Genomic DNA, 72,089 nt, shown 5'->3' with positions numbered 1-72,089 from the left:
CACCATTGCTTCATTGCCTTGCTGCACTACAACTGCAATAAAACAACGCTTCTGCTCAGAGAAGTGCAATAATTATTTTGGAGAAAAGAATATCAATCCAGAGGAGCACCACACATCCACATGCTTTTGTGGATAAGAAATGCTCCCAGATTTGGCCATGACAATGATGCCACTGTTTGACAGTTTTGGAAAAACACATAACCTACATCATCCCTTCAGGAACCACAGATAGTGACCTGCTTACACAAATCGCACACTTTCAAAAACGTAAGTGTGGCAAATACTGCTGACGTAGATATTAAAACACAAAGGTAAATACTATACAAAATGTCACTTTGGCTTCCCCAGACCCGTTTGCAAAAAAGGACAAGTAAATAGCTTCATGTCTTCTGTTAGTCACAGCGTCAAAGGTAAATCCCTAAAAAGTCATATAACATTAAATGGGACTAACTATTCAAGTACATCAATGATTACAATGCAATCATTGCCCTCTTCTTGAATGCATACGTAGACATACAATACATTGCAGACAATGCCAGTGCAGTTGCAAGATATGTCACAGCCTAACTCATCAAAGCTGAGAAAACAGAGCTATACGACTTCTGGGATGACATATCATCTGACAAAACACTATCACAAAAATTGTACAGCTTCGGTACTGAAATTCTCTGCCATAGAGAATGCAGGTGCTATGAGACTGCAGACCGTTTAACAGGTACAGCCTTATATGCCAAATATGAACACATTGTCTGGCTATATCTCAAGCTTCATCCCGAAAAAGAGTATTACAATTCTAATAAAAGATGGAAACAATATCCACAAATGATCCCAGCAGCCAGGACATTTTAAAAAACAATGTAATTGACAAATACTACCCACGATGAAGTACTGCTTTGGAAAACATGTGCTTGTATGACATAGCCCAAAACTACTCCAACAACAACAAATGTCACACCAGATGAGACAACTTGCACATATTCAGTGTTAACTTGTGAAGGAAGCCTAGTAAAAGGTACCAAACATAGCCTAATTAATGATATAAAGGTATCATTTAAATCTGCGCAACATTGAGAACTGTATTGCATGGCCCTAGTGCAAATGTTTAAACTCTGGAGAAAAGAATTATTAGGTTACTATGACTCATATGAAACTGCAAATGAAAGCAGTATAACAAATGCCAATTTCAAACAATACAAAGAAATGTTGGACAATGAACACCAACTAGAGGAAGACATTGAAATTGTAGGGTTGGACCTTTAGCTCCGCCCCTTTATCCAAATTAGGCCCATCTCTAAAATGAGTGTGCTTTTTGTCCTTAAAACAAGTTTATTGTACAATGGCCGGGAGGGGGCTTGGATGACATCTTAGAGTCAAACTAACCCTGGTCCGTTCTGAACCACACAAAAAACACAAATTATATACAATTTGCAAGAGTTAAACACTCCATACATAGCATTCTAAAGTCATCCCCCCAAACATGATTGGTTGTCCTGTACAGAGAAATCTAAAACTTACACAGTTCATTGGACACAGACATTATAACACAGTCCCCTAAACACTTATAATTACAAGGTTTACATTTTCATTAGACCCCTTCCTAAAAGCCTCTCCATATTTGGTGCCAGCCTTACCACTTAGTTACACAACAACAGAATTCCTATCAATGACACACACAAGCCTACACCAAAATTACCTAAGCACATGAAGACGAGAGAAAGACACATTGATTCACTTTTGACCTATAAATGTTTGCTAATCGCATTGCCCAGACCTGTCCGGTGACTTCTACATGATTGATGTTTTTTCTATTCACATGAGTTCTGCCCACTCTCTGACAACACACTTGTTCTCCTAAAATGTATTACTATTGGTCTATTCAAGTGTCCCAGGAGAGGACACCTCCTTCAAACACCACATGAATTCACAAGATGCCTATCTCTTACAACGATGAGCTCTCCAGTTCACCAGAGATCATCTCTTCCTTTGCCCTCCAGCACTTGAGCCATCTGCAAACTGACCACAGCTACAACATGGATCAACTTGAAAATCCTGTTCCCGAAGCATTTGCAAACCTTTGCCATGATGGCGAAAATATCCTTCTGATTAATCCACAATGTGGAGACCCATGATACACAGAGCAATCCCACCTCATATATTTCATATCTTTGACTAAATTCGAATAAACACTTCCCATACATGTATACCATTATGTGTACATTTTATACCTTTTATGATCTCCTATCATGAACACCATTCATACAGCTAAACTCCATGTGCTCATATTGATTCTAGAGCATAAATCTACTTCCTCCAATCTGTAGTGAACGAATGAAGCATCTTCATTAAGTTATCCGGTTCATGTGTGACCATGGGACATAACATGCCCTCCCCTGACCCTTCTGGAGTAGTGGGTATTGAGTCACTTTTGTTTTTACTAGGGCTTCCCCTCGCTGTCCTTGCCCTCTCCCTATGGCCATGCAGGCTCCACGGCATGTCTGAAGACCCCATGGTGTCCTTTGCAGGATCCTTCCTAGAGTGGTAGGTGTAGCCTCTGCTTCCTGTCCTCCTTGCTCGTTGTCTGTCTCCCAGTAATCCTCCTCTTCCTCCTCTGTCCCTTTTATCACATCCCCTGATCCTTTTGTGGGGACAATCACACTCTCAGGGCTGCCATAGCAGGCTGCCTCTTTTCCCCTTCATTCAAACGCTAAATCTATTATGGTGCTTTCCCTTTCCATGTCCACAGTTACTCTCTTTTTGACAGATGTATTAAGCCATACGAAAATTTGACCATGTCTCCATTTTCCTTCCTCCGCTTCCTGTGTTTCCCTCTTCTCGTCTTCCTTCTTTTTATTCCTATCCTGTTGTACCCATGCTGCTTCACTCTCTAATAACCTTGCTGCTTCTTCCCTATTTTGCTGTTCTTGCCTTTCCACTACTCTCTGTAATCTATCTTCTATCCTGGAACCGGGGGTCAATTCTCCCTTTGCAGACTCTTCTTCATGCCTGCTCTTTACAATCCTCTCTCGCTCTTTTGGTGCCAAGGTTAACACTGATGACTTTTTTCCTTTCCTCGTCCCTTCGGGGCCTGCCAACAATCTTTACTAAAGAAGGCGTTAGTTTCTGTTTCCCTCCTATTCCTGTCTGTTGAAAATTGGTGGAGACACAGGTGTTTACCCAAACCATCTTGTCACCACCAGAGTAGTCACTGGAGAATGTGGATGTTCAAGCTCTGGATTTGTATACCCTTCTGCAGGCGACAAAGGATAGTAGTCATATGGGGGTGCTGGAGGAAAAAATCCTACGCCTTCCTTCCTTGTCCCTTCTCCCATTGACATGACCTCCTGGGCCTTCCTGCCCTTCTCATATAACCTCCATTACTCCAAGATATTCAGTTTATTGTCCAATTTCAACCCCTTATGTTTGGTTCCTAAGAAAATATGCAGATTTTACAATATATCCTTATCATAGAACCCCTCACCAGGCAATGGTTTAGACATCTTGACCTTTATTTCCCTCAACAATTCCTGATCATACTTTACAATTTTTATTTTATGCCCGGGGAGCACTAGGCATAAATGATTCAGTGGAGTTTCCCAAAATACCAATATTATTAAAGAAAACCCCAACCCGTCAATACAAAAATTGCTACCCAAATATTCCTTTTCTGGCCCTTATAAGATATTACCCACACTTACTCTACGCACTCACTGCTTTACCATAACCACCTCAATAACTATGTATTCCTCAACTGTGTGCAAAAGACAAAACCTTACTGAAACACACCGGCCCAAATTCATTTAATTCCTTTGAGATTTCACCTTCACTCGAGCATTGAAGGAGTGCAATGTTTTCCACTGCAACACCACTGTATCTCTTCCTCTTGTCACTAGTATGGCCCTTTCTAATACAGAGCTATTTGTTCCCCAAAGCTATCAGAGGAGACCCATACTACGTTAGACTAACCAAGAAACTCGACATGCTGGGTCTGCCCATGCAATTAGTACAAGTAAGGCCTTACCAAGACATGCCTTAGAAAGATAACTAAGAATTGTTTTACCATAAAATGCCGCCTCACTTTAAAGCCTATTCCCACCAGTAACACACTGCACTGAAAGACTACACCTCTAAAATAGCAAACATAGATAATAAAAAATGTTTTAACAACATAAAACGATGTATACACTTACTAAACTCATTCACTCTTCAACCTCATTGGTCCCTTACAATCCCCCAAATACATTTCTTGCCCTAACTAAAAACCCTGTTTCCTTTTTCTCCTATTACAACCCACTTGGATTACCTGACAAAGATGCACTTACTTGGACATCAAAACCTCAAAGTGCTCTGAACTGGTGTTCCCCAATCGGTTCTGATTCAAAGCTGGGCTGCAGAACTTCCGCCTTGGGGACCAGGCGGGACGTTTAGTGCCTAAAAACTGCTTCTTTTTTGTGCATGAGAAGGTACCTGCATTGAAGGAGCACAGTAGAGCTAGACAAACATGAGACCCCCAATATTTTCGGAGAGCCTAAGGCTCCTACTTGGCTCACCAAATTGTAGGCGTAGACCATTAGCTCCACCCCTTTACCCAAATTAGACCCACTTCTAAAATTAGTAAATGTGCCTTTTGTCCATAAAGCAAGTTTATTGAACAACGTCCGGGAGGGGAATCAGATGACATTTAAGAGTCAAACTAACCCTTGCCACTCTGCACCACACAAAGAACGCACATTATCTACATTTAGCAAATTTTAATACTGAACTGAGGGAGTCGTCCCAGCCCTTTAAGACAAGGTAGCAATACTATGAGATGAATGGGGAAGCAGAAGTTACTCAAACATCAATAATCAAAATGCCTCAGGTATTTGGCAAAAAGGTTAACTGTTTTAATATCAATTAGCTAAAACAGGGAGTATAACGAACATCTACGGACGTCTCACAGTATGGTCTCTCTGATTTTTATTAAAAAAAATCTTACGTATAGTAAAAACTTGTCATTGAAGTTGTTAGTCTACGTTTTTACTAATGTCATCTATGTGGCAAACTACAAAAACCTATTGAAGAGAGTGATTGGTTCTAAGGTAACATATAAGTATACATTCCATACTAGTCTAAGAAACCGATAGGCTCTTTAACATCAGGTGGGGCCACTAAACCCTCCCCTCAAACAGGTCACTATGAACGTCACTAAATACACAACCTCCCATTGGCTACACAAACTATAGGGCCCTTAGTTACACGGCCCCCTACAATTGGTTGGCACTCTTACATCATCAGTACTTTTCCACCTATGTTAGCAGCATGTAGGCTGGATTTCCAGGTGCTGGTGAGCTGGTCACAACCATAGCTTCCCACCAATTAGCATATCATCTATTATCACCTCAGTGGTCTGCTGTCAATTAAGGCTTTGAACTTGTCCTTGGAAATGTTCTTTGCTCTGGAGAATTCAGGGGAGTGAAGGCACGCTCTGCCTTCATGCGTATGTGTGGTTTGTCATGTTTGTCCAACTTCATCCTTCCACGTGACTGAAAACCACAATTTTGAGCTCTGGTGCATTTAAAATACTTTTCTTTAATAGACCTCTTTGTTTTTGTCCATGTCTTCTGAACAGGAGTTTCTATCTTTCACACGATTTGTAACTACTTTCTGTTCTACACCGTATAATACGACCTTGGCTTCTTGGGGCTCATCCAGCCTCGCCTTTCTGAAATCTGCTTCTGTAATTCAATTGCTTTTTCAACTGCGAAACACTGGAAAAGAGGCCTTCTTTCTCTGGTCCAGCTCTGCTATAACACATAGTGGAATCATCCATTCTTTACTTGCTCCTATATATATGTATACATTGGTGCATGCCGCAATCTATTCACTACTTAGCTAGCCTTATGAATACTTTGTCTTCTTGTGTTTCTTTGCATATGTACACGTGAAAAATGACTTGATATCTTCATTGTTTCTGTAACGTACGTTTCTTCATCTTGAGCCCATGATGTCACTTATCTTTGATACTTTCTCGATGCCTTATAGAATATCTGCATTCTCTTGTCTCTGCATCTCTTATATGTACGTCAGGCTTGCTTCGTGTGATGTCACCATTCTGCTTGTTAATTCTTTGGTCCTGCTTCTTCTGGGATTTCATTCAAATGGCCATCATATTTTCGTGTATGCAGGTATGCCTTTCTTAATGGGACCTTACTTCAAGAAGCCTCCTTGGTATCAGTATTTTCAATGGTACTGCATGTGTCTCACTTTCTGGTTCCCAGTATATAGACAATAGGTGTGAGCTGGTTGTGGTGGGGGTACTTGGCTCCTTCTCCACAATACACTTCGCCAGGTAGCGTTACAAAGTCAACCCCCCAAACATGATTGTTTGTCTTGTACAGAGCAATCTAAAACCTACAGAGTTCATTGGACACACAATCACCTAAAACGTATAATTACAAGGTTTACATTTTCAATACTCCCCTTCCAAAAAGCCTCTCTATATTTGGTGCCAGCCTTGCCTCTTCAGTTACACAACGACAGAATTCCTATCAATGACGCACACAGGTCTACACCAAAAATACCTAAGCACATGAAGATGAGAGAAAGACACATAGATTCACTTTTGACCTATTAATGTTTGCTGATCACATTGCCCAGACCTGTCCAGTATCTGATTTTTTTTTACTTCAACGTGGCTGACCTTTGTCTATTCACATGAGTTCCGCCCACTCTCTGACAACACAATCGTTCTCTCAAAATGTATTACAACTGGTCTCTGATTCAAACTCCCCACAAATTCACAAGATGCCTATCTCTTACAACAATGTGCTCTCTCTCCAGTTCACCAGAGATAATATCTTCTCTTGCCCTCCAGCACGTGAGCCATCTGCAAATTGACTACAGCCCCCATTGATCAACTTGAAAATCCTGTTCCCCAACTGCTGACGAAGCCATTGCAAACCTTTGCCATGATGGCAAAAACACCCTTAAGATTAATCCACAATGCGCAGACCCATGATACACAGAGCATTCCAGCTCATATATTTCATATGTTTTACTAAATTTGAAAAACACATCCCATATCATGTGTACCATTATGTGTGCATGTTATACCTATTATGATCACCTATCATGAGCACCATTCATACTGCTAAACTCCATGTGCACATATTTATCGCCTGCTTTACCTTAGTGGGGAGGGGCCCTCTGTGCAACAATGTTTCATCATTATATTTCTGCACGCGTGCAAATCTACAAATATATCACCTCCATACAAAATAACCTAAATGTAACAGTTATCCTGTTTACCACAAATATTGTAATATTTGTAGCAATTTGAAAAGGTGACTGAAATGACGATGATGATGTGCCCTTGCCCCCTTCAGTGGTATGGCACATACAGTTTGAACTTTTCCAATTCCCCAACAAAGCTCAGCTAGATAAAGACAATGCTGAGGGCAGTCAACCTTCCCTTACAGGAAGCTACAGACTACTAGAGAACAATGCATTATAAATGAAGCAGATATAGCCATGACTGAGATAGAAAATACTATGTGTCAATATAAACAATCTGAAAAAGTCTTGTCACTCCTCAAATCACAGCTAAATGATGAACAACTCAACATTTATCTAGAAGTCACTGAAGAAATTGAACATGGGTTTAAAAATGAAACTTAAACATATAGCTGTAAAACATATACATTTCTGTTCCTGTATGTAAGCGGGGAAGCTGGTTCTGTTAAAACATTCTTAATTAAATTAATCAACACATTTCTATAAACCTTAACAAACAACAACCTTAAGGCTATTGTAACAGACCCCACAGGTTTAGCTGCCTACAACATAGGAGGTCTAACTTTACACTGACTACTACTACTTCCAGTAGAACACCAAAACAAATTAGAATATTAGAAATTCTCAGCTGAAGAGCTGCTACTGAAGTACATGAAATTCTGAAACAAATGAAGGTGATCCTATAAGATGAAGTATGCATGGTTTCCAACCTCATGTTGGCTTTAATTCACCTCAGAATGCAAGAAGTCCTAAAAACCGTCCAAGAAGAACTTTTCGGAGGAAAACACATTATTGTTTTCAGAGATCTACTAAAGTTAACACCATCAAACGGTCAAACTATTTTCAAAACATTAGGACATAAACAATGCCACCACCTACTCTGCAGCATTGGAAAGGAAATCTCTGGCAACATTTAACTACAGAGAACTAGCTCAACACATGCGTCAGTTTGCAGACCTCACCTATGCTAACATTTTAAAAAGCATTAGAATTGCTCTGCTTAATAAAGATGCATACTCCATTTTAAATAGTAGACCAATCCATGAGATTTATGGGCAAAACACATATGCTCCTGATGTCATGGAACAATATACTCAACCAAAATATCAAATGCATGTCCTTAATGCCACCCTTTGCACTCTGTAGTCAATTCAAAGAGACAATGTTAAAAAATGAAATGTAACCCATACTGCATATTAGATCCACAGAGAAACGAAAAGTTCATGCCATGGCACTGCCAATGTGTCAACAAACAACAGCTTAGAAACATCTATCGCCAAGACAGCTGGATTGGAAAACATATTAACTGTGTGCCTAAACTGCAGGTAATTCTTAAACGTAACCCTGACGTAGAACAAGGTTTAGTCAATGGAGCAATTGGCACAGTTGTTGGCTTCCAAACATATCCATATGACAACAACATTCAGTATCTGAACATCCACGTTGACAAACTTGGAGAAGTTAAAATAATTGTATTTTTAATTGATATAGCTGAGTAAATCAACTTTTCAATATATTTTGAACACATTTCAGATACATTTCATATACATACAATTTGAAAAAGCAATTTCGAGCAACCAAAGAAGTGAAAAAGATAATATTAAAATTAGGAAGAAAAATGAATCATACATAAATTCCACTAGGATACTTAAAATTCAATGACATGGTTAAAACTGAATTAAATTGGCAGCATATGACATTTTTATGTTTAGAGGCAATTATCTTGACTCTGAGTGAAGTAGAATTTTTATATGCAGATACAATAATAAAGGTACACTTAGAAATTCCTAGCACAGTGTGTTATCAGTCTTTCATGCTGATAATTTAGTTTCCCAACTGTTACTGGTTAACATGCTTTGCATATTATTTTTGTTTTAGTTCCAATAGGTTTGTGAAATAATAAATCACTGTTACATTACTGAAATATGCACATGAGTTCATAACATAATTTACTTAGGGCACTTTAGTCTGGTAAGTTGGTTCATAATGTTACACCTTAGAATATTACTCTGTGCAATATGCACATCTATACAATCAACTATGATGTTATGGCATCCTGAGTACATTTCAAAATTTGTGAAGGATTAGATTCATCAACTACTACTATGGCATACAAAAGATTTTGCGATCACATAATGCCCTTTAGTTCAATTAGTTTTTTTAACAATGTTATACCTTAAAATGTAGCTCTGTGCAATATACATATTTACACACAGTTCTTATTACATGGCTCATGTTATCTCTTGGTCGAGTTGTAATGCTTGTAGAAATCCGATTATGGCAATTCTTACAGAGGTATATTTAGGGCAAAATATTAGTTCCCATAGTATATCAGAAGTAATGACTCTGAGGTGCCTAAAGTGTCTACCTAAATATGAAAGACACTTCTGATTCATCATGGGGCATTCTAGAATTAAATGCCACTGATTCTCAAGTTGTTTGGCATTTTTGCAGAACAACAAAAGTTCTAATTGTTAATGATCATTTTTCGTCTGGCTAAGATTTCTTTTGTAGGCCACAAGTTGAATCTTAGTTGTAAGAATGCTGATCTATGTGCCAGAGATGGATATTTCATCAAGTATCATTCCATAGATTGCAGGTTTGTATCCCTAAAGGGATTGCTCCCGAAGTCCTCAAAGGTTTGGCACAAAATAATTGGCTTCACAATAGCACGTTTCCCTCTTTTCAAAGATATATACATATGCAGAGAACGATTCTCTCTGCCTCTTGCATAATCTGTCACTATTCACAAATCGCTAGGTCTAATGCTAAATCACGCATTGATTGAAATTGGCAGCAGAGTCTTTAAAGAAGGTATGAGTTACAAAGCACTTTCACATATCCATACACTCAATGGTCTATTCCTAGTTAACGTTGATGCAACCAAAGTCAACAATGGCATTCCTTGCATCCTAGAATACAACAGGCTATGTGCACGTATACTCCCGTCTAGACATGTACCCTGTACCCCAAAAAACAAACCTTTAAAATGAAAACTTATAGAACTAGAACCTATAATATATCCCCCAACAGTACTGCTAAAGAAACAATGACCAACTTGTTCTAAATCAAACAATACAACCACAAAACAGTCTACTACAAACTCAACTGCACATCCAACCAAAAACAAAGAGACATAACATCTGCAGGCCCATCAAACAATGTGCAGACAGAACTCTTTGGTCCATTTAAATTCTGCAACACAGCTGGTGTAAATTGATATGCAAATGTAACAATCAATCTTCTCTTCCAATTGCCACCAATTGTTCACAACATTTACTTAAACGGGTCAGACCAGTTGTGTTGGCAAATTCTCGTCCTCATAGAAATGCCACCAATAATCCTGACAGCACTTAAAGTGTCTCAGGTACAAGGCACAAATTGGACTACTGTGCAGGAATGGTACAATTTACCATAAACACACACGAAGATCCTCTAAAATGTCTAATGTCCTTACTACAAGTACTGGAAACCCAAAACATCCCTATGAACAATATCTTCCAGATTTCATACACATAGAGACATACATGTTCTCTCTGCAACCATGTTTCACAAGAACACATCCCTAAGAATGATTCTATATATATATATATATATATCATACAAAATTGTGAATCCTTTCCATTTCACCAGGTTGTGCAGCATGCTAAACATGGCATATTATGCCCTTTTTGCAAATCATGCAGTCATTCCAGCATACAGATAAATACACATAGCCAATACATCAAACTAATGCTCCCAAGGTAAAATGCAGAGGGTACCAATAATAAATGTAAGCTCACTAGCTTTACACACGGCCAAGTATCTCTTCACCACAGTAGGCATAATATACCATACTAATGCCACAACCACATCAGGGCACTATACTGCATATGCCAAAAAAAGTGGTTGGTTTCAATTTAACATTACTCCAAAACATAGGTTACCAGCAAACCTAACAAATGCATATTCAATATTCCTTCTACCCAAATAAACCCACAAAACTGTAGCAAAATCAACAGGTAGCTAACTACATCCAAAATACTAGTTATAATATGCCACCAGGCTTATAAAAAAGCTCTTAAACTATCCTGCCTAACAAATGATGCTTTTTCCACAGAAAATGAACCAGAGATTCCAGTGTCATTACTGTATGCAACTAAGTAACCATACCAAGTATAAACAAATATATATTCCATAAGAACTATCCTCCATTGTACTACAATCATATATGATATGATATGATATGATATTGATATTGTATTAATATTGTGCCCATACACAAGTGTTTCAGGGCATGATTAGTCAAGGGAGGAGTACAAGGGGGAACAAAAACAATGATCTTACTAGGCCCAGTGACATTGAGAATGTGCAAGTGCATGGGAGTCAGAGAGGGGAAAGTGAAGAGGGAAGGGGAGGAGTGGAAAAGTGTTGAAAATGTGATCAACAACAACCAGTAGTGTGCCCAGCAGGTGGCACGTGCAAGAATAAGGCACAGACAACTGGTGTCAATAAGTGCAGGAAGAGACAGTAGGTTTGCAGATACAGACCCAAGTGCAGGGGTTGCCAGGAGGCAGTGTGAGTATGCGGCTGGGTGGCCAGGGATCCGGGCCCAAAATCAGAGAGTAGCCAGGTTCCTGGGGCTGAAACAGACAGAGATCATCAGGGGAGAGGACAAGATTAGGCAAAAGCAAAGAGGAAGGTCTTGAGGTGCTTCTGGAACCGAAAAAGGTCCTCCTCAAGTTTTAGAGATGCAGGGAGGCTGTTCCAGAGGTAGGCCCCAGACGAAGAAAGAGATCTACCCCCAACTCGTTGCTTGGAGAAACGACTGACCCTGAGGGAGTTGGAGGTGGAGGAGTGAAGCGCTCGAGCTGGAAGGTATTTCCAAAGGGAGTGTTGAAGGCATTGTGGACCCAGGCCCCAGAATGCCTTGTGGACAAAGCAAAGGGTTTTGAACTTAATTCTTGCAGCCACAGGGAGCCAGTGAAGAAATGTCAGGGCTCCAGAGATACAATACGTGGACTTGAGGCCAAGACAAGTCTTGCAGTCCTGTTCTGGATCAGTTGCAGAGGCCAGAGAGTAGTAGCAGGCAGATTTAGGAAGAGGCTGTTGCAGTAGTCCAGCCTAGAGGGAACCAACACTCTAGAGATAGTGAGCTTCTGGGGGAAGGAGAGGAACACCTCTGAGAAGGTGCAGTTGGTCGTTTGACTTCTTAGAGACTTCAGAGATGTGTGGAGAAGAAAAAAACGTGGAGTCGAAGATGACCCCGAGGTTCTTAGCCTCACAAGTGGGTGTAGGGAGAGGGCCAAGGGAGTCCGGGCAGAGAGTGACAGGAAAGGAAGGTGCAGGACTGCCGATGAGAAAGATCTCTGTCTTACTGGAATTAAGGCAGAGATCGTTGGTGGCACACCACTCATGAATTACAGACAGTCAGAGATGAGAGAGGGAGAAGAGGTGGCAGTGGGAAGCCTGAAAATGTGCTGAGTGTCATCCGCACATAACTGAATATTGGAGCTGAGAGCAGCAATGCGGTGGGCGAGGGGTGTCAGGTATTGGTTGAAAAGCCACATAGAGAGGTTAGATCCCTGGGGAGCACCACAAGTGGAGTGTGAGATATAGGAAAGGAAGGACCCAAGTTGGACCTGGGAGGATCGGTTGGAGAGGAAGGAGGTCAGCCAGGCCAGGGCCCGAGCAGTGATACCAGATTATCATGGAGGTGGTTCAGCAGGATGGCGTGGTTGACCATATCAAAGGCAGAAGAGAGATCAAGTAGGATGAGGAGAGAGGGGAGATTAGAATCAAGGTGGAGAGCAGGTCTTCACAGATGTTCAGGAGAGCAGTTTCTGTGCTTCTGGCTGCTTTGACGCCAGACTGATTGTCATGGAGACAACCTACAGAATCAGTGTGAAGAATAAGCTGGGAGATGGACAGCTTTTCCACGAGGTTGCCCAGGAAAGGAGTGATAGAGATCGCGTGATAGTTAGCTGGGCAGGATGGGTCAGCAGTGTGTTTCTTTAGAAGAGAGTGCACAAGAGAGTGCTTAAGAGCAGAGGGGAAGGATCCAGTGGTGAAGGAGTTATTGCAGAAGTCGACCAGGGCAGGAGCGAGGGTGTCAATATGGGGCTTGATGGTTTTGAACAAACCTGTTTTGATGAGACTTTCATAGATCGGACTTGTCTGGAAATCTCATCATGGGAGAAAAGGGGAACGGAAGAGAACGAGGGAGGAGAAGTGGCAGCAGGGGGGCCGGAGGCAGTGGAGAGAGGGTGGACAGGATGTCCTGGGTTTTAGAGATGAAATGAGAGGCCAGGGCCGTAGAGAGGGCCTCGGAGGAGACAGGAAGACAAGACTGTAGCAGGAATGGCCAGCTCATTGCAGACTTTAAAGAGTTTGGCCGAGTTGTTAGATGCCGCAGAGATGCAGGCTTGGATGTGGGCTCCCTTCTTAGTGCGGACAGAGAGCCGGTATTTCCTTTGTAGCAGATGGCAGGCCAGTTTGTCAGAGGATGCACACGATGTCTGCAATTTCCTCTCAGCCACCCTACACTTGCGTTTAAGGGTGACTAGGTCAGCGTCGTACCAAGAGTTGCACTTGGCTTTGGGCTTCAAGTGGATCCTCATGACAGGTGCAAGAACATCAAGAGTATCAGAGATAGCAGAGTGGAGCTTGGAAAGGGCAGTGTCAGGATGAGTGTTAATCAGAGGTGGAGAAGAGGGAGAGGATCTGACACGAAAGCCTCAACTGACAAAAGCTTCATGGACCGGAGGACCGAGAAGGTAGATGGCAGTGCTGGAGCAGGCTTGGCATGTGGAGTAGGGAGGGAGAGATGGGAAAAAAGGAAAACGTGATCACTTCAGGAGAGAGGAGTGGTGAGAAGGTTAGAGAGGGCAAGGTCAGAAGAGATGAGAACTACCAGAGTGTGCCCTGCAGAGTGAGTAGGGCCAGATGGAAGAATAGAAAGAGAGAGTTGCAGAGGTTGTGAAAGAGTACAGAAGAGGGACAGGAAGTATCCAGGTGGATATTGAGGTCTCCAAGGAGGAGGAGTTGAGTGGATGAGGCCAGGAGGGAGGAGGAGAGGTTGGCCCACTCGGAGAGGAAAGAGGTAGTCTGACCGGGTGGCTGGTAGATAGTAGCAATGGTGAAAGAGTGGCTAAGAGAGAGAGCCTACAGACAAGGGATTCACAGGAGGAGTATGCCTGCGTAGGAATACACCATATACAGTTCAATTATATTATTCCACTATATTACAAACACTTTATACTCCCACTGCATTACCTATGATTACTATACACATGTTACTACTGTGGTGAATGAGGCCAGTGGCCACAACCACCACAATAGAGTTAAAAGCATACAACAAGTATGGATAATACACCTTCAAATAACAAAACTCCCCCTGAACACCCTGCCACTTAAATAATGTCAGTGGACACTAAAATGTACTGTGAACTCAGCAGCATCTGCATATCCTTTTTTTACCTAGAAAAACAGCCCCATATTATCTTTCTTCCACCACCACCCTTTCCAGCCCCTCTTTTGACCACCAAATAACCCCAAATGTGGGTTCCAGACTCTTTCTGTGGCCACAACATGGCAGCCGTTTAAAAAAATATGATGCACCTCATGCTTTTCACCATCCAATCAGCATGAGTGTCTGTTGTCCATGGACATCACACCACCCCTGATTGGTCGAGAGGGCTGTCCGCAGAGCGAATAGAAAAGTGGATCTGCGGACCGAACCCAGATATCATGATTTTTTTTACCCACTTTTTGCCCGTTTAAAAACAAATGCTGGATGCATTTACACCAAATTTACAAAAACACACATTTGGGACCAATCCGTTGCTTCTGCCGTGAATTTGGTGAGAATCTGTCCAGGGGTTTGGTGTGTAGACATGAGCAAACGTTTTTTCCATTGCATCTATGAGGATTTCCACACATTTTGGGACCCCCTATAAGTGGACCCCCACTGGATTAAACCACACCAAACTTTACATAATCATTCTGAGGGGGTCATACACTTCTTTTGCAAATTTTCATGAGCATTCATAAAGGGGGGATGAAGTTATAAGCCAACCAAAAAGTGCACTTCCTATGAGTTGAGCAACTTAATAATAACTGTGCGGTGCTACTGCAAGCAGTGTAATATATATTTATAGAACCTTGGTTGCACATTCCCTTCATTGTCGACTGTTGCTGTTTGGGTCGCTACTGAATAACATTCACAACCCTTTTGAGAGTATAGCCTTCCCTCGGCCCACTTTACCACAAAAGGAGAAGGATGTAAATCTCTTAACTGGGCCTGTTTTAAACTTTATGATTATGATAGTGAGTGGTACGGACCAGACCACCAGACCTTGCGAGACCTGACCACGGCAACACCATGGCCTGTTTCCCACTTCCCAGAGGGAGCCCTTTCTTCTGCTGTGACCCCCTAGGTGCGCTGCCTTATTTGGGCTTAAAATCCCCAAAAAAAGCATCTCCTGGCTGGCGAAATTAGTGGGGGCCGAAGCGAGAGGTACTGAAGGAGTGAGGGGTACCTCGGCTCTCACGTGGCTTTTAAGATCCCGACCTAGAACTTGACGACCAGGAGGTGCTTTTTGAGCATGCTATACAAGCACAGATACAAAGGCAGTAAGTAAATTGCCATAATTTCAAAGGAGGAAACAGAGCCTTTTTCGCAGGACCGTAGTCTGTGATTACCTGTCTTTGATTATCAAAGTGCTGTTGCTGTGTATCCTTAGTAGGGCCATCTTAAGCACTTTTGGGGTCCTGGGCACAGACATCTTTGGGGCCCCTCTCCACCAAACCAAAGGTATTAAGTGATCAAGAATATCTGCCCCGCCCCACCTAATCACAATCCATAGGTTGATAAACTTCCTCACAGCATTAAAAAAGAGGATGTTTACTCCCTTTAAGTCCCCTTACCCTCTTCATTCTTGCACTAATCAGAATTATAAACAATTACCATTTGAAAGTCAACATTATCAGTATACGAAGAGGTTACTTCTGTTCTAGCATAGATTCAGGAGACTTTTTATCAATAGAATCCAGGAAGGTATGCAGCCTGTAGTATTAATGCAGGACTGTATGTAAAAGCTACATGTAACCCAGAATAGACAGAGAACTCACAATTCCTCCCTCACAGAATGCAGAAATGCTCAAGCATGGATAGAGCAGACCAATTGATAGGAAAGAGAAAGCTACACGTACCATAGCATGGATAGTGGATGGAGATTACAAGCTACCAGGAAGGTGTCTGTATGCAGACAGACAGAATATAAATGGGACACGGTTTTCAAATAGTGTTGCCATTAGAGATCAAAAGAATAAAGTTGTTGTGGTGTGCAATATATCAATGCTCACTATTATAGTGGAAGCAACACTATAGACAGTGAAATCATGAGTGAGGCTATTTTGAAGATCATACCCTCTGAAGGGTTGACAATTTTGAAAGGTTTAGGGACTGGCAAATCCGAGAGGCTATGCAATACAAGATTAAATTAGATGCCCAGCATTACACACACTGGTTAAGGGGTGAATCTCAGATGTGTGCCAACTCTGCAATTTCTGCATTTGAACACTTTCATTACCATATCTTACCATGAACTAAAATAATCTCATACAACTGTCTTGCAAAGTACACCAATCACATTACCAAGCATGACCATTTTTAAACACTTTGGGGGTAATTCATAGAATTTAGCGCACAAGTGGCACACACAGCTGGCACACAGTGTGCACGTGTGCGAATCTCTGCGCCAGCCGCATGCGCTAAAATCCATTTCTGCGCACAGCGTAAACATGGGTTTTAGCTACCAAATGCAGCCATGGCGCACAGTGGCGCAGCGACCCTGCAGCAGCGCCAGTTACGCCCCCAAGAACGCCCCTCATGCAGGGAAAAGCCATCAAAATCCCCAATCCAGGCAAAGGGCTGCGATAACCCTGTACCAGTATACATGGCCGCCACACAGCACACAGCAAGCGGGGTATGTGTATTACTGGGGTTTGCATGAAGTTTCACACACGATTGGCCCTGTGCGAGTGGGGTACATGTATTACTGGGGTTCGCAGGAAGTTTCACACGCGATTGGCCCTGTGCAAGTGGGGTACATGTATTACTGGGGTTCGCGGGAAGTTTCACACGCGATTGGCCCTGTGCGAGTGGGGTACGTGTATTTCTGGGGTTCGCGGGAAGTTTCACACGCGAAAGGGCCTGTGCGAGTGGGGTACGTGTTTTACTGAGGTTTGCGGGAAGTTTCACACGTGATTGGCCCTGTGCGAGTGGGGTACGTGTATTACTGGGGTTCGCGGGATCTTTCACACATGAAAGGGCCTGTGCGAGTGGGGTACGTGTATTACTGGGGTTCGCGGGAAGTTTCACACGTGATTGTCCCTGTGCGAGTGGGGTACGTGTATTACTGGGGTTTGTGGGAGGTTTCACACGCGAAAGGGCCTGTGCGAGTGGGGTATGTGTATTACTGGGGTTTGCGGGAAGTTTCACACGCGATTGGCCCTATGCGAGTGGGGCACGTGTATTACTGTGGTTCGCATGAAGTTTCACACGCGAAAGGGCCTGTGCGAGTGGGGTGCGTGTATTACTGGGGTTCGCGGGAAGTTTCACACGCGAAAGGGCCTGTGCAGTGGGGTACGTGTATTACTGGGGTTCACGGGCAGTTTCACACGCGATTGGCCCTGTGCAAGTGGGGTACGTGTATTACTGGGGTTTGTGGGAAGTTTCACACGTGATTGGCCCTGTGCGAGTGGGGTACGTGTATTACTGGGGTTCGCAGGAAGTTTCACACGCGATTGGCCCTGTGCGAGTGGGGTACGTGTATTACTGGGGTTCGTGGGAAGTTTCACACGTGATTGGCCCGGTGCGAGTGGGGTAGGTGTATTACTGGGGTTCGCAGGAAGTTTCACAAGCGATTTCGCTGTCAGAGCGGGTACGTGTATGTACTGGGGTGCACGGGGATCCCACACGTGAATTGGCAGTGCAGGTCCTCCCAGGTGTGACCTCCACCCCATCCACGGCCCCTGCAGGCAACCCACAACACAGGGGACTACCCTGCACCCCTGGGCATTCCCCCCAGACAGCACACATGTCACCTTCCACTAGTGATCACCAACTCATGTCCCCCTGCACCCCCACCCCCCAGCAGTGACAGGCACCTGCCAGCAGGCACACACTCATGTCCCACTTATGTCCCCCTGCACCCCCACCCCTCAGCAGTGACAGGCACCTGCGTGCAGACCCGCACTCATGTCCCCCGGCACCCCCGCCCCCCAGCAGTGACAGGCACCTGCCAGCAGGCCCCTACTCATGTCCCCGTGCACCCCCACCCCCCAGCAGTGACGGGCACCTGCCAGCAGGCCCCCACTCATGTCTCCCTGCACCCCCACCCCCCAGCAGTGACGGGCACCTGCCAGCAGGCCCCCACTCATGTCCCCCTGCACCCCCACCCCCCAGCAGTGAGGGGCACCTGCAAACAGGCCCCCACTCATGTCCCACTCATGTCCCCCTGCACCTCCACCCCCCAGCAGTGACAGGCACATGCCAGCAGGCCCCCACTCATGTCCCCCTGCACCCCCACCCCCCAGCAGTGACGGGCACCTGCCAGCAGGCCCCCACTGATGTCCCCCTGCACCCCCACCCCCCAGCAGTGACAGGCACCTGCCAGGAGGCCCCAATCATGTCCCACTCATGTCCCCCTGCACCCCCACTCCCCAGCAGTGAGGGGCACCTGCCAGCAGGCCCCACTCATGTCCCACTCATGTCCCCCTGAACCCCCACCCCACAGCAGTGACAGGTACCTGCCAGCAGGCCCCCACTCATGTCCCCCTGCACCCCCACCCACCAGCAGTGACGGGTACCTGCCAGCAGGCCCCCACTCATGTCCCCCTGCACCCCCACCCCCCAGCAGTGACAGGCACCTGCCAGCAGGCCCCCACTCATGTCCCACGCATGTCCCCCTGCACCCCCACCCCCAGCAGTGACAGGCACCTGCCAGCAGGCCCCCCCTCATGTCCCCCTGCACCCCCACCCCCCAGCAGTGAGGGGCACCTGCCAGCAGGCCCCCACTCATGTCCCACTCATGTCCCCCTGCATCCCCACCCCCCAGCAGTGACAGGAACCTGCCAGCAGGCCTCCACTCATGTCCCCCTGCACCCCCACCCCCCAGCAGTGACAGGCACCTGCCAGCAGGCCCCCACTCATGTCCCACTCATGTCCCCCTGCACCCCCACCCCAGCAGTGACAGGCACCTGCCAGCATGCCCCCACTCATGTCCTCCTGCACCCCCAACCCCCAGCAGTGACAGGCACCTGCCAGCAGGCCCCCATTCATGTCCTACTCATGTCCCCCTGTACCCCCACCCCCAGCAGTGACAGGCACCTGCCAGCAGGCCCCCACTCATGTCCCCCTGCACCCCCACCCCCCAGAAGTGACAGGCACCTGCCAGCAGGCCCCCACACATGTCCCACTCATGTCCCCCCTACACAAAATAAAGAAGCACAATCATGGGCCACTTCTACACCAAAAAACCACATCACGCCGCCCCATTCTTGAGACGCAACGATTTCCCAATCCACCCCACACTGGCATGCCTATCTCAAGACACAAACCAAAAGTCAACTATGTACATCAACACATGTCCGTCACACAGATACACTGGTTGGCATTGAATGTGTAAACCCACATTTTCACATGCATCAACCCAATGAGCGAATCCCACACATGGAAATAAAATATGAATATGTATTATGTACAAAAATAAATAAATGAAATGAAATCATACAAAAATAGCAAACATGAAATGAAAAGCATGTGCAAAAGATGAGTGAATGATAATTATAACCAATCCAAAAAAAATTGAAAGAAAAACAGTCCAAACTCTCCCTCCACCACTGCAAATCCAAAGGAAAGGTAAAAAAAAAAAAAATCCATTGCTTCATGTTCATAATGAAAAGAAAAAATTCTAATTATTCCATAGTCCAACTATTTACAATACATTGTTCCAAAAAAAATCCATTACTCCATGTCTTTGATGAAAAAAAATATTCTAATTAATCCATGATCAAACTATTCACAATCCATTGTCCAAAAGAAAAATCCGTGAATCCATGTGCAAAATCCCAAAAATAAATCAAATCAATCCATTGTCCAACTATGTAAAGGGTCCATGAGCCCAATCAAACAAATGAAACCTACCTAAGAAACTACATAAAAATAAAACTATATACAAATGTGTGTGGCATTGTCCATTGACCACAAATAAAAGGAAAAGGAAACCTAACTCTAAAAACTATTTACAATGGCAGCGGGCTAGTCCGACATCTCACTTCCCGATTTCCGGGGTCAGGTCATCATCGAACTCCTGCTTGATGTCCCAGAGGCGGTGCTCTTCCATGGCCCAGAGGGTTTGCAGGGTTGATGACATGTGGACCTCCAGGTCCCTGCGAATTGCCTCGAGGCACTCGGCCCGACTCAGAGCCGTACGCATGGAGTTCTCCGCCCTGACCATTGTGAGCTGTGCCTCTTCTGCCCGCTGCCGCTCTGCATCTATTGCATGGCCTAACCGTTGCCACACGGAAGACACTTCCAGTCCTGGGTCCTCCTGCCCTCTGGCCGATGCCTGCCCCTCCGATGTTGAAGGCCCCGAGCCATCATGGCTCCCACCTTGTTGCTGCTGCTGCTGTGCCTCTGCCTGTGCCCTGGTTCTTGCTGCCTGCACATCCTCCTCCAGCTGGGGTGCAGTTGTTGAGGTGGCCACCCCTGCTGGAGGTCCGACTCCCGACTGTGGAAGGGATGTGTCCTCCACCAGCCTGGCCGCAGGGTCAGAGGCAGCTCCACAGGGTACCCAGGTGATACATGGGTGGGAAGATGGCATGGAGGACGACTTGAGGAGGGGGTCGGAACAAGGTCCAGCAAACGGAGGAATCCGGCCCTGGTGACCCATCCCAGTAGGTCAACGCGGTCAACGAGGCATTCGAGATGATGTGCAGTGTCCTCACGAAAACACTGCAGGTCACCTCGCATGCCCCATTGACGCAACGCCATCCCACTCAGGACAGGCTCAACCCGGTCCCGGATAGCCACGTCCGCAGGGAGAGGAAGGCCGGTTGTTGTAAGCGGATCCTCTCCCTGAAAATGGGTCTGGACGTAGGCATCCCTGCTGGTGCAGGATGATGCAGTCACAGGATCGGGGACAGGATTACACACAGGCACCTCCGCGGTGGCCTGTGCGGCCTCATGTCCCTGCCCCTGCACTGTACCACTAGCGCCAGTGGAATCCCCCCCTCCAGACCCCGTGCACGGCCTCCTCCTCCACCAAATCCCCCACCAACCTGGATGACTCCGTGCCATCTTCCTCTGTCCTACCCTGTGGGGTCTCAGCTGCCCCGTCTGCTGCCGAGGAGTCCAACTCCGACCTCCGCCTCTTGGACCTACCCTCGGCAGCTGCAGCCTGGGATGCGGCACCGGACTCCTCACTCCCTGATGAGATGACAACCTGGGAGGGGAGCCCGGCCTTGCGTCTCTGGCTGGCGGTGCGATCCCTGCCGCTGTACTCCACAGCACCCTCTCCGCCCTCTTCATCAGTTGACGCTGCAGAAAGGGAGAGATAGGACACAGGCATCAGGGCACTGTACAATGGACAGATACACACATGACAGTTGCAGTGGCAGTGTCAAACTTCAGACATGGCATCACAATCCCCAACACACATGTCATTTCAACTCACACACATGAGCAATTCCACATCCATATTACAAAAGCCAGCACCATCCATACACATACAACAGCATGAGCATCCAAAGGTGAGCCAGACATCACATGAAACACAGGGAGTGCAGTAGACATGCACATACGCCACCACACTTACATGCATGTCTACATCTCCTCCAACTGTTGCAGTGATGAGATCGCCATACTTGTCAGATCTGCCATTCAACCTTCTACATATCAGTGTCACATGCATCCATGTTGCATCACAGTTGCACACTTGTCAAGTACACACACATGCACATGTACACAGTGCAGATACATGCATTAGGAACCACCATCCATGCCACAACCATGCCAATGCACATACACAGAAATTCAAACACGTGTGCTCTCACACCTGGATTTGTCCAGCATGCTTACCAACACATACACCATCAATGTTTCTCACACATGAGAGGACAAACATGTGGCAGCCTCACGCCCATGTTCATACACATCCCTACATGGCCCTACAAAAACACATGTGCAACCTGCACACTACTGGCACACCATGACACGCACAGCGTCCAATCATTCTGCATGTACACTTACCGCTCGACTCCAGACGGGTCTGCCTCTCAAGGATCTGGACGTAGAGCACTGGGCATATGCGTTCCAGGACCCTCATTTGGTGGTCTGACAGCTGGCCCCGGCGCCCCTCGGCATCTGCTGCCTTCTCGAGGTGCCGGGCCTTGTTGAGGGTCCTGGACCTGAAGTCCTCCCAGCTCTTCTTGACATGATGTAAGTCGCGGACTGCCACCCCCTCCGCGTTGATGGCAGTCACGATGTCCATCCAGATCCTGGTCCGTCCTTCACTGTCGGCGCGTGAACTTCCAAAGAGGGCAGCATACTGCCCCAGGACTTGCTCCACAAGGACACCAACTTCCCTGGCACTGAAGCTGGTGGCCCTCTGCCTCTCTGGCTGGGGGTTGCCAGTGCTGCCAGATGGCGTTGTGCTGGACATGGCAACCCCAGAGGCAGGAGTGGGTGGGCAACTGGGTCCTGGAGCTGGGCTGTGGAGCGATGGAATCCCAGTCGGGAGTCTTCAGTTCCAGCAGGGTTGGTCACAGCAACTACACCCCTGGCTGATGTGCAGGCAGCAAATGGCAGGGCACATGGGCAGCAGGCAGTCAGGCAGCAGCAGATTGCAGGTGGGAGCATGCTCGGGGCTCTGGTGGGCAGTAATTCGGCTTTCTGGGCAGGAGCGTGGTCTTCCGTGAGTTTTCGTGTGGCCAGCTTGATACGGAGTGATTTGGCACGTGAAAAAATTGCACGTCAGCGTGTAATTGGAGGAAAGGCCTTTAGCGCGTAAGCGCTTCTCTGACAAAACTGCACGTCTGCGTGTTAATGTGTGTAATCCGAGGAAAGGGCCTACGCGCGTAAGTGATGTGACGCGCGTGGGCATTTCCCTCAGCACGGGTTAAAGGTGAGCGGGGCCAGCAGTTCACTGTACGTGCCTTTCGTGGAGACCGACGTGTGTAGCTGCTTCGTGTTGTTTTGCACGCCATCATATCTTCTCAGCGATCAAGGACGTATCTCTTCTTTTGGCGGGGGTATTGTCTACGCGTGTTTTTCTGCATTGCGCTAGTCAGACGGTGAGTCATGCATGCTATTTTTCCCTCTGCGGGTGCCCTTGTGTATCGCACCCGTTTTCGAGGTCATAGTAGCCTGCGTGTCCAACGCGTACGCATTTTTCGTGTTACTGGGTGCCACCGCGTACTGCAGGAGGTTGATTCCAAGCACGTAGGCTGCAGGGTTGCCTGCACGGTTTTACTGCAGTTTTGGGGTGTCTGAGCATAGCGTGACCCATCACTACATCACCGGGGTCACATAGAGCCTTGCAGGTGCTGGGGGGCTGTTAACATCTTGCATCCCACCCCTTTCACCCCAATTGCCCAGGTCAATTGTGGTGTACACCTTCCATTGGCACTACTCCATCTGTGCCGACACTACTCCATCTGTGCCATGGTTGGGAGGCCACCAAAGGTGAGCTGGGCGTACTCCTCGTGGCAGGCGTGGTCAGGGACGTGGCTGGGGTGACCAGGGAGTAGGGGAACTCCAGGGTGTCCAGGGTGGCCGCAGAGGTGGAAGAGGCAGGGGTGCACCACTTGAGCACGATGTTGTGCCATGTGTTGGTACAGGCATGCCACCACCCCCTGTGGTTCTGGGAGATGCAGCTTCTGCATCTGGCACTGGTGCCCGTGTGACCCGTCAGTCCGTTTCATCGACTGCCACGGGCCCAAGGGTAGTGGTAGCTGCAGGTGCTGCTGTAAACGCCACAACCCAGGCTCAGGGTCTGCCAGCGCAGGCTGCGTTGGGAATTGAAGAGCCCTTGGAATATTTCCAACAGGCCCGGAGGGAAACCTTGGCGGCACGCAGGGCTGCCCTGACCAAGACACGTGTCCCTGGGGCAGTAATGTCATCTGCTGCCCCGAACAGCCCGGTGTTGGCAAGTGCAGGAGCAGATGCAGCCAACAACACCCCGGTTGTGAGTCTGCCAACCAGGACAGTCGCGGTCAATGACCCTGCCACAGTGGATGTTGCTGCGCAGGGTCCATTTGAGGGCACCCAGCTGTCACTGACACAAGTCAGCCCTTTGGTCTTCCCGCCACCTGCCACTCCCTTGGCTCAATCCACCGGTCCCACTGGCCATACTGATCAGGGCGGCATCAGCCATCCAGGGTCTGCGCCACACTCCAAGAGGAGGAAGGTTGCACCTGCAGCACAGCCTGGGATCCCACACACAGCTAAAACCTCCTGCACATCGAGGAAGAAGCCTTTCTGCAACCAGGAACTGGACTACCTCATGGACTACGTGCAGGACCACAGCCGTGACATGCTAGTGTGTGCCAATTGTCAGACTACGGCTGCCCACCGTGATATCCACTGAAAGCAAGTTGCGGAACATGTGAGTGCATCCGGCCATGAGGTGCGCATGGCGCAAGAGTGCAAAAAGCATTGGAATGACCTCAAACACAGCGCTAAGGCTAAGCGTGCCTCAAATTACAACTTGACTCTGGTGACTGGTGGTGGGCCTGCACCGGAGTAGGAAGACCTAACTCTGCATGAGTCACTCGTTGTGGAGTTCATACCATCAGAATCGGTCGAAGGAGTGGGAAAGATGCTGGACTTTGATGCACAGTCCAGTGAGTGTTGATGCGTGTTTGTCGAGGACGTGTGTGTTTTACTTGTGTGATGTGATGTGCATGACTGCCACTACATGTCACGTGTACATGGTTATGATGTGTGAGTAATGCAATGCTTCCCTAATGCATGTCTACTCTGCTGGATGGTGGACATGTGGAGCAGATGGGGACTGTCCACATCACCACTTTTGCACCCTACTCACATGCTGGTTACCAGTTTGCCCCTCCGGTCCATGTTCCAGCTCACTGGCACTTCTGCATGTAGCGTGGGGTGAGCTTCCTCTCAGCCCAGGAACTATGCATAGCATGACTGACGTGCATGTGTACTCTGCCTGCAAGGGGTTACCCAATGTAGGCATGCTCCCTTGCCCCTCAACCCCGTGCTCTGCACCCCAATTCCACCTTAGCACTGGTCTGCTACAATATTGCCGTTGGGTACTTCCCTGTTCATGCCTCCTGTGTACATGCTAACATCCAGCTGCCAATCTGCCAGACATATCCTTTGTGGTACATCCTTAGTACTTGATGCACAGTGTCTCACTTGGACTGTGCAGAGCTCAGATGCCCAGCAGGGACATGAGTGCCCATTCATGCTCCATGTGCATTCCACGCATGCCCATATGTGTCCATGACTGGATGATGACTGTAATGCAAGTCCAGGGCGACCTAAATTGCATTTCATTTCATCTGCATTCCCATGTCAACTGTGGCTCAGTATTGCGTTGCACACATGTTTAGGGTCTGACAATCTGTCAAGGTCACAGGCCTCAGCCTGTTTAATGGCCAATGACTCTGTCCAACTGGTGTAGTGTCTTCTTCACACGTGGGTGGACTCCAGAGGTTTCATCATGTGTCCTGCTTACTGTCCATTCATCATTTGCAGTGTTGTCACTTGACTCACATGAAGCTGTTGATGCTAGTCAACACTGTCTGTCAATACACAGGTCTATGCTCAGCCTTTTGATACCATGTTAGGCATCTCTGCTTTTGCACTTGGGTGGAGGGGTGCTTTGCTTGTAGATATGCTAACCATTGAATGCACATTCCACGTGATGCCTGAAGTTGACCTTGCACTGCCTTCACATTTTCTGACACACACCATGGAGTCCTTGTACATGTAGGTAGTGAGTAACATACATATTTGCTGCACTGCATAGACCCATTTCAGTTCAAACTGCCACCTTTCAACAGGTCTAATCACAGAAGCAATTTCAAGTTGACCCAGCATGCATGCCAGGTTCTATTTTGTGTGTCACATGTCTGCCCGATGTGTTTGTTGTCAGTGTTTGTGTGTGTTGTGCGCTTCTAACATGTGTAGTGACCTTTTTTCTCTGTATTTTTCAGATGATGGAGCCGGAGGATGGTGTTGTCATGCCAGGCACAGGGTTGTTATCACTACATCAACCCAGCACAAGTGGGGATAGTGGGGTGGTAGGCCACGAAAACCCCCAAGTGCTACAGTCCATCTTGTCTCTGGCTGCCTATGAGCCAAGCCCTGAAGAGCACTCTGACGACCATGTCGAGTTGGATGAGCATCAGGTCCATATGTCAGGGGTGAGTGATTCTGATGTGGACACTCCTCTGTACGCGACACCTGCACTGAGGGGTCAGACAGTCTTGGAACCTCCGCCCGTGGTGGATCAGGATGCAGGGTCACCCTCCATACCAGTCACTGATGTGCCTGGGACATCACGTTGACGGGGCATGTAGTCGTGCAGCCGCGGGCTGTGCCAACACAACAAGGACACCCGGTCCTTGGAACCCGCAGGGGTCAAGCCCAGCAACATGGTCGCCGTGCGCAACCACAGTATACTGAGTGGGAGCAAGACATGACTGCCAATTCTGAACGGCAGGGGGCAGCAATGGAGAACATTTCTGAGAGCATGGAGCGTGTGGTCCAATCTGTGCTCCCCCCTGCTAGGCAGGTGCTTCTCCAGCAGCAGGCGGCACGGTCCACGGCCGCTCACTCAGGCTGGGCATGGTGGTCTGAGACAGGGCACGCCAGGCTGAAATGTCGTCTCTGCATCAAGCAATTGCTGCTCACGCAGAGGCACACATGAAGGCCCTGAGGGAGGAGCATGCTTCCCTCAGATCCACTCTGGGTGTCCTTCTGATGTCCCCGTGGGAGCGGGCAGAGGAGAGGTGTGCACAGATTGAGCGTACCATCTCGGCTGAGCTACATGCTTGCCGGGAGGTGCAGCGTTTGTCAAGCCAGACCTTGCAGAAGGTACTCTGTGTTGCACGTGCTACCTTGCAAGAGGAAGCGCGTGTATCACAGGAGGTTCTGCATGCAGACCTACATGTCATCACTGCACAGAACCAGGCTCACCCGTCTGGCAGACCTGCTGCCGACGAGGGGCAAGCTGCGGCTAGGCGTGGTCATGCTCCTGTGCCACGTCCTCCGTTCCAGGAACGCTTCATGGACCGGAGGACCGAGAAGGTAGATGGCAGTGCTGGAGCAGGCTTGGCATGTGGAGTAGGGAGGGAGAGATGGGAAAAAAGGAAAACGTGATCACTTCAGGAGAGAGGAGTGGTGAGAAGGTTAGAGAGGGCAAGGTCAGAAGAGATGAGAACTACCAGAGTGTGCCCTGCAGAGTGAGTAGGGCCAGATGGAAGAATAGAAAGAGAGAGTTGCAGAGGTTGTGAAAGAGTACAGAAGAGGGACAGGAAGTATCCAGGTGGATATTGAGGTCTCCAAGGAGGAGGAGTTGAGTGGATGAGGCCAGGAGGGAGGAGGAGAGGTTGGCCCACTCGGAGAGGAAAGAGGTAGTCTGACCGGGTGGCTGGTAGATAGTAGCAATGGTGAAAGAGTGGCTAAGAGAGAGAGCCTACAGACAAGGGATTCACAGGAGGAGTATGCCTGCGTAGGAATACACCATATACAGTTCAATTATATTATTCCACTATATTACAAACACTTTATACTCCCACTGCATTACCTATGATTACTATACACATGTTACTACTGTGGTGAATGAGGCCAGTGGCCACAACCACCACAATAGAGTTAAAAGCATACAACAAGTATGGATAATACACCTTCAAATAACAAAACTCCCCCTGAACACCCTGCCACTTAAATAATGTCAGTGGACACTAAAATGTACTGTGAACTCAGCAGCATCTGCATATCCTTTTTTACCTAGAAAAACAGCCCCATATTATCTTTCTTCCACCACCACCCTTTCCAGCCCCTCTTTTGACCACCAAACAACCCCAAATGTGGGTTCCAGACTCTTTCTGTGGCCACAACATGGCAGCCGTTTAAAAAAAATATGATGCACCTCATGCTTTTCACCATCCAATCAGCATGAGTGTCTGTTGTCCATGGACATCACACCACCCCTGATTGGTCGAGAGGGCTGTCCGCAGAGCGAATAGAAAAGTGGATCTGCGGACCAAACCCAGATATCATGATTTTTTTTACCCACTTTTTGCCCGTTTAAAAACAAATGCTGGATGCATTTACACCAAATTTACAAAAACACACATTTGGGACCAATCCGTTGCTTCTGCCGTGAATTTGGTGAGAATCTGTCCAGGGGTTTGGTGTGTAGACATGAGCAAACGTTTTTTCCATTGCATCTATGAGGATTTCCACACATTTTGGGACCCCCTATAAGTGGACCCCCACTGGATTAAACCACACCAAACTTTACATAATCATTCTGAGGGGGTCATACACTTCTTTTGCAAATTTTCATGAGCATTCATAAAGGGGGGATGAAGTTATAAGCCAACCAAAAAGTGCACTTCCTATGAGTTGAGCAACTTAATAATAACTGTGCGGTGCTACTGCAAGCAGTGTAATATATATTTATAGAACCTTGGTTGCACATTCCCTTCATTGTCGACTGTTGCTGTTTGGGTCGCTACTGAATAACATTCACAACCCTTTTGAGAGTATAGCCTTCCCTCGGCCCACTTTACCACAAAAGGAGAAGGATGTAAATCTCTTAACTGGGCCTGTTTTAAACTTTATGATTATGATAGTGAGTGGTACGGACCAGACCACCAGACCTTGCGAGACCTGACCACGGCAACACCATGGCCTGTTTCCCACTTCCCAGAGGGAGCCCTTTCTTCTGCTGTGACCCCCTAGGGCGCTGCCTTATTTGGGCTTAAAATCCCCAAAAAAAGCATCTCCTGGCTGGCGAAATTAGTGGGGGCCGAAGCGAGAGGTACTGAAGGAGTGAGGGGTACCTCGGCTCTCACGTGGCTTTTAAGATCCCGACCTAGAACTTGACGACCAGGAGGTGCTTTTTGAGCATGCTATACAAGCACAGATACAAAGGCAGTAAGTAAATTGCCATAATTTCAAAGGAGGAAACAGAGCCTTTTTCGCAGGACCGTAGTCTGTGATTACCTGTCTTTGATTATCAAAGTGCTGTTGCTGTGTATCCTTAGTAGGGCCATCTTAAGCACTTTTGGGGTCCTGGGCACAGACATCTTTGGGGACCCTCTCCACCAAACCAAAGGTATTAAGTGATCAAGAATATCTGCCCCGCCCCACCTAATCACAATCCATAGGTTGATAAACTTCCTCACAGCATTAAAAAAGAGGATGTTTACTCCCTTTAAGTCCCCTTACCCTCTTCATTCTTGCACTAATCAGAATTATAAACAATTACCATTTGAAAGTCAACATTATCAGTATACGAAGAGGTTACTTCTGTTCTAGCATAGATTCAGGAGACTTTTTATCAATAGAATCCAGGAAGGTATGCAGCCTGTAGTATTAATGCAGGACTGTATGTAAAAGCTACATGTAACCCAGAATAGACAGAGAACTCACAATTCCTCCCTCACAGAATGCAGAAATGCTCAAGCATGGATAGAGCAGACCAATTGATAGGAAAGAGAAAGCTACACGTACCATAGCATGGATAGTGGATGGAGATTACAAGCTACCAGGAAGGTGTCTGTATGCAGACAGACAGAATATAAATGGGACACGGTTTTCAAATAGTGTTGCCATTAGAGATCAAAAGAATAAAGTTGTTGTGGTGTGCAATATATCAATGCTCACTATTATAGTGGAAGCAACACTATAGACAGTGAAATCATGAGTGAGGCTATTTTGAAGATCATACCCTGTGAAGGGTTGACAATTTTGAAAGGTTTAGGGACTGGCAAATCCGAGAGGCTATGCAATACAAGATTAAATTAGATGCCAGCATTACACACACTGGTTAAGGGGTGAATCTCAGATGTGTGCCAACTCTGCAATTTCTGCATTTGAACACTTTCATTACCATATCTTACCATGAACTAAAATAATCTCATACAACTGTCTTGCAAAGTACACCAATCACATTACCAAGCATGACCATTTTTAAACACTTTGGGGGTAATTCATAGAATTTAGCGCACAAGTGGCACACACAGCTGGCACACAGTATGCACGTGTGCGAATCTCTGCGCCAGCCGCATGCGCTAAAATCCATTTCTGCGCACAGCGTATACATGGGTTTTAGCTACCAAATGCAGCCATGGCGCACAGTGGCGCAGCGACCCTGCAGCAGCGCCAGTTACGCCCCCAAGAACGCCCCTCATGCAGGGAAAAGCCATCAAAATCCCCAATCCAGGCAAAGGGCTGCGATAACCCTGTACCAGTATACATGGCCGCCACACAGCACACAGCAAGCGGGGTATGTGTATTACTGGGGTTTGCATGAAGTTTCACACACGATTGGCCCTGTGCGAGTGGGGTACATGTATTACTGGGGTTCGCAGGAAGTTTCACACGCGATTGGCCCTGTGCAAGTGGAGTACATGTATTACTGGGGTTCGCGGGAAGTTTCACACGCGATTGGCCCTGTGCGAGTGGGGTACGTGTATTACTGGGGTTCGCGGGAAGTTTCACACGCGAAAGGGCCTGTGCGAGTGGGGTACGTGTTTTACTGAGGTTTGCGGGAAGTTTCACACGTGATTGGCCCTGTGCGAGTGGGGTACGTGTATTACTGGGGTTCGCGGGATCTTTCACACATGAAAGGGCCTGTGCGAGTGGGGTACGTGTATTACTGGGGTTTGCGGGAAGTTTCACACGTGATTGTCCCTGTGCGAGTGGGGTACGTGTATTACTGGGGTTTGTGGGAGGTTTCACACGCGAAAGGGCCTGTGCGAGTGGGGTATGTGTATTACTGGGGTTTGCGGGAAGTTTCACACGCGATTGGCCCTATGCGAGTGGGGCACGTGCATTACTGTGATTCACATGAAGTTTCACACGCGAAAGGGCCTGTGCGAGTGGGGTGCGTGTATTACTGGGGTTCGCGGGAAGTTTCACACGCGAAAGGGCCTGTGCAGTGGGGTACGTGTATTACTGGGGTTCACGGGAAGTTTCACACGCGATTGGCCCTGTGCAAGTGGGGTACATGTATTACTGGGGTTTGTGGGAAGTTTCACACGTGATTGGCCCTGTGCGAGTGGGGTACGTGTATTACTGGGGTTCGCAGGAAGTTTCACACGCGATTGGCCCTGTGCGAGTGGGGTACGTGTATTACTGGGGTTCGTGGGAAGTTTCACACGTGATTGGCCCGGTGCGAGTGGGGTAGGTGTATTACTGGGGTTCGCAGGAAGTTTCACAAGCGATTTCGCTGTCAGAGCGGGTACGTGTATGTACTGGGGTGCACGGGGATCCCACACGTGAATTGGAAGTGCAGGTCCTCCCAGGTGTGACCTCCACCCCATCCACGGCCCCTGCAGGCAACCCACAACACAGGGGACTACCCTGCACCCCTGGGCATTCCCCCCAGACAGCACACATGTCACCTTCCACTAGTGATCACCAACTCATGTCCCCCTGCACCCCCACCCCCCAGCAGTGACAGGCACCTGCCAGCAGGCACACACTCATGTCCCACTTATGTCCCCCTGCACCCCCACCCCTCAGCAGTGACAGGCACCTGCGTGCAGACCCGCACTCATGTCCCCCTGCACCCCCGCCCCCCAGCAGTGACAGGCACCTGCCAGCAGGCCCCTACTCATGTCCCCGTGCACCCCCACCCCCCAGCAGTGACGGGCACCTGCCAGCAGGCCCCCACTCATGTCTCCCTGCACCCCCACCCCCCAGCAGTGACGGGCACCTGCCAGCAGGCCCCCTCTCATGTCCCCCTGCACCCCCACCCCCCAGCAGTGAGGGGCACCTGCAAACAGGGCCCCACTCATGTCCCACTCATGTCCCCCTGCACCTCCACCCCCCAGCAGTGACAGGCACATGCCAGCAGGCCCCCACTCATGTCCCCCTGCACCCCCACCCCCCAGCAGTGACGGCACCTGCCAGCAGGCCCCCACTGATGTCCCCCTGCACCCCCACCCCCCAGCAGTGACAGGCACCTGCCAGGAGGCCCCAATCATGTCCCACTCATGTCCCCCTGCACCCCCACTCCCCAGCAGTGAGGGGCACCTGCCAGCAGGCCCCACTCATGTCCCACTCATGTCCCCCTGAACCCCCACCCCACAGCAGTGACAGGTACCTGCCAGCAGGCCCCCACTCATGTCCCCCTGCACCCCCACCCACCAGCAGTGACGGGCACCTGCCAGCAGGCCCCCACTCATGTCCCCCTGCACCCCCACCCCCCAGCAGTGATGGGCACCTGCCAGCAGGCCCCACTCATGTCCCCCTGCACCCCCACCCCCTGCAGTGACAGGCACCTGCCAGCAGGCCCCCACTCATGTCCCCCTGCACCCCCACCCCCCAGCAGTGACGGGCACCTGCCAGCAGGCCCCCACTCATGTCCCCCTGCACCCCCACCCCCCAGCAGTGACAGGCACCTGCCAGCAGGCCCCCACTCATGTCCCACGCATGTCCCCCTGCACCCCCACCCCCCAGCAGTGACAGGCACCTGCCAGCAGGCCCCCCCTCATGTCCCCCTGCACCCCCACCCCCCAGCAATGAGGGGCACCTGCCAGCAGGCCCCCACTCATGTCCCACTCATGTCCCCCTGCATCCCCACCCCCCAGCAGTGACAGGAACCTGCCAGCAGGCCTCCACTCATGTCCCCCTGCACCCCCACCCCCCAGCAGTGACAGGCACCTGCCAGCAGGCCCCCACTCATGTCCCACTCATGTCCCCCTGCACCCCCACCCCCAGCAGTGACAGGCACCTGCCAGCATGCCCCCACTCATGTCCTCCTGCACCCCCAACCCCCAGCAGTGACAGGCACCTGCCAGCAGGCCCCCATTCATGCCCTACTCATGTCCCCCTGTACCCCCACCCCCAGCAGTGACAGGCACCTGCCAGCAGGCCCCCACTCATGTCCCCCTGCACCCCCACCCCCCAGAAGTGACAGGCACCTGCCAGCAGGCCCCCACACATGTCCCACTCATGTCCCCCCTACACAAAATAAAGAAGCACAATCATGGGCCACTTCTACACCAAAAAACCACATCACGCCGCCCCATTCTTGAGACGCAACGATTTCCCAATCCACCCCACACTGGCATGCCTATCTCAAGACACAAACCAAAAGTCAACTATGTACATCAACACATGTCCGTCACACAGATACACTGGTTGGCATTGAATGTGTAAACCCACATTTTCACATGCATCAACCCAATGAGCGAATCCCACACATGGAAATAAAATATGAATATGTATTATGTACAAAAATAAATAAATGAAATGAAATCATACAAAAATAGCAAACATGAAATGAAAAGCATGTGCAAAAGATGAGTGAATGATAATTATAACCAATCCAAAAAAATTTGAAAGAAAAACAGTCCAAACTCTCCCTCCACCAATGCAAATCCAAAGGAAAGGTAAAAAAAAAAAAAATCCATTGCTTCATGTTCATAATGAAAAGAAAAAATTCTAATTATTCCATAGTCCAACTATTTACAATACATTGTTACAAAAAAAATCCATTACTCCATGTCCATGACGAAAAAAAATATTCTAATTAATCCATGATCAAACTATTCACAATCCATTGTCCAAAAGAAAAATCCGTGAATCCATGTGCAAAATCCCAAAAATAAATCAAATCAATCCATTGTCCAACTATGTAAAGGGTCCATGAGCCCAATCAAACAAATGAAACCTACCTAAGAAACTACATAAAAATAAAACTATATACAAATGTGTGTGGCATTGTCCATTGACCACAAATAAAAGGAAAAGGAAACCTAACTCTAAAAACTATTTACAATGGCAGCGGGCTAGTCCGACATCTCACTTCCCGATTTCCGCGGTCAGGTCATCATCGAACTCCTGCTTGATGTCCCAGAGGCGGTCCTCTTCCATGGCCCCGAGGGTTTGCAGGGTTGATGACATGTGGACCTCCAGGTCCCTGCGAATTGCCTCGAGGCACTCGGCCCGACTCAGAGCCGTACACATGGAGTTCTCCGCCCTGACCATTGTGAGCTGTGCCTCTTCTGCCCGCTGCCGCTCTGCATCTATTGCATGGCCTTACCGTTGCCACACGGAAGACACTTCCAGTCCTGGGTCCTCCTGCCCTCTGGCCGATGCCTGCCCCTCCGATGTTGAAGGCCCTGAGCCATCATGGCTCCCACCTTGTTGCTGCTGCTGCTGTGCCTCTGCCTGTGCCCTGGTTCTTGCTGCCTGCACATCCTCCTCCAGCTGGGGTGCAGTTGTTGAGGTGGCCACCCCTGCTGGAGGTCCGACTCCCGACTGTGGAAGGGATGTGTCCTCCACCAGCCTGGCCGCAGGGTCAGAGGCAGCTCCACAGGGTACCCAGGTGATACATGGGTGGGAAGATGGCATGGAGGTCGACTTGAGGAGGGGGTCGGAACAAGGTCCAGCAAACGGAGGAATCCGGCCCTGGTGACCCATCCCAGTAGGTCAACGCGGTCAACGAGGCATTCGAGATGATGTGCAGTGTCCTCACGAAAACACTGCAGGTCACCTCGCATGCCCCATTGACGCAACGCCATCCCACTCAGGACAGGCTCAACCCGGTCCCGGATAGCCACGTCCGCAGGGAGAGGAAGGCCGGTTGTTGTAAGCGGATCCTCTCCCTGAAAATGGGTCTGGACGTAGGCATCCCTGCTGGTGCAGGATGATGCAGTCACAGGATCGGGGACAGGATTACACACAGGCACCTCCGTGGTGGCCTGTGCGGCCTCATGTCCCTGCCCCTGCACTGTACCACTAGCGCCAGTGGAATCCCCCCTCCAGACCCCGTGCACGGCCTCCTCCTCCACCAAACCCCCCACCAACCTGGATGACTCCGTGCCATCTTCCTCTGTCCTACCCTGTGGGGTCTCAGCTGCCCCGTCTGCTGCCGAGGAGTCCAACTCCGACCTCCGCCTCTTGGACCTACCCTCGGCAGCTGCAGCCTGGGATGCGGCACCGGACTCCTCACTCCCTGATGAGATGACAACCTGGGAGGGGAGCCCGGCCTTGCGTCTCTGGCTGGCGGTGCGATCCCTGCCGCTGTACTCCACAGCACCCTCTCCGCCCTCTTCATCAGTTGACGCTGCAGAAAGGGAGAGATAGGACACAGGCATCAGGGCACTGTACAATGGACAGATACACACATGACAGTTGCAGTGGCAGTGTCAAACTTCAGACATGGCATCACAATCCCCAACACACATGTCATTTCAACTCACACACATGAGCAATTCCACATCCATATTACAAAAGCCAGCACCATCCATACACATACAACAGCATGAGCATCCAAAGGTGAGCCAGACATCACATGAAACACAGGGAGTGCAGTAGACATGCACATACGCCACCACACTTACATGCATGTCTACATCTCCTCCAACTGTTGCAGTGATGAGATCGCCATACTTGTCAGATCTGCCATTCAACCTTCTACATATCAGTGTCACATGCATCCATGTTGCATCACAGTTGCACACTTGTCAAGTACACACACATGCACATGTACACAGTGCAGATACATGCATTAGGAACCACCATCCATGCCACAACCATGCCAATGCACATACACAGAAATTCAAACATGTGTGCTCTCACACCTGGATTTGTCCAGCATGCTTACCAACACATACACCATCAATGTTTCTCACACATGAGAGGACAAACATGTGGCAGCCTCACGCCCATGTTCATACACATCCCTACATGGCCCTACAAAAACACATGTGCAACCTGCACACTACTGGCACACCATGACACGCACAGCGTCCAATCATTCTGCATGTACACTTACCGCTCGACTCCAGACGGGTCTGCCTCTCAAGGATCTGGACGTAGAGCGCTGGGCATATGCGTTCCAGGACCCTCATTTGGTGGTCTGACAGCTGGCCCCGGCGCCCCTCGGCATCTGCTGCCTTCTCGAGGTGCCGGGCCTTGTTGAGGGTCCTGGACCTGAAGTCCTCCCAGCTCTTCTTGACATGATGTAAGTCGAGGACTGCCACCCCCTCTGCGTTGATGGCAGTCACGATGTCCATCCAGATCCTGGTCCGTCCTTCACTGTCGGCGCGCGAACTTCCAAAGAGGGCAGCATACTGCCCCAGGACTTGCTCCACCAGGACACCAACTTCCCTGGCACTGAAGCTGGTGGCCCTCTGCCTCTCTGGCTGAGGGTTGCCAGTGCTGCCAGATGGCGTTGTGCTGGGCAACCCCAGAGGCAGGAGTGAGTGGGCAACTGGGTCCTGGAGCTGGGCTGTGGAGCGATGGAATCCCAGTCGGGAGTCTTCAGTTCCAGCAGGGTTGGTCACAGCAACTACACCTCTGGCTGATGTGCAGGCAGCAAATGGCAGGGCACATGGGCAGCAGGCAGTCAGGCAGCAGCAGATTGCAGGTGGGAGCATGCTCGGGGCTCTGGTGGGCAGTAATTCGGCCTTCTGGGCAGGAGCGTGGTCTTCCGTGAGTTTTCGTGTGGCCAGCTTGATACGGAGTGATTTGGCACGTGAAAAAATTGCACGTCAGCGTGTAATTGGAGGAAAGGCCTTTAGCGCGTAAGCGCTTCTCTGACAAAACTGCACGTCTGCGTGTTAATGTGTGTAATCCGAGGAAAGGGCCTACGCGCGTAAGTGATGTGACGCGCGTGGGCATTTCCCTCAGCACGGGTTAAAGGTGAGCGGGGCCAGCAGTTCGCTGTACGTGCCTTTCATGGAGACCGACGTGTGTAGCTGCTTCGTGTTGTTTTGCACGCCATCATATCTTCTCAGCGATCAAGGACGTATCTCTTCTTTTAGCGGGGGTATTGTCTACGCGTGTTTTTCTGCATTGCGCTAGTCAGACGGTGAGTCATGCATGCTATTTTTCCCTCTGCGGGTGCCCCTGTGTATCGCACCCGTTTTCGAGGTCATAGTAGCCTGCGTGTCCCACGCGTACGCATTTTTCGTGTTACTGGGTGCCACCGCGTACTGCAGGAGGTTGATTCCAAGCACGTAGGCTGCAGGGTTGCCTGCACGGTTTTACTGCAGTTTTGGGGTGTCTGAGCATAGCGTGACCCATCACTACATCACCGGGGTCACATAGAGCCTTGCAGGTGCTGGGGGGCTGTTAACATCTTGCATCCCACCCCTTTCACCCCAATTGCCCAGGTCAATTGTGGTGTACACCTTCCATTGGCACTACTCCATCTGTGCCGACACTACTCCATCTGTGCCATGGTTGGGAGGCCACCAAAGGTGAGCTGGGCGTACTCCTCGTGGCAGGCGTGGTCAGGGACGTGGCTGGGGTGACCAGGGAGTAGGGGAACTCCAGGGTGTCCAGGGTGGCCGCAGAGGTGGAAGAGGCAGGGGTGCACCACTTGAGCACGATGTTGTGCCATGTGTTGGTACAGGCATGCCACCACCCCCTGTGGTTCTGGGAGATGCAGCTTCTGCATCTGGCACTGGTGCCCGTGTGACCCGTCAGTCCGTTTCATCGACTGCCACGGGCCCAAGGGTAGTGGTAGCTGCAGGTGCTGCTGTAAACGCCACAACCCAGGCTCAGGGTCTGCCAGCGCAGGCTGCGTTGGGAATTGAAGAGCCCTTGGAATATTTCCAACAGGCCCGGAGGGAAACCTTGGCGGCACGCAGGGCTGCCCTGACCAAGACACGTGTCCCTGGGGCAGTAATGTCATCTGCTGCCCCGAACAGCCCGGTGTTGGCAAGTGCAGGATCAGATGCAGCCAACAACACCCCGGTTGTGAGTCTGCCAACCAGGACAGTCGCGGTCAATGACCCTGCCACAGCGGATGTTGCTGCGCAGGGTCCATTTGAGGGCACCCAGCTGTCACTGACACAAGTCAGCCCTTTGGTCTTCCCGCCACCTGCCACTCCCTTGGCTCAATCCACCGGTCCCACTGGCCATACTGATCAGGGCGGCATCAGCCATCCAGGGTCTGCGCCACACTCCAAGAGGAGGAAGGTTGCACCTGCAGCACAGCCTGGGATCCCACACACAGCTAAAACCTCCTGCACATCGAGGAAGAAGCCTTTCTGCAACCAGGAACTGGACTACCTCATGGACTACGTGCAGGACCACAGCCGTGACATGCTAGTGTGTGCCAATTGTCAGACTACGGCTGCCCACCGTGATATCCACTGAAAGCAAGTTGCGGAACATGTGAGTGCATTCGGCCATGAGGTGCGCATGGCGCAAGAGTGCAAAAAGCATTGGAATGACCTCAAACACAGCGCTAAGGCTAAGCGTGCCTCAAATTACAACTTGACTCTGGTGACTGGTGGTGGGCCTGCACCGGAGTAGGAAGACCTAACTCTGCATGAGTCACTCGTTGTGGAGTTCATACCATCAGAATCGGTCGAAGGAGTGGGAAAGATGCTGGACTTTGATGCACAGTCCAGTGAGTGTTGATGCGTGTTTGTCGAGGACGTGTGTGTTTTACTTGTGTGATGTGATGTGCATGACTGCCACTACATGTCACGTGTACATGGTTATGATGTGTGAGTAATGCAATGCTTCCCTAATGCATGTCTACTCTGCTGGATGGTGGACATGTGGAGCAGATGGGGACTGTCCACATCACCACTTTTGCACCCTACTCACATGCTGGTTACCAGTTTGCCCCTCCGGTCCATGTTCCAGCTCACTGGCACTTCTGCATGTAGCGTGGGGTGAGCTTCCTCTCAGCCCAGGAACTATGCATAGCATGACTGACGTGCATGTGTACTCTGCCTGCAAGGGGGTACCCAATGTAGGCATGCTCCCTTGCCCCTCAACCCCGTGCTCTGCAACCCAATTCCACCTTAGCACTGGTCTGCTACAATATTGCCGTTGGGTACTTCCCTGTTCATGCCTCCTGTGTACATGCTAACATCCAGCTGCCAATCTGCCAGACATATCCTTTGTGGTACATCCTTAGTACTTGATGCACAGTGTCTCACTTGGACTGTGCAGAGCTCAGATGCCCCGCAGGGACATGAGTGCCCATTCATGCTCCATGTGCATTCCATGCATGCCCATATGTGTCCATGACTGGATGATGACTGTAATGCAAGTCCAGGGCGACCTAAATTGCATTTCATTTCATCTGCATTCCCATGTCAACTGTGGCTCAGTATTGCGTTGCACACATGTTTAGGGTCTGACAATCTGTCAACGTCACAGGCCTCAGCCTGTTTAATGGCCAACGACTCTGTCCAACTGGTGTAGTGTCTTCTTCACACGTGGGTGGACTCCAGAGGTTTCATCATGTGTCCTGCTTACTGTCCCATCATCATTTGCAGTGTTGTCACTTGACGCACATGAAGCTGTTGATGCTAGTCAACACTGTCTGTCAATACACAGGTCTATGCTCAGCCTTTTGATACCATGTTAGGCATCTCTGCTTTTGCACTTGGGTGGAGGGGTGCTTTGCTTGTAGATATGCTAACCATTGAATGCACATTCCACGTGATGCCTGAAGTTGACCTTGCACTGCCTTCACATTTTCTGACACACACCATGGAGTCCTTGTACATGTAGGTAGTGAGTAACATACATATTTGCTGCACTGCATAGACCCATTTCAGTTCAAACTGCCACCTTTCAACAGGTCTAATCACAGAAGCAATTTCAAGTTGACCCAGCATGCATGCCAGGTTCTATTTTGTGTGTCGCATGTCTGCCCGATGTGTTTGTTGTCAGTGTTTGTGTGTGTTGTGTGCTTCTAACATGTGTAGTGACCTTTTTTCTCTGTATTTTTCAGATGATGGAGCCGGAGGATGGTGTTGTCATGCCAGGCACAGGGTTGTTATCACTACATCAACCCAGCACAAGTGGGGATAGTGGGGTGGTAGGCCACGAAAACCCCCAAGTGCTACAGTCCATCTTGTCTCTGGCTGCCTATGAGCCAAGCCCTGAAGAGCACTCTGACGACCATGTCGAGTTGGATGAGCATCAGGTCCATATGTCAGGGGTGAGTGATTCTGATGTGGACACTCCTCTGTACGCGACACCTGCACTGAGGGGTCAGACAGTCTTGGAACCTCCGCCCGTGGTGGATCAGGATGCAGGGTCACCCTCCATACCAGTCACTGATGTGCCTGGGACATCACGTTGACGGGGCATGTAGTCGTGCAGCCGCGGGCTGTGCCAACACAACAAGGACACCCGGTCCTTGGAACCCGCAGGGGTCAAGCCCAGCAACATGGTCGCTGTGCGCAACCACAGTATACTGAGTGGGAGCAAGACATGACTGCCAATTCTGAACGGCAGGGGGCAGCAATGGAGAACATTGCTGAGAGCATGGAGCGTGTGGTCCAATCTGTGCTCCCCCCTGCTAGGCAGGTGCTTCTCCAGCAGCAGGCGGCACGGTCCACGGCCGCTCACTCAGGCTGGGCATGGTGGTCTGAGACAGGGCACGCCAGGCTGAAATGTCGTCTCTGCATCAAGCAATTGCTGCTCACGCAGAGGCACACATGAAGGCCCTGAGGGAGGAGCATGCTTCCCTCAGATCCACTCTGGGTGTCCTTCTGATGTCCCCGTGGGAGCGGCCAGAGGAGAGGTTTGCACAGATTGAGCGTACCATCTCGGCTGAGCTACATGCTTGCCGGGAGGTGCAGCGTTTGTCAAGCCAGACCTTGCAGAAGGTACTCTGTGTTGCACGTGCTACCTTGCAAGAGGAAGCGCGTGTATCACAGGAGGTTCTGCATGCAGACCTACATGTCATCACTGCACAGAACCAGGCTCACCCGTCTGGCAGACCTGCTGCCGACGAGGGGCAAGCTGCGGCTAGGCGTGGTCATGCTCCTGTGCCACGTCCTCCTTTCCAGGAAGAGCCAGAGTTGGACGACAATCTATCTCCCACATAGGTCGGGCTGTGCAGGCGTGGAGCCCATGAGTTTTTTTTTTCCTCAGCATCATCGCATGTGGGTGTTGAGCAGCACCCTGTACCTCCCCCCTCCTGGGTGCCTCCCCCCGGGTTGTATGTGGCCATTTTTCATTTTTCTTTTAGTTTAGTTAGTTAAGTTTCTGTTTGAAAGTTAGTTTAAATAGGTAAAGTAGGTTTTTCATAGTTAGTGTAATTAGTTAATATAGTTTAAAATTGCTAGTCTATCTATTGTGCTTTCATGTGACGGTGTGGTGCTTTGTGGCTTTTGAAAGCATCCACTGTCTGTTCCAGCTGGGCCCTTCAAGCTTGTCTTGTGTATGTGTTTGCTGCTTGGGGTCCTTGACTCACATATGCCACTCCTGCTTAACCATGGGCTCGCAAGGATAGTTCGTTGTAACAGCCTATTACACAGGGGCAATGGACTGTCATATCTGTGGCATGTCTGCTGCTGTGAAACTTGTGTTAACACCCCTAGTGGGGATGATTGGGGTGTAATTGTCCACTGTTCTTCTTTTGCTAGATGGGGTGTTTAATGATTCATGTGTACATTCATTGCTATGAATTGTGTAATATTTTTGGTATCTTTAATGAACATGTGCTTGTTGCAAATCATGCCGTAGATAGTGTGTTCCACACTGTTGCTGTGAAAGACGGACTGATGGTGTGATTTCTGATGTACGTCTCTGACATGGTCCAGTCATGTAATGCCTTAAGAGACACACACAGATGAATATTAAGCATTAATCGTGTTTCATGCACTTTCTGCAGGGGGACGAGCCTCAAGACCACCTTTGCCAGCAGACATGGGCCATTGGACGTCTGAAATCAGGACACGTTTAGTGCTGTCGACATGCGCATGTGTGCGCAGGCAGAGGCACAGGGATTGCGATCATACATCCGAAAATCGATGACGTGTTTCAAGGGACTCCAGGCAAGGTGAACAGCATAGGGGGGTCACAACACAGCAAACCTTCCACCTGGCCAGTTGAACATGTATGCTTAGTAGCAGCACTGACAGTGAACTTGGACAAATATTGGTGTAGAAGCACACAATACAGCTCAATTGTGTTAGTGGACTGATGGCTAGTTGATGTGAAAGTTGTCTGGGGCACCTGCAGGGGCAGTGGCACATACCCTCCGGTCCACCATGGTCCATTGAGGCACTTGTATTAGCCGTGTAGCATTCTGAGACATGGAATGAAGCAGCTCACAGGGACAAACAGCAAGGGACAGACTTGGGTGCAGTGCATTTCATTTCCAAGTACAAATTGATACATGCACTGGCTACTTTATTTCGGTCATGGTGGTACAGGACTTGTTCTGAATTCAGACCTTGCTATATGCGTCTGTCTGCTTACACAGGGAACATTGCATGTTGTGTGAATCGTGACACATTGGTGTTCCATTTGCCACGCACACACCGGTGCCTGACTTACTGCATTGACTGTGTATGAACCATCAGAGGGGTAATGTTACGTATGGGTATGAAGCATCCACACAGGTTTGTCTGTTTGTAGTGTATTTTGTTACTTTGGGGCATATTTGATAGTGTGTTTGTGTGTTTTGGGCATGCACAGATTATTAACTGTGGCTCTCTTTGCAGCATTGAAATGCTCCTGTTACCGGACCTGAGAGTGCGCAGGCAGGAGGCCAGCACTCACCCCAGAGATAAGTTTCTCTTTGACTTACATTTGAGTAATTTGGTGCTATGTGCATGTGAACAAGTTTGATCTAACTGTGTATGTGTTAATGTGTGTACTACATTTAGGTGCATTCCCTACTTTCCCGTGTCAATCCTACTCCCCTCTCCTGCCCCTCAATCTGGTTATCCAGTATGCCAATGCCTGTCCCGACTGTATATCCCTGACCCTCCTTCCCCACCAGGGTCTCAGAGGCCTGTGTGAGTTAGACCTTGCCGGCACCCAGACCATGGTGGGGGTGGTTGTTTGGTGCCACTCCTGCGCCTGTACATGGGAGCTGTGACAGTAGACATTTGTTTGTGGTGCATCATTCTATGTTATGTGTCGCACATGGTTCAGATCCTGTTGTGACATTGTTTTACTGTGCTACCCTGGTTGTTAACATCATTGTGGTAGTACTTGGCCTTTGTGGCATACTGCTACTTCAAGTCATCTACTGGAGGCTGTTCTGGTTTGTTTTACTGCCTGCAGGCTATTTGCTTGGCTTCTGTATTGTCCTGCTTTGAGTTCTGTTGGATTTTGTGCTTTTGCAAATTGAGGTGGACTCTGAGGGTGCTGGCAACTTTTTACACACAAGGTGGGAGATGGTGACAAAGGGGAAGGGTGATCCTGTGGCCAGGTGGAATTCAAGGATGTCGGATGAATAACCCAGATGCAGTTGTTCAGTGGGTTGTGATGATTTGTGAGGGGGGGGAGCTGTTTTGTTGTTGATAGTTGCCTTGCCCTGCAGTGTGATGGGCACCCTGAAATTGTAATTGTGCTTTCCTATTTACATGATGTATTCTGCTGATCAATGCCTGTTCATGTGTTGTGTTTACCTTTCTGGTGTGAGCGGATAGTTGTGATTGAACATGCAGGGGTATACACATGGTGAATGTTCACATGTGATGTGTAGAGGACACTGATGGTCACTTGATTTCACATGCATATGTTGAGTGCATGTTCCTACTGACCCACACACTCGCACTATGATCCACTACATGTACAACCACCCTTCCATGTCCACGTGTACACTCTGTTTCCCTTCTGGTGCCCACTGAGTCCCTGCAGCACATGTTCTATGACCATTTGTGGATCCTGTACATGCCTATTTTTGTTTTTTTTATGTAGTTTGTCACTTAGATGTGATGCTCAGGGTGTGCATCATACACAATGGCTGTTCACTGTGCTGTGCGCTGAGCAGTGTGTTGCAGGAGGTGGACATGGCACACAGTAGCTGCAGTGTTTATTTTGCAATGCACAATGTGCATGTGGACAGGCATTCATTGTTATGTTTCAAATACGACTTTTGGAATGCATTTGGGTATGACTTATTTTGGGTGGGATGTTGTTGGTCAGTCTTTTCATCTGATTCCATGTCAGGTATCATTGTCTGATGCCCATTTAATTTTTTCACATGGCAATGTGTACCTTTTTGGTACTGTGTTGGTGTATGGCTATTGCTTGCCATGTCATGTTGTGGTTTTGGAGGGTTTGAGTGACATACCAGTGATAGTCATGTCCTGTTTTGCAGGTCTGTGTGATTCACACCTTGCATGTGTGCCTTTTGGTCACACATGATTGCTTGTGTTTCAGTAGCAAGGGATGCACACAATGTGGCAATTCCATGGCAACAATCTCAGGGTGGTAAGGTTGTGACAGTTGACTGTCTCTTTGTCATCATCGATTGTTACCTGGTATGTGCCAGGCCTGTGTGCACTCCGCAGGGTTGGGAGTTTAGGTGAAAAATCTGGCCAAAGCTGGGTCCGGGCTTCCTCACCACATGCCCTATCCCCTCCCATGGGCAGTGCCTGTGCCTGTGGTTGGGGATTTGGGGGCACCACCATGTCCACCAGTACGCCCTGCCGTGTTGCAACATTGTGCAGGACACATGCTGCCACAATGATCCTGCACACTACTGGGGGTTCATAGAGTAGCTGCCCGCCAAAGCGGTCAAGGGAGCGGAAGCGTGACTTGAGCACTCCGAATGTGCGCTCCACTATGGGCCTGGTTGCAATATGGGCCGCGTTGTATCTTACCTGCGGTGGTGTGGTGGGTTCCGGATTGGCGTCTTCATGTGGTTGCTCAGAGGGTAGGCACTGTCCCCTGGAGAGGTGATAATGGTTGTGATTATTGGGGTTTGTGTATTTGTGTGTGCGTGTGACATGTATGCATGTGCATGGGCATTTGTACATACCTAGGAGCCATGTGTCGCCATGTTGCCCAGCTTCCAGGGCCCGGCTCAGGGTGGACATTCATGGGTGAATGTACACCCTGAATATGAAACTGAATATGAAACTGTCATGGGTGGAGCCAGGGTAGTTTGCATAGACAGAGGTGATGATTCCCTTTGCATCGCATACCACCTGTACATTGATGGAATGCCAGTGCTTGCGGTTTCGGTAGATGTGCTCAGTGGCCCTAGGTGGACGTAGGGCCAAATGGGTGCAATCTATGGCACCGAGCACTTTGGGGATGTGTGCCACCCTGTAAAAGTGTTGGACAAGGGCCTGCCTTTCTGCGGGTGTTCTGGGCATGTATGTGTGTCTGCGGAGTGAGGGCCGCGCTGTCATGATTGCCAATACCTGGTGTAGGCAGCGTTACTGCGTGGCCTCTGAGACCCCCCCTCACTATGGCAGTAGTCCGCTGAAAAGACCCAGTGGCCAAGAAATGCAGGACATTGAGCACCTTCTCCAAGGGGAGCAGAGGGTGGGGGATGTTAGGTCATCTTCCCACTCCCTGACCAGGTCTAGGATGATATGGGGTGGAAACCTATACCTGCCATAGACCTGGTCGTCAGGCATCCCAAAAAGGCTTGTCCGTGGTGAAAAAATGCGTGCCCTGGCTATTCTCCTCCTCCTGCGGTGTCCCACGATCAGTGCAGCGACAAATGGGGCATTCATCGTAGCTGTATATACGTGTTTGTTGTTTGTGCACACTTTTATGCTGTGCGCGGGGACGCTTCGCCTGCCTTCGTGTGGCGGATGCGTTGACGCCTGTGCGCGTCTTTTGCCGTGCGCGGGTTTCCCATATTCAAATCCATGAATACGGGTTGTTCGCATGCGTGTGGGCGTTCCGTGTAGTTCTCTGTAGTACTTACCCAGTTATGCCTTCTTTTCCACGCGTTATTCCCCATTCCGCGAGTTACGCACACCGTTCCGCCCACTTTTGTTGTGTGCGCTGCGCTATGTGCGCTTTCGCTGTGCGCTTAGCGCACGCTGTTTGGAGACGTGTGCACCAGCGTGCGCCATGCATGGATTTGGCGCACAACCAGTGGGAAAGTAGCGCAGCGCTTTCCTTGAATCGCACACGTGCGCGTGCGGTTGCTTTCTCCCACTTGCGCCTCCTTGCGCCTGCTTGCGCTGGGATTTTCAGCACACATTTGTTCCATGAATCGGCCCCAACATATTATAGAAGGGTGTAACACAGAATGATTCTAGTTTCATTCTCTCCATCATCAAGGGAAGTACATATGTATCAGCATAACAATGAGTGTGATTTAACAGATTTAATCGGGGTTGGTCTTTTGTATTTTAAAGCTTAACATAGTTTCAAAACACTGCTTGTGAAATTGTCATTTATAAACGTGCAGAAAAACCTTTGACTTTTAGAAAAATGCAAAGCGTTTTCTTGTGTCAAACGAGCAGCCTTTAAAATATGCTTGCTCGAGTCCTGCACTATTTGGTCCGCTCCCTTCTCTCTACCACCCCTTCCACTTAAATGGCCTACATAAGAAGAAAGATCAAGAAATGGGCTAAACAATTACACCAGCATGCAAGGAGGCAAACTTCACAGAAGACAGTAATGTACGGGACATAATATGATTTTACCAGGATCACTGTATTGTCTGCTGGCAAAGCCAGGATACAAGCATGAATGCTTTGGTTCCAAATTTGAATACTTGGTCATCTCTTGGAATAACAGTTTATGCTCATCATTGGAGGTGATTGCCAAGGTTTTACAACACCCCATCTGAACAAACCAATTTCTAGACCTTCACCATAAAGATGACATGTTTGTTTTTATAGCAACCTGGTGCAGGTGCATTGCTGATAATAGCACCTTTTGTGCTGCAAGACCCAGTACATACACAGGCAGGTTTATCACGTTGAGACATAGGAAAGGCTCAGTCAGCCTTACAGGAATGTGCTATTCTAATCTTGCATAGGAACACACATCTCCGCAATGAGTGCTTAACACACTGAGCTAACTTCTGAACCATTGTAGCACTCAATTTACCAATATGCGCTTCAAATTTGGATATTGCACATGATCAACATAATTCCCACAGGAAGGGAAGAATTTCCCAGGATCTGTGCCGCAAGGAACACACAAACTATATATACCACAGTGAACACAGATAGCATTAAATGATGAATTGATTGAGGCAGAATGTACTTGCTAAAAACAGACAGGCAATAGGTTTAGAGACTCAGGGCCATGCCATACATTATCCTAATGTGTGCTATTTAAGTCTGGTGAACAAAGGAACCTTACTTCTTTAGATCAGGCAGCCTTGTGGGGCCCCCTCTAACGTGGGGGCCCTGGGCAAGTGCCCCTTTTGCCCTCCCATAAAAACGTTGTGGGATGTTTTTACCCATGCATCCGAGCCCTACCTCAAAAACTGTGCAGTACTGGCATTGAAAACATCATGATGGCCAGAGCTTCCCAGAAAATGCCCAGGGAAAGGCATGAAGAATAGGCTGCCACCCATTTTTGCCGATGTTATGGGCACAGAAGGGCACTGCCTAAAACCACCATTGGACTACCCACACAGTAGCCTGAAACCATTGGGAATGGCAATGCTGATTGCCAAAAGCAACCTAGAATTGTGGGGAATTAATTTTCTTAAATCCCAAAAATGGGTGCATTACCAGTACTCACCACTATCAGAACGCCGGCGTTTTAAAACAACACCAGACTTTTTGTGTAAAACTGAATAAATGAACCCAAAGCAGGCCAAAGAAAGACTTACTGAGAGGTGGATCCAATGTAAAGTTATATTCTGAAGTGACTTGAAGGTTTATAACAAGACTGGCTGAGCTGTGGATTTCAGCAGTTTAAGTAAATTTGGACTGAAAGACACTAAAAATCTAAATGTTTAAAAGAAATGAGTGACCTACTTTTGAGTGTCACATAGGTTTCAATTGTTTAAATGTCATAGTTTTAAACTTAGAATCAGCATTCTAGCTGCATATGTAAAAATGATTAGTTTTATTTGAATGCAGAAAACTGGGTAACTAAAAGTGACATTAGCTGGGGCCTGACTTAAGGAACTGAATTCTGCCCACCAGCTACCCCCGACAGGAGTTGAGACTTGCACAACAGCTGTGTTCCCAGGCCTAGCTGCTTTTTGCTGTTCCCACCAAAAGGGATATGACACTTCTCTGATTGAATTACCTGGGCTCTGCAGGAAATTGAACAAAGCCCTGTCCTGACTCAGGCAAATGTTTTATTGGTGGGAGTCGTAAATGTGGCTTCCTCCTGGAAGGAAAGGGGAGGAGCACTGCCTGTGAGAGCAAGCTGGCTTGGCAGAACTGGAAAAACCAGAAATTCAACCTTGTGCTGGGGGGAAACCACACCCCTTTGGGGCCAGAACATAACTCTAAAAAGATGGATCATTCATAGAGCGGACTTGTGAAAATTATTTAAATGATACCATAATTCTTGTGATTTCTCTGCCCACATTTTAAGAGGTTTTTACAACCGGTGGTATGATCTGGGGGCAAGCTAGCAGTTAAGAGGGTATTACTTAAAATGTATGCATGTTAAAAATCTGAGACTTCATCAATTAATGACCATACTCCTTGCGCACATGTGTGTAAATTTGGGTTAATGTCCGATATTGCAAAACCAGTTAAAAAGTGCAAATGTTGCCATTTCTGAATGCAAGCCCCCAGGAAGAGCAGATTTGGACAGGGTATACCTCCTGTGATATGTGATGGGTGCATGTAATTTTAAACAAATGTGTACCTGTGCAAATATGTCTTTTTGATCAAATATAGATTGTGTGCAATTTGACAGGGGAGTGTCCTTTCTGAAAGCCATTAAATGACATCATTCTGACACACAATCTTGCTCTCCAGTGAGAACGCAAAGAATTCTCCAACCTATCAGAACTCTGAAGGGGTTGGGCCTAGAAAGCTAGCCTCTCCACCCACTTTCAAAACACATAAAAGCAGACTGTCAGGACAGATAGGGACATTCAATTCCATTTGCTGCAACGCGCTCTGCCGGACCACACAACATCCAGAAGATACTAGATTCAACACTTAGACTTTAAAACTCCAAAGAACTTGATTCAGAACTCAAAGCAAGGGCCTAAACCCACAAACTGAGAACTCTTCTCAGTGGGCCTCAGCATCCAGCAAACCTAACAGTGATAGCAGCATCCAGGAGCCGTGCAGATCAGCGCTGGGTCCAGAGAAAGCTGTGCAGAAAGATCCAGAAGCAGTGCTGTACCCAGAGAAAGCAGAGCAGTATCCAGAACCAGAGGCAGAGCAGAGCTGACCCAGACCGCTGTTCGCAGAACTAGAGAGCTGACCCAGACGCTGTGCGCAGAGACCGTCCGTGGCGAGTGAAGAAAACCTGACCAGATCCGTGGCGAGGCCCATTCTATTTCTAAATATATTGTGAGTACCTAGCAGAACTGTGCAGAACCAATCTCTTAGTTAAAATAATATAATTCAATCTATTTTAATCTAACCAGAACTGTCTCCTAACTGTCACCTGTCATTTGCAAAGCTGTCACCTGTCATTTCTAGTTGCTAGCTGTAACTTGTCACTTTGAACTTTTAAAATTTCAAATCTAAAAAACGACCTTTACCATATCGCTCATATCTCCGTGACTGTTTGTCTTGCAGTAACTTTCCTCTGAAAGCTGGGAATCTTGGCTTTTCAACGGACCTAGAACCGCATTCCAATACCCTATGCTTTTGCCGCAATCGCGAAAAACGCACTCACGAATTTTACCGCGATTTGCAAATTTCTCCACGTGTGAAAACAGCAAATTCCTTGCTTTCATTTGCCAAAAATGTGTTTAACCTGCCAATCATTCCTAGAACATTGCTAAAGTAAGCCTGAACTAATTTAAACCAACTAATCCTCAACCTGAACCTCCTGAAGGGAATTAAAAGCATTTTCAGCATATTTCTCACTGCATTGTCACCATATTAAAAGCATTTTGAGCCTGTGTAAAACTCATATCTATTCTCCTCTAAGCTTGCTGGGAAACTGGAACTCTGTATTACATTGTGATTCTGTACCTGAACTGTGTGCTCTTCCTTCCATCTCCTTACATTGTATAGGGGGGGGGGGGTGAATTGCCACAAAGGGAAAGTGATTACCTTGTCTTTTGTGAAACCATATCAGTTTATCTTCTATACTGCATTTCATTCATTCAACCTTGCATTTCCTTGAACCCTATAAAGCATTCTCTACCACATTATTCTTCTGTCCCTATTTACCAGTGTGCTACCTTATCCATTTCATGTCAACTCCTTAGTGATTACAAAGAAGTGGGCTAGTGCCAGATTCTCCGTTGTTAATCTTTATCATATCAGATTAAGTGTGATATTCAATTATTAATTTATTATAAAGTGTGATATATATATATATTGTTTAAATTCTCAAATAAACCTTTTAACTTTCCATTCAGTATCCCAGACTAGGCATTGACTTAGCTGTAGTGTTGAATTGAATCCTCTTACAAATTGGGGGCTCGTAGCCGGGGATTCCGGATTAGATCTATCACTTGTGCAGATTAATACAGTGTGCCAGCTGACCAGATACACATATCCGGTCGGATCACCACGCTGTGTTACGCTGTAAAGCACTCCTCAGAGGAACGCTCTAAGGAAAAGGTCTGTTTTGCAAAAATAAAATACAAACTTCTGTAAGTCAGGAAGGAACTCAAATTCCAGAATGACGACCTTGGTAGATATGAAAATAGCCAGAGAGCACTTCTTACATAAGCTATTTGTGAGAGGTGAGTGGACTCATCAGGACCAGACGGTCTGGTTGCAAGCAATCGCACCCCAGATCACGGAAACAGGGTCAGATAAATGGAGAGACCAGGGTCCCTTACATGTGGCCCTGAGTGAACTATATATGTCCTCTAAGGCCAAGGATGAGCACAACAAGATTGCCAGGGTAGCGGCATATTTATATTTACATATGGGAGCCATGCAGGACAAATGTGCTGAAGGCCAAGATCTGGCGAGTAGGCAACTGCTGGAATTACAGAAGGCCCAATCTGATCTGGACTCTTCTGAGCAGAGGCTGCAGAGGAACCAGGAGTCAGAAAATTATAGTAGGCAGTATATCATTAAAATAAAAGAGGACATGGATATACTGCAACAGGAAAAGGCTGACCAGGATACTAGATTTCTGGCCCTGCAGAAGGAGCACCAAGACAGTTTGGACTCCTTACTGCAGAGCCAGAAAAAGCTGGAGCAACAATTAGACTTTAACAGGGCATGCACGGAGCAGGTAGCCACCCTGCAAAGTCATCTAGATAGAGTGAAGGCAGAGAGCAACAAGCTGATTTTGAAAGACCTGGATACCAAGGCAGAGTTTGATGAAGAACGCCAGAAAGCTGGTGCCTTTCAAAGGCAGAGGGAGGACCTGGCGGCACAAATGCAGGCTCTTAGTCAGGAAAGAGACGCCTTAGGCCAGGAAGTCTGCCATTTAAAAAGAAAAACAGAAGAAAATCACTTGGCCCTCCAGGGGCTGGGTGACCTCCAAAAAGAACACCAGAACTTGTTAGAACACACCAGGAGGGTGGAGGATGCTCTGGCAAGAAAGGAGCAGGCCAATAGGGACACAGCTCAGGAGGTAACCCTCCTGCAGCAAAAACTGGCCCAGTGCTCCAGGACCAATCAGGAGGCACAGAGAGAGAATGAGGCTCTCTGCCAGCACAATGATAGACTCCAACAACAGGTAGCGATGCAGGAGAGACTGATAGAGTCTAGTAAGGCCTTAACTGAGGAACTGAAGGCGCAGGCTCTTGCATTGCAACAGGGAGCAGGGGCGGATAGAGATGAGGTTCGCTGGGGAAGAGAAAATCCTGAGCATAACCCCAGGAGCCCTAGTACCAGAGGCCTTTATCTCTCTCAGTCCCTGGACTCTGCCACCCCCATGTCCCCTGGCGCACATGAGCACAGGGCAACAGGGATGGCAGATTACTATCCAGCCAGAAGCATGGGGCTCAAAGGCCAGTACCACCCAGGAATGGAGGGGCGGGCATCCGGGTATGGGCACCCAAGCACAGTGCAATTTAATGGGGAACCCCAGGAGAGTAGGCCCAATAAAACCTCTGCCGAGTTAGGTCAGTGGGGGGGGGTACCCATCAAATCCTGGCAGCAAGGAGGGATCTGAAGACTCCTCTGAGCGGTACAGGACACAGGAGTCCAGGTCCCCACATTCTGCCAGCCATTCCCAGGCTCGCAGAATCCGGGAAAACCTGGAAGAACAGACGGGAACCTCTGGGAGCAGTGCCTCTGAGTCAGAAGTGAATGGACCAGGGTTACCCGGACCAAAAGGGCCAATAAGACAAAAAGGGCCTTGCTTAAGGACCCCTTAAAGCAGATTAAGGCAATCAGGAGCGTCATCACGCCTTATCATAAGAACGCCAAGTATTCTGTTTGGGAGCACTTAGAGTTGTTTGAGCAAATGATGGAGACTTTCCATTTGAAGGACAGCCAAAGCTGTATTCAATATGTAAAGTGGACCTTCTCCCCGGAATACTCCAGTTTCTTTGCGGGGCTGGAGGACCAAAATCATTTAAGATGGTCCGCCTATAAGGCGGCCATCTTGAAACATTTTTCTACTCATAGAAATCCTCAAGAGGCTCGCAAGGCAGCATACAATTTACAATGTGGGGAGGATCAGGCCCCACAAGAATTTGTGCAGGAGTTAAAGCGTGCTTTTGCACAGACCACAAGAAGGGTGCGCACGGATAGCAGAGAATTTATTAATATGTTTTTCCATCCCTTGCCCAAATACATAATGACCCAGCTCGTGAGGATATTCACGAGAAAAGATCTTTAGACTGGGTCATTGAACAGGCGACCCGGATCTATGAGGTGCAGAAGCCAATAGAAAATAAAAATAATGCGCCCAAAAACCCCAAAGCCAACAACACCCCTGCTGCTGCCAAGGTGGCAGAGGTAAAGGTCACCCCCGTTTTAGATTTGGAGATGGGGGGGCCTAAAAACCTACCTGCACCTAATAATGCTAGGCCCAGAAGGTCCTCGGGCCAGTCACAGACAGGGGGCCAGGGAGGCAGCCCCACAAATGGGGTCCCTCGCTCTCCTGATTATGTAAGCCCCCGTTACAAGGGAAACAGACCCATCCTGGGTTATGTGTGGACTCCTCCAGCCCAAGGGGGGGATCCAGCCAAGCACCTAACCCAGAGAACTTCCCTCCCAACTTCTCACAGGAGGGCAGAAACTCACCAAACCCTGGGCAGAACTTCTTCCCCAGGTATCCACCCAACTTCCAGCCCCAAAATCCTCCACCCTTCTTTCCCCAATTCCCTGAGCCCAGACAACCGAATCCGGGAGAGGGGAGGCCAAGGGTGGAGGGGTATCCAAATCTTCCCAACCAGGGGTACTACCAAAGAAGGGATAGCTACCCTTCCCGGGATCAGCCCAGGGGAGAAAACAGGGCCCCGTATCAGCCTGAGCGGGTTTCCAAGTTAGAGCGCCAGGTTCAAAACATGGCGCGGGATCTGGGTCACATACTGAGGGCTCAGCAGAACCCTCAGATCGGCATGCCGGCACAGAACGCACCCAACTCTGGACCTGGTGCTCCAGAACAATGACGGGGCAGCAGCCCGATAACTCACCGGTTCCCAGGGAGGAGGCACAAAGGAAAGGGGGGTGTAAAGCCTTGGAGGAAGCTTCCTTCCTCACTTGTAAACAGCCCCTGGAAACCCAGGAACCGGAAACAAAATCTCTTGCCCCTGAAAGTCTGCCTCCTAAGGAGCAGAGGGGGGGTAGGAGAAACAAAAGACCCAAACAGACTCAGTTTGAGGAGGAGGTACAGATCTTCCAATGTGAGGGAGAGGGATCCTCAGAGGATCCTGGGAAAAGGATCTTCTCCTTCAGAGAGGGGGGAACTCCTCCCAAAGAAAAATGGGTCCCTAGGGATGCAAATCCAGACTGGGGAGATGTGGAGACTGAGCTACCGCCACCCACCATCTCATCCCAGAACCAACAGCAAGAAAATCCCCTGGTTCAAACCCATCCTGGTGACTGCCTCCAAAAAGGGGGGAGGGGGGGGCGGGCCGGAACCGGAGCCAGGGGAACCCACAATGGCTCTGATCTCCAGTTGCCAATTTTTTCTTTCAGATTCCCAAGGCTCTACACAGAATTCTGCCCAAATCTCTTCGCTAGCGATGTCCAAAACCAGAAAGTTAGCCCACCAGTTGTCCAAAAATGTGCATTATCTGTGCCCCCTTGAGGAGAAGCAGGGAAGTTACTATGCCCCGGTACAAGTACAGGGGCAGGGTACAATTTTGGCACTGGTGGACACTGGATCTCAAGCTACCCTTCTGTCCAGAAGGGCCTTTGACGAACTGAATGCAGGAAGGGGAGAGAATTACCAAATTCCTCTCACCTCTCTTCCTGGACAACTGCAGAACTTTGACGGGAAGGAAATTCCCGTTGAGGGGACTGCAGACTTGGACATTAAGATCGGGCGACACAAGGTGAAACACCCGGTCATAGTAGTGACTCCAGAGCGCACCCCTTGTTTACTGGGGAATGACCTCCTGAGGAGGTTGTCACCCTTAATAGATTGCGTAAACAAGGTCCTCTGGACCCAGACTAGCCGACCAATAAAATTAAAACAGAGTGTCAACCATGTTAGTTTAAACGGCACCTGCCACATGGTTGAACAAAAATCTGACCAAGTAGAATTTCACTTCCAGAACAACCAAATTCCAGACGTGACAGTAATAGCAGTAGGACAACAGACTGGTGATGGGGGGTCCTCTCTATTTCTGAAAATCAACCTTCCTTCCAGTTTAAGGTGGTATTCCACACTGGAAGGAAACACCCTGAAATTCTTTACTAATCCACAATCAGAAACTCCCACTCCTATAGTCCAGAAAGATGTGAAATCAGCTCAGAGCCTGGCTGATATTCAGCAAATTGGAGAGCAGTTGTTCATCCCTGTTCAGTTAAATGATGGGAAGGACTCTGTTCTCGCTCGAGTGTGTGTGTGAACAATGGTAAGAGCTTCATCAGCGAAGCCATGTTTCGCCAACTCCCAAAAGATCCAGCCATTCCCACCTTCAAACTGATAGACAAATGGGAAATGGACCTGGAAGCACCTAATTCCAAACATCTCCTGCCAAGCAGGTGTATGCTCAAAATCTCCATTGGCAACAAGAGCATAGTCCACAATTGTTGGGTCGTGCGAGACGTCCCTGCCGCCTTTTACTTAGGCAGTGACATTCTCAATCTCTTTGCCATTAGTTTGGACCTAATAAACTTCAAAGCTTGGTCCCGATTAGCGGATAATCCCATGGGCTTTGATGATCCAGAAAAAGCATTTAGGTCAGCTCAATTGCTACCTTATGCAGTTGAAATTCAGATCAAAGAGGAAGTCACCATCCCAGAAAGGACCCGACAATTCTCCCTGGAAGTGAAAGCTAAAAGAGGACAATATTTGCAAAACCCTGATGCTTACATACATCTAAATGCTTCTCTCCAACAGCAAGAGTTAGGGGTCAACCCAACACCAGTAGTCAACATAGAACATGACACCATTCTAATAGAGGTGGATAACAGCGACTTAAAGAGTATTACTCTAGCCGCAGGCACCATTATTGGAATGGCGGTTGATGACCGACATTTTTCCATTGATTTAGGTAATGAACTGTTAGGGCCAATCCGCAAGGACTGCGTTGACAGTGACAGTGAGGACAATACAACACCAGACAGGATTTTTACCCGGCATGGGGGGAACTTCCTGGTGTACACTTCCTGCCCCTATGGTAAGGAAGATGTGACATGTGACTTCAGGAGGGATGAGGTGATTTTCCAGGTCCATGAGGGCTGCCTTTCCCACCTGAAGCCTCCGGTCCAAATCAGCACTCTGACCAGGGACTTCTCCACCCAGCTGGAGGAGGCCGCGGAGATAGCCAAACCAGAAGTCTTTCCAGGCTTCAGGCAGATGGTGGAAGAGAGAGTCAACCTAGCTGATGCCTGTGTGACTCTGGAACAAAAGCAAAAGTTGAAACAAGTTTTCTTGGATTTCCAAGATCTCTTTGCGGTAGACTCATATGACTGTGGTCGCACTGACATCCACACAACAACAATCCCCACGGACCCTGGCATGACTCCTGTGTTTGTGAAGCAATATCGCTTGCCTCTCGCATCAATGGAGTCCCTTACTGAAATATTTAAGAACCTTGAGTCCCGGGGAATAATCCGTCCAGTCCACAGCACCTTCAATAATCCGGTGCTGGGAATATTGAAGCCAAACGGCCAGTGGAGACTCTGCGCCGACCTCAGGGAGCTCAACAAACGGGTCCATACTTCCCGATGGCCTCTGCCCTACATTGACCAAGGGCTGGCCCAGATCCAGGGGTCACAGGTATTCACTGCAATAGACCTGACCAATGGATACTGGACCGTGCCGGTCAGTAGGGAGGACCAATACAAGCTGGCTTTTACCTATGGGGGCCAGCAGTATACATGGACCCGGACTCCCTTCGGATACCTTAACTCCGGTAATGAATTCAATATTTTCCTACATAAGGCCATGCCCGACCTGGGTGCGAGGGGTAACCTGGCTTATGTAGATGATGTCCTCATCAAAAGTTCATCTGTGGAGGAACACATAGCGGAGATCCGTTATGTTCTGACGCAGTTGAGGGCCGCCGGAGCAAAACTTTCCTTTCAGAAAGCACAGTGGTGTAGAACCCGTGTTAATTTCTTGGGGCATGAGATTACTCCTCAGGGTCTCTGTCCCCAGGAAAAGAAAGTGGAAGCACTTCAGAAACTGAAAGACCCCACAACTCTGCGGGAACTAAGGAGCCTCCTTGGACTGACTAATTACAGCAGAAAGTTCATTGAGGGCTACGCAGAGATCACCAGACCCCTGATTCATCTCCTGAAGGGGGGGGTCAAGTGGGAATGGGGTCCAGAACAAGCCGAGGCAGTAAAACAACTCAAAAGAAGCCTCTCAAAAGCGCCTTGGCTAGCTTACCCTGTCAGAAACAAGGAGTTCTTCCTGGAGACGGGTTTCTCTAATACGTGCTTGACGGCAGTATTATACCAAAAGCATGACAAGGTCAATAAAGTAATCTCCTATGCGAGCAAAACTTTATCCTCTGTGGAGGAAAAATTCAACGATTGTGAGAAGGCACTCCTGGCAACGGTGGGGGCATTGAAGAATTACCGCCCGTTTATCCAGGGGGAACACATCATAGTGGAGACTCCACACCAGCCTCTGCAATATCTCCAAAGTGACAGAATCCGGGCCGCAAATGTGAGTAATTCCCGAATTACTTCCTGGATTCTGTCAATGCAAGGCTTTCCTGTGGAGGTCAGATATGGCCAAAACAAGAAGAGTCCCCTCGCGCAAGGTCTGGCTGACTTGCATGATTGTGCCAGAGAAAACTGTCTCGAGGACGAAAGTCTAAAAATAAAGGACAACATGGAGGCATACCTTAATTCCCCCCACAAAGTCTTTGAAGAAGACAAGTGTGAGGGAATGCCCACTGTATATGTGGATGGATGCTCTTACCATGTTGACAACGACGGGGAGAAAGAACTGGTGGCCGGCGTAGGGAATGCATGGGTGAATGAGTCCCCAGAACCCTCCGCTGGATACAAAATTGGTCCCCGAAGTAGTCAGGTGGCAGAATTGATGGCTGTGCATCAGGCCATCCTCACTGCTGTCCAGCATCAACTCCACGAACTGGTCATAATCACAGATTCGGATTATGTACGGAACGGGTTCGTGGAGCACCTGGTTAATTGGAAAACCAGAGGCATGTTATGTGCTAACAACAAACCCTTGAAACATGGGAAGTTGATGCAAAACATTGATGATCTGGTCACCTCGAATGAGATGACCATCTATTGGAAAAAGATCAAGGGTCATTCCAATGTAGAGGGACCAGACAAAACTGGAAATGACTTAGCTGATCAGCTGGCCAAAACCGGGGCCATCCAAGGGGATCTAATTGAGATTGAGTCCCTGTTGGGGGAAATCCAGGTCACTGCTATTACTAGGTCCCAGACAAATTGCACAATGGAGTAAGGAGACCCATGATGCTGATTTGATTACCGCTCAGAAGGGGGATCCAATTATTGGTAAGTTTTACAAACACCTTGAGGACCCTGAGAACTTTCCCCTGACGGATACCGATTATATTGGGAAAGAGGACCTAAGAGTGTTGATGAAATGTCCAAAAATGTTCCGAATCCAAGACGGTTTGCTGGTAAGGAAATCCAAAGCTGGCCACGATCAGTGGGTGGTTCCTACCTCATTCCGAAGCCTGATGTTAAGTCACAGCCATGATGCGGCCACCGCCGATCATAGGGGGTTTCACACAACACTGGAAATCTTAAGAGAGGTTGCATACTGGCCACACATGGGGCAGGACCTTGACCAATACTTGAAGGGGTGTCTTGTGTGTACGCAATTTCAGCCGACGTCCCTCACACACCGCGCGCCTCTCCAAAAGAGGGGGATGACACTGCCATGGTCAGATTTGCAAATCGACTTTGTAGGCCCCATGATTCGCTCTGCTAGGGGGAATAACTACATGTTGACTGTGACATGCTTGTTTACCAAGTGGGTGGAATGTCTCCCAGCCCCAAATTGCAAGGCAGAAACCGCAGCTGCCCTGATGATTAACCACATCTTTTCCCGTTTTGGTCTACCTCAAAGGATTGAGTCAGACAGGGGTAGCCACTTCACCAGTGAAGTAATGACAAAGATGTGGGAGATACTGGGGGTCAAAAGGAAGTTACATATTGCTTACAGGCCAGCTTCTTCTGGGGCAGTAGAGAGATATAACCGAACCATTGTGAGCATATTAAAGAAGTTTGTGGCAGATTCTGGGCCAAGTTGGGATATCCGATTACCTCTGGTCCTAATGGCCATCAGATCTACCCCTTCATCTGCAACCAAAATGTCACCATTCGAGTTGATGACTGGACGCAAGATGGTGCTTCCTCAGCATTTGCTCTACAGGACCCAAGAGCAGACACTGATAAATGCCTCCACAACTCATGAGTATGTGGAGAATTTAAGGAAACACCTTCAACATGCTTTTGCTTATGCTCAGCGGAATCTAGAAAGATCAGCTGATAGCATGAAGACCCACTATGACCTGAAGACTTCCAGGAAGGAATATCAGGTGGGGGACCGGGTCTATCTATACAATTTCCAAAGGAACCAGGCCAAACAGCGAAAATATTTGCCTACATGGAAGGGACCCTTTGAGATTATAGACAAGATCTCCCCTGTGGCCTACAAGATCCGCATCCCCAAAGGTGGTTTGGCAGAGGGGGAAGACAAGTGGGTCCACATTAACCAGTTGAAGTGTTGCCATCCCAGGCACACTCTGCAACAACTGGAGGAATCCTCTGGAATCCTAGAGGGTGCTGTCTCAGATTAATTCAGTTCTAACTTAAAATATCCTACATATCGCCTATCAAATTCTGAGTTTCTCAATGTGGGTGTTTTGGTTTTTGAATGCAAAAAGAAATGTGCATGTTCATATGTTTTGACTATAAATTTATATGCCACCCCACTATATCAATGGTGGGGGAGAAATGTCCATGAATAGGTATTGCCGCTCTTCCTTTGTCGTCCTAGGAGAAAGAAAACCTGGAGACGGGCCAAGGAGGATGATCCGGAGACCGGGAGCAGAGACGCAAGGGGCCCAGTGTACCGCCCAATACTCCCATCACGACCGGCAAGGAGAACCGACTGATCCGACCAGATGGAGAAAAAGATGCTGAACTGTGCCATCTATTGGAAGAAGATGAGGAAACATCCCAGATCTTGCAAGTTCCATCAGTGAAACAGAATGGCCATCACAAGATGGGGGCTTGTGGGATGTTTTTACCCATGCATCCGAGCACTACCTCAAAAACTGTGCAGTACTGGCATTGAAAACATCATGATGGCCAGAGCTTCCCAGAAAATGCCCAGGGAAAGGCATGAAGAATAGGCTGCCACCCATTTTTGCCGATGTTATGGGCACAGAAGGGCACTGCATAAAACCACCATTGGACTACCCACACAGTAGCCTGAAACCATTGGGAATGGCAATGCTGATTGCCAAAAGCAACCTAGAATTGTGGGGAATTCATTTTCTTAAATCCCAAAAATGGGTGCATTACCAATACTCACCACTATCAGAAAGCCGGCGTTTTAAAACAACACCAGACTTTTTGTGTAAAACTGAATAAATTAACCCAAAGCAGGCCAAAGAAAGACTTACTGAGAGGTGGATCCAATGTAAAGTTATATTCTGAAGTGACTTGAAGGTTTATAACAAGACTGGCTGAGCTGTGGATTTCAGCAGTTTAAGTAAATTTGGACTGAAAGACACTAAAAATCTAAATGTTTAAAAGAAATGAGTGACCTACTTTTGAGTGTCACATAGGTTTCAATTGTTTAAATGTCATAGTTTTAAACTTAGAATCAGCATTCTAGCTGCATATGTAAAAATGATTAGTTTTATTTGAATGCAGAAAACTGGGTAACTAAAAGTGACATTAGCTGGGGCCTGACTTAAGGAACTGAATTCTGCCCACCAGCTACCCCCGACAGGAGTTGAGACTTGCACAACAGCTGTGTTCCCAGGCCTAGCTGCTTTTTGCTGTTCCCACCAAAAGGGATATGACACTTCTCTGATTGAATTACCTGGGCTCTGCAGGAAATTGAACAAAGCCCTGTCCTGACTCAGGCAAATGTTTTATTGGTGGGAGTCGTAAATGTGGCTTCCTCCTGGAAGGAAAGGGGAGGAGCACTGCCTGTGAGAGCAAGCTGGCTTGGCAGAACTGGAAAAACCAGAAATTCAACCTTGTGCTGGGGGGAAACCACACCCCTTTGGGGCCAGAACATAACTCTAAAAAGATGGATCATTCATAGAGCGGACTTGTGAAAATTATTTAAATGATACCATAATTCTTGTGATTTCTCTGCCCACATTTTAAGAGGTTTTTACAACCGGTGGTATGATCTGGGGGCAAGCTAGCAGTTAAGAGGGTATTACTTAAAATGTATGCATGTTAAAAATCTGAGACTTCATCAATTAATGACCATACTCCTTGCGCACATGTGTGTAAATTTGGGTTAATGTCCGATATTGCAAAACCAGTTAAAAAGTGCAAATGTTGCCATTTCTGAATGCAAGCCCCCAGGAAGAGCAGATTTGGACAGGGTATACCTCCTGTGATATGTGATGGGTGCATGTAATTTTAAACAAATGTGTACCTGTGCAAATATGTCTTTTTGATCAAATATAGATTGTGTGCAATTTGACAGGGGAGTGTCCTTTCTGAAAGCCATTAAATGACATCATTCTGACACACAATCTTGCTCTCCAGTGAGAACGCAAAGAATTCTCCAACCTATCAGAACTCTGAAGGGGTTGGGCCTAGAAAGCTAGCCTCTCCACCCACTTTCAAAACACATAAAAGCAGACTGTCAGGACAGATAGGGACATTCAATTCCATTTGCTGCAACGCGCTCTGCCGGACCACACAACATCCAGAAGATACTAGATTCAACACTTAGACTTTAAAACTCCAAAGAACTTGATTCAGAACTCAAAGCAAGGGCCTAAACCCACAAACTGAGAACTCTTCTCAGTGGGCCTCAGCATCCAGCAAACCTAACAGTGATAGCAGCATCCAGGAGCCGTGCAGATCAGCGCTGGGTCCAGAGAAAGCTGTGCAGAAAGATCCAGAAGCAGTGCTGTACCCAGAGAAAGCAGAGCAGTATCCAGAACCAGAGGCAGAGCAGAGCTGACCCAGACCGCTGTTCGCAGAACTAGAGAGCTGACCCAGACGCTGTGCGCAGAGACCGTCCGTGGCGAGTGAAGAAAACCTGACCAGATCCGTGGCGAGGCCCATTCTATTTCTAAATATATTGTGAGTACCTAGCAGAACTGTGCAGAACCAATCTCTTAGTTAAAATAATATAATTCAATCTATTTTAATCTAACCAGAACTGTCTCCTAACTGTCACCTGTCATTTGCAAAGCTGTCACCTGTCATTTCTAGTTGCTAGCTGTAACTTGTCACTTTGAACTTTTAAAATTTCAAATCTGAAAAACGACCGTTTGTCTTAGAGACTTGCAGTAACTTTCCTCTGAAAGCTGGGAATCTTGGCTTTTCAACGAACCTAGAACCACATTCCTATTCCCTATACTTTTGCCGCAATCGCGAAAAACGCACTCGTGAATTTTACCGCGATTTGCAAATTTCTCCACGTGTGAAAACAGCAGCTTCCTTGCCTTCATTTGCCAAAAATTTGTTTAACCTGCCAATCATTCCTAGAACATTCCTAAAGTAAGCCTGAACTAATTTAAACCAACTAATCCTCAACCTGAACCTCCTGAAGGGAATTAAAAGCATTTTCATCATATTTCTCACTGCATTGTCACCATATTAAAAGCATTTTGAGCCTGTGTAAAACTCATATCTATTCTTCTCTAAGCTTGCTGGGAAACTGGAACTCTGTATTACATTGTGCTTCTATACCTGAACTGTGTGCTCCTCCTTCCATCTCCTTACATTGTATAGGGGGGGTGAATTGCCACAAAGGGAAAGTGATGACCTTGTCTTTTGTGAAACCATATCAGTTTATCTTCTATACTGCATTTCATTCATTCAACCTTGCATTTCCTTGAACCCTATAAAGCATTCTCTACCACATTATTCTTCTGTCCCTATTTACCAGTGTGCTACCTTATCCATTTCATGTCAACTCCTTAGTGATTATAAAGAAGTGGGCTAGTGCCAGATTCTCCGTTGTTAATCTTTATCATATCAGATTAAGTGTGATATTCAATTATTAATTTATTATAAAGTGTGATATATATATATATATATATATATATTGTTTAAATTCTCAAATACACCTTTTAACTTGCAAGACAAACTACTTCTTGGCTCAGTGGGGTCAGGGGGATTTCAAGAGAGGGGTGTTATATAGGGGTAGTCATCCAGAACGCATGAACTGGACATAAAGATTTATCAATAAGGGTTTCCATTCAGTATCCCAGAGTAGGCATTGACTTAGCTGTAGTGTTGAATTGAATCCTCTTACAACGTCTCTGATCCTTAGTACCGCAGAGAGAGTACCTGGGCGTCAACTCCGTTCTCATGAAGCTAGTAACAAGAATTAGCATGACATTCAGGTTCATGTTAGAAGGGTGAGGGATATATAAAAGAACATATACAAAAAATGGCCCTGAATCAGCAGGAGAATCACATAAAGCCTGTGTCAATACCAAAAAACATGGGTGACCAAAGCATTAACATTGGAATTAGGCTGGGTTCACAGAGTTAGCAGAGAGATGAGGCGGGGATCTCTGCAAGAAACTAGGGGAGAAAATGGTGATGGTAGAATTGTGTCTGCAAGCCCAAGCAAGACCCAGCAGTGACAGAAGCAGAGAAACGGAAACTATTTAAAGACGCATTAGAAAGGACCCTGCACCCACGCATTACCTGAATCTACAGAGCTATATCCAATAGGGAAAAGGGAATAACGAGCAAAAAACATAAAATTGCAACGGGTACACAATAAGCAAACACGCATCATACTGTATTCAAATTTCAAAGATGAACATGTTCAGTTTCGCTTAGTGAACAATGTGTTTTGTATTTTGAAGTATTGCTGTAGTGTTGTATGTGGTATGCCCACATGCTCACATCATTTCCTAGATAAGGCCACTGCACACCCAGGTACTCAAACCGTTTTGGAAGCTATTGTCATCATGTGCCCGGGCATAGCCATAATTTACAGTGAATTGCTGTGATATGCTGAGATACTCACACTGTGGAACACTGCTTGTTGCAAATAATGACAGGCTCCCTGGGGAGATTGCAAAGGATCTCAGAGGGAATGGGGGTGCAATTGACGGAGCATTGAGGTCTGTCCTGCTGTCACCCCTCCGGCTCCCAGTATAAAGCTCTCCATTTCTGCACTGGGGCTCACGCCTGCAGCATGATAGTTCCAGGTGATACATGCCCCTTCCCTTCACACTCCATCTCCCTTGGACCAGTCTGGGTATTTGTGGGGCAGGTGTACGTTACACTGGTTCTTTATATTAGGAGATAAAATTAGCAAAAAGTGCAAAGGCCACCAAGGCTCAAAGACAATGAAGTGCTGCTCAGTCAGACTTACATGCTATTAAGCCAGCTCGGTGGGTCAGACACTGGCTCAGCTGTGCTTGCAGATAGTAGTCCCGTGTACGAGCCTCAGCCCTTTATCCTCCTCAAGTGAATAAAGTGATGATCATTACATTGAGCAGTTAATACCATGAACACCCTATTTAGCAACGAGTGGAATAGGGGACACCGGCCATAAAACGAAATGGGATTATGACGGGTAGCCCAGATGAGCCAGCTTCTAGGTGCATGCTTTCTCCCAAGACAAACCACATTCCTGTTGCCCTCATCTACATGGAAGTCCTAGGGACTGAACAAAAGAGGTGTGAGTTGTGCATCAGGTGTAGGTTGTCAAACATTGTTTCTTGCGAATGCGCTTTTTCGGTGGAGATATAAGGCCACTTATCGGTGACTCGGAACTGTAGTGTTGTATTATACTGGCTGACACATAAAGTTTCACTGGAGGTGAGCAGATTGTGCAACATGTCAAAGCTGACGCATGGGTTAGGCAGATCTACAGATTTGCGGCTCAGACAGAAGATGTACAATTCAGTAGCCGTAGTTGGACAGTAAAACATAATGCAAGTGTCCCCCAACATGAAGTATTACTCCTTTTGCTGCTTTGTTGCTTTTAGACAGGAAGGATTAGGCGTCCCTTGGATTGCAGTATAAGCAATGCAAGAGCCATGCCTCTTATAGTGTAGGTCGGCTTGGGTGAGTAAGTGTTACTTTTTATTTCGGGTGGTACAGGTTCTAGCAGAAGTGTGCAATGCTTGTCTTTTCAGATTGTCTCTGGACACCGTCCTCGACACCTTTGTTTGATGTAAAATATAGCAATCCTCCTTATGTTTTTCATGTATGGTAAATTTCACGTATTATGCATTTTCTTCTTTGGCCACTTATTCAGCAGCAAAACAAAAACAAAAAAAAAAACCTTAAAATATGTGTGTGCAGTTTTGAAAGTATTAAGGTGATCTCTTACCCTTGTATCTCCAATGTGATGTAATGTGCATGGTCTCCACTCCAGGCACTATATTGAATAGAGGGTCCATACATCATATGAGAAATCATGCTGACATATGCAAAGTTGAAACCATGCAGCACCTATCAGCTCTAAGTAATGTTGTTCAATGTGTTACCTCTCTCTCTCTTAAAACATAGTGCTCTGCTTTTGTTTGTATGAGCTGTATAGTATGCATGCAATATTAACGCATGAAATCGCAATGATGCACCTCCATTCATATGATATAGTTATGTGACATCTAGACTTGCAATGGGCTTTAGCCCCGGATCTCTCACCAACCTAGCAACACCCCTGCTCTTAAGACATACCTCTATTCATATTTAACTATGTCTGTTATCATCTTGTCATATAATGTTAGAGTCTGCCTTTTCAGAGCTTCGAAGCCACTGAGCTGCTATCAGTGCACTTGGCACGACACTGTAACAGAGCATAATGATAGGCAACCAGTGGTAAAATACCATGGACATTTAGGAAGCGGAATGCCATTGCAGCGCTTTCCAAAAGTTGCCATTAGCTATCCTCGCCTCCAAAGAATGGAATGATATTGTCTACGCTCATAGATTTATTTTCCTATATCGTGCATTGGCAGCTTGTATTTTGAATGGACGTGCCACTGATAAGTAGGATAGAGAACAGAAAGGGATGTAGCCAAACATATGTTTAGAAGCAGACCACACTCTTTTTTACACGTTACTTTAACCCATTGCATATCAGATGTCCACATGCACCGGTGATGCTTGACCACCGTGGGTGGGTCAAGTACTGGGCTGCACGAACTAAAGCATCTGCAGTAAGCACACGTCTAGAGTGTGTGCAAGTATGGCCGAACATGTGATCACATGTCGCAACCAATACAGGAAAGCAAGCAAACAGGTGCAGAATGAAAGTGTGGAAAGGTGGCGGCTATTTCCGACAACATCAGAGACAAATCATAGATAAGAGAAGGGGCAGAAGCACATTTCACCGAAGCGCTTGCATTTCCGTAAAATCCCAGGGTGCAACACGAAACCTCACGTGCTTCTTTGCTGAAAGGCACATGCTTTTTTTTCTTATAGAAGCTTTCCTTGATCCCGTCGTGATGAGTGCCTCCCTTTGCCAGCCGACACATTTCCACTCTCCTGTGTAGGCATCCTGGGTTTTCTCGAAGCTGAATTTGCTGAGTGGTTGCCAGCTCCGAGTTGGAGAAGCTGTGTGCTCCTTTCAACGAACGTTAAGTGTTAGGCACGCAGTCAGCGTTTGATGTGCCTACTGTGGCTTATTCCGCTCCAAGACAAATGCTACTTATTTTGCAGGAAAAATACTTCACACTCTGTTTTCTCGCTGTAAGAATACATTTTTGTTTAACAGTTTCACAGCCCTTACTATGGCATGCAAATAGCACATAATTAGATGAAGGCTTCATATAACATAACTGTGGCATTTCCAACTGTTACTTTCCTAAAGTCACTTCAGCTTTTTTCAGGGCATGTTTAGTGAGGTACAGTGTCTAAAAATGCACAGCTACGCAGCTTCCATGTCTTACAGTCGGTTTGTTTATAGACGAGATGGCCTTTCCACGCCGACAGTTACGGATATGCAGTCACAAGTTTGAATGCCTGCAAAGCCTACTCATCCTTACATGATCAAACAGTGACTTACATTAAACTGGGAGCCCTGAACAGCTTACAGTTATTTTCAGTATGAAGCGTTATATGAAATGTGATGCCATGAATAGCTAATTTGATAGAAAAGAGTGTTGCAAATATTTGTTACATTTTCATACATTCTGTTTCCCTCATAGTTGTCTTGGCATCACCATTCAGATGTAAAATCTGCTATACCCCCCACCCCCTGTAAATTTAGGGTTCTCGCTGAAGGCACTGCACATGGCTAAAACTGGAGAGGGTCCCAAGCAAGACATCCATTGGTGGTTAAAGTGGAACATCAAACTTATGCCTACTATATCCCGGTCGTGGCAGCCAGTGGCTTAATGTATTTTGTTATCATAAAAACTTTCTCATGCGTGATGGGACATATCCAAGTTAAAGGTATTCACAAAGCACCAATGATCTAGTAAATCCGTGTCCTCTTTCATATCAGTTAAAGTAATAGGATAAAGCCCATGTTGTCTTCTAGCTTGATATGCAAAAAACGCTTTACAGAAATAGAGCAATGAGCTGGAGTTTATGACAAAAATCTCTGTAGCTGCATTCATTACACAACTTCTTTTAGTGTGTGTCTTAAAGTGTGAATGTACAGTGTTGTTAAAAAGGAGACGTTTTAGGTTTACAACATGTTTCTATACGGATGTGCCTGTTGGCCAGTAGAAGCAATGTGTTTATTTGGAAAGTAAACTCTGTAAGGCAATTTAAGTGTCAGCCTTGAAAACCGAAACTTAATTTTTCGTAGTGAGAAAATATGGGAAGACATGTAACCAAGCCCTTACTTTGAGAAGGGGTAACATTCATACTTACATGTTTAGCAGAAGAGCCTGATCCTGGTGAAATAATGTATTGTCACTCTAACTTAACTGCAAAAGCTGGAGTTGTTATAAGTGGTTAAGATCCTGCTATTTGAAAGGACGGATTTCATGATTTTGCAGACAAAATGGGACACCGTCATGCTTCTCTCTTAGTTGCCCCTGAAGCTGTTACCTAGAATTGCATAATTGTTGCATTGCCCCTTCCTCAGTTCCATATCACTAGATGTGACAGGCAGATATGTATAGTCTCACCACCCATTCAGTGCAGCAGAGATTCAAGCATAGATTGGATCTGTGGCAGAACCACCCTTCATTTCCTCCCCTCCTGCTGGTTCCCGGATGTTGCTTCGGCCGTACAGAGTTCCGCCTAAAAAGGAAAGTCAGTGAAACTCTTTCCTATTCCCTGTTGTACTTTGTTATTGAATCTTGTTTATCATGTCTTCTGACATTTTCACGGTTTCCAGGAGCTGTAGGATCTTCAAGTGTTGGGTTGGGCACGGATTTAGTAGTGATGGAGTGGTGCAGGATTGATTTGTGACACTCCTGATGTTTGCAGATCTAAAAAGATAGCGCTATCAATGGGGTGTGCATTGTAGGTGTTTTATGAGCTGTCTGAAGCAGTGGTTAATGTGTGTTCCATGATGCAAAGGTAATTTTGCGGTTGTCTATGGTGTCTGTCAGAGAAGTGCTTGAGGAGTCTGAGGAGTTGTGTTTGTGTTTGTTTGTTTGTTTGTTTATTTATTTATATGGCGCACCGGACCAGAAGGTATGAGGGCGCAAGCATTACAAGAATATTCTCAACTTAGTTACAATACTGTACATTATTTACATTATTATGCATAGTGAGTAGATGCAGTTACAGTGAGTAGAAGCAGTTACAAGGATACAGAGTAAAATTACGACATAGTTACAGGTTGGACAAATATGTAGTAGTAGCATGGTGTCATTATTAGCTCTCATTATTGGTCTTTGTTCTTAAGCCACTGGATGTAGTTACGCCTCAATTGGTGGTAGGTTTGAGGTGCACTGACGCAGGGTGGTAATGAGTTCCAGTGTTGGGCTGCTTTTACCTGGAAGCTGTTGCCGCCCATTTTCATGCGCTTGAATCTGGGAACAGCAAGCAGGTTAGCATTGCTATTTCTGGTGTGTCTGTTGGGCATGTATCTGGTTATTCTGTCTGAGAGATATCGGGGAGCTGCGCTGTTAAGGCATTTGTGGGTGAGGGAGGCTACCTTAAACAGGATTTTGTCCGAGGTAGTGAGCCAGTTGTGGGTTCTCCTAGTATTCGAGATGTGTTCTCTTTTAGGGAAGCTAAGCGCTGCTCTAAGAGCATTGTTCTGTAGGATCTGGATTTTATTGATCATCTGTTTGTTGGAGCCTACATAGAGGGAGTTACAATAGTCCAGTTTAGATAGTATGAGAGCCCTGGCTAGAGTAATGCAACTTTGGGTAGAGAGGAAGGGTTTGGCAGAGCGTATAAGCTTGCAGGTGTAGGCTGTAGTGGATGCCATGGAGCTGACCTATTTATGGAAGGAGAGGGTGGAATCGAGATAGATGCCAAGGGTTTTCACTTCCTTAGCTACCTTTATAGGGTTGCCGTCAATGGTGAAGCTGGAGTAGTTGAGGTCCAGTTTGTTTTGGTTCGTGGCTGATCCTAGGATGATGAGTTCGGTCTTGTCATCATTCAGCCATAGACTGTGGGAGGCCATCCATGCCTGGATGATGAAGTACACCTTGTTACAAATCCGTGTTGTAATCTCCCGTCAACGGGATGAGGATTTGGGTATCATCAGCATAATTAGTATAGGTGATACCCAAACCGTCGAGATCATCAAACAGGGGCTTAGTGAACACGTTGTACAGTGTGGGGGAGACACATGACCCCTGAGGGACCCTGCATGTCATGGGTATGGGGTCAGCAGAAGCCGTGGTGGAGAAGACGCGCATGGATCTATTGCTTAGGAATGATGTAATCCAGCCTATAGCTTCTTGGGAAAAGTGGGCCGCCAAGTCTAAGTGGCTACATAGGATTTTATGATTAACAAGATCAAAGGCTGCCGAGAGGTCTAAGAGGAGCAATAGGGCAGTTTTCCCATTATCTCTCAGCGTGTCACTTTGGGCCTTGAGGTCGATGAGTGCGGTTTCTGTGCTGTTTTGGGGTCTAAATCCTGATTGCCGGACTCCTAGGAGGTGGTTTTGTTCAAGGAATTTTTGAATTTGAAGGTAGGCTGTCTTGTCGAGGATTTTTAGTAGGAAGGGGACGGTGGTGATGGGTCTGTAGTTAGTGGGTAAGGCTGGGTCGAGTGTGGTTTTTTTTAGTAGGGGGAGGACCCAGGATTCTTTGAGGTTGTTGGGGATGGTACCAGAAGAGAAGGAGGCGTTGATGAGTTTGGTGATAAATGGAGATAGGTCTCTGGCCGCGTCTTTGATGATTTGAGGTGGGCATAGGTCGCCTTGGCAGTTAGAGGGCTTGAGGCCGAGTATGATTTTTTCCACTTCTAGCGTGGAGACTTTGGAGAAGCTGAAGCGAGTGGGGAGGTTGGGGGAGGGTGTTGAGGGATGGTGCGTGTGGGGTGTTGTTAGTGGTGGGTTAGTACAGACATTAGGAATATGTAGTGCACATTTTGGTGATGTACATTTAATTGTGTAACCTGTGTTATTTCAATGTAAGAGATGTGTGTCGAGATATGTTGTCTTTTCAAATGAGAGGTAGAACGATTTTGATCTTTCACCAACCAATGCCATATTAGATTGAATGGACAAAGCATGCAAGCTTGATCATTTGGGGCTTTCAAAGTGAACTTTAAAGAGCAACAGTACACTGAAAAAAGGGAGTGTTTAGCTTCCATTTGTTTTTGACAAAGTCTCACCATGGAGACAAGGACCAGAAGTGTGATGGACTCAAGCTGCCAAAAACCAGATGGGCGCAGACCAGAGGCCAGTTACTCCCAAGGTATTCATGGACCAAAAGGACAATGCACCAGAGGTGCATTTCGCAAGGGACTAGGGTTGTCAGATGATTCAACTTCATGAGTGCACCATACACTACTCGTGTGCTTTTGTTCACGGTATGGATTCCTTTTATCAATTGAGAATATTTTTATATTTGTATTCTTTTTGTATGAATTGTATTTTATAACTTAAAGGTTAAAATGCTGCATAATAGTATGTTTGATGATGATGGCTTTTGTTTTTACTTTCACTCACTTCAGTCAATTTTATTCAATTGGAGTGACTGCAGCTATATGATTACTGGACACTATACACTGTACTGACGTTAAGGTAAAGTAGGAGCATTCCCAAAGTATTTAATGTCTGTTCTACTCAATTACTGTTATTTTGTAATGAAAGTAGTCATTTAGAGAAAAGGATGCAGTAATGAAATGATAGAATCACGTGTCATTGCTAGGTTGACTTCCACTACGATGCATGTAGGAACATTTCATGTTTAGATACTGAAATTGTTTAGATCCCTATGCATTTCTAAAGTAAAGCCACCTCTTATTTTGCTTAGTCTCCCCTAGTGGGTCGGGTATGCCCAGATGTGGGTCCCTTGCCTGCTGGGCCTAGAGACCCAAGCTACACTGCACTGATGAGGCCCAATAAATCCAAACCATGCCTGGGATGCTTGTGGTCTTGTGCAGAAGGGATGTGACCAAACAGTTCAGGCTGGACTGCCCTTTTGGAGTGGTAACAAGCTTGCTTTGCATATTGTCTTCCCCTTTTGTAATGGCTTAGTAGGCAAAGAACAATGGAATGGAGGGTTGGCCAGAGCAATGCCCGAAGTTCAGATTCATTCTAAACCTTCCAGTTCAAAGGCTCCTCCAGGATCTGGTTGACTGCTGATGAAGATCTGCAGCAAAGATGCTAGCAGTTCAAAGAGGATATTTGAAGACAGCGGGTGCAACGATGAGCTTCAGGTTCAAGCGGGGCCAACGACACACTCAGTGGTTCGAAGGTGCTCTTAGGAGCAGCAGTCATGTTGTTCTAGACATGGAGTGGTGTGGAGCTGAGTTTGAACGGGGGTTTGCTGTGTTTCATAATCAAGGTTTAGAAGGGTGAATCATAAGGGCCACAAGGGTCAGTTTGACAGTTGTTTCGACTGTGAAGATTCTCGAGACTGCATGTGGGGTTCAACTGGATTGGTTTAATCAAATGCTTTAGGAGCTG

This window comes from Ambystoma mexicanum, chromosome 3q (assembly GCF_040938575.1).
Source record: "Ambystoma mexicanum isolate Mex_15411 chromosome 3q, UKY_AmexF1_1, whole genome shotgun sequence".
NCBI lineage: Eukaryota > Metazoa > Chordata > Amphibia > Caudata > Ambystomatidae > Ambystoma > Ambystoma mexicanum.
This window is presented reverse-complemented; position numbering follows the sequence as displayed.